This window comes from Diospyros lotus, chromosome 8 (assembly GCF_014633365.1).
Source record: "Diospyros lotus cultivar Yz01 chromosome 8, ASM1463336v1, whole genome shotgun sequence".
Classification (NCBI taxonomy): domain Eukaryota; kingdom Viridiplantae; phylum Streptophyta; class Magnoliopsida; order Ericales; family Ebenaceae; genus Diospyros; species Diospyros lotus.
In genome coordinates, this window is record NC_068345.1 from 10,358,234 (window position 1) to 10,430,322 (window position 72,089).

Consider the following 72,089-nt stretch of genomic DNA (forward strand, 5'->3'; position numbering starts at 1 on the left):
GTGGATCTATCTCGGGCATGTCAGCGGGCAAGCGAAAAGATCAGTGTTCTGTCAGAGCAGGCTGATGAGTCTTTCTTTCAGGTTGCTTGGTAACATAAAGCCAATGCATATGACTTGTTCGGGGCGAAGGCCCAAGCTTACAGGGTAGAGCTCATCTGTGGGTTGGGGGCGCCTGTCCAAGAGTTCGCTTCGTGGATCTAGCTCGACCATATGTACATGGTGCTGCGGGCCCTTATTATCGACGCTCGTTGCTTGGTTGCCATTAGAGGCTTCACTTATCTTCTGGCCCTTGCTAGGCTTGGGGCTCCGGGTTTAGAGGCTATCGCGGTAACACCGCCGGACCCCCTTTTGGTCGGCGTGGACGACCCCTGGCTGCATTCTCACCTTATAATTAAAACACAACAAAATTTATATTAGATTTTCTTTTTTTCTTTTATTTTAGTTAAAGGTTTATACTCACCAGTGTACGAGTGTAGTTGTAATCCAAATTTAAATTTATATTTTCTAGATGAGTACAGGTTGTTCTCTGAGAGATTTATTTATGGAAAAAAAAAATAATGTCACACACAAACACATGCATCTGGATGAATTGGCAACACAACCTTTTTTTTTGTGTGGATTTTTAGATAACGGATGATATAAAATAAAACAATGCAAAAATTAAAATAAACACTGAATTTGAGAGTATAGAATTGGATAAGACTTGAGTTAAGACAAATTGAACACCAATATGCTGATCCCCAATTTTTAGTAGAAAAGATTAGCAACATAAATTTAATTTCAGATATGAGGGTTTATTATTAAATGCAATTAGAGATAATGATAGTTCTAGTTTAAGCAATCCATATACATGATATGCGAGATTGTAGTTTAAGCAACTACTATAAATCCGATTGCAATTAATACACAAAATAACTAAATTAATCATCTGGGTTTGGGTATGATAGCATTTTCAGTTCTAGTAACTCTCATACGTGACATGAAAGCTCTAAATTAGGCTTATGATTCAATCCAAACCTAGTGATTTCTCAATAATTAATACACACTCATACTGAAAATTTAATTAATATCACTCATTTAAAGCACAGCTTTCTTTGGGAATCATTGGCGTTGGACACTGTCCTTGCCTTAACCTAAGATTGGATTTAACTACTCATCTTCATTTGAAAGTTAATTGACAATAATTTAAATAGCGTAATTTAAATGACAGAAATGAAAACAACAGAAATTAACTGGCCATTTAGGAGGTAGATAATAAAAAGACGTGAATTAAAATTACAGAAATTAAAACAACAAAAATTAACTGACCATTTAGGTAGTGGATAATAAAGTAACAATAAATGACATGAGAATTCAAGAGAAAAAAGAAAAGAAAGAAAAATCATAAGAGAAGACAAGAGAGAAAAGAAGAGAGAACAAGAGCAATTCTCAAAGAGAAAATCTAAGAAAAACAACTAAGTTTTGATTCAAAAATAATAATCCCCCATACAAGTGCAACCAAGTGAGCTATTTATAACCCTCAAGATGCAATACAAATTACACAATTTCAATTATACAACTAGACATAATTATATTTAATGGGCACTCACACACCTAAAGTTAAATGGATTTTAGCTAAAAGACAGACCTAAAGAAGCACTCATAAAATGAATATTTAAAAATAAAAATAAAAAAATAGATTTTTACAAGTTGGGTTTTGGGTCTTCTTTATATTGGATTTGGGCCTTCCTTGGAATTAAAATGCCTGGGTCTTCTTTAGAATTAAAATGTTTGGGCCTTCTTTGGTTAGACTCCATTTAATAGTTGACCTAATTTCACTAGATTTTGAGTAGTAATGTTGGCCATACAATTGACTCTTTAACATCTTCAATTACTCGGCAAATGTCAATTTCTTCATATCATCCTAACAATAGTACATAATATGCATAATTATTCAAATTAAACATTAATATAAGATAAAAAATATGGATATAATTCATTAAGATTTAGAAAAATTAACTCCTCATCATACCCCTCAATTTAAACATTACTAGTCCCTTAGCAATCAGACTATACACCTGCCAAGATTTATTCGCAATAACTGTATGAATGTAAAAATTTCAAATTCGAAACCGAAATGCATAAAATTGAATAAGTAATTTAACATTCTAAATCAGATTTTTAGTTAAAGATCATACAATCTTAGGAATGGCAATTAGGATAACCAACACAGACTTACTGCCTCAAAGTTTTGACTTTAAACCTTACTATGGATTTTCCCTCCAATAAAAAGGATTCCTCAGGTGTACACACAATTATAAGAGTAAATGCAGAACAAGTTCAAAACTCAGTGTCATCCCAATTACAAGTAATGTATTTTTAGGAAAGAATAAGGAAAATGACATAACTTCATGACTGGAATAATGTCCTAAATGAATAGCTTTTGAATTTAAACATGATTCCCTACTCCAAACTCGAATTCTGAGATCACATGATTTATAGCATCAAGAGGGACCAGACTGGGTTGTAATGGGGTTATGAGGTTAATACGGGTTGTCAAAGAAAATGTAGAGTGTGCAAATAGTGTGTCAGGAATTTTTTTTTCTTCAGCATTTATTTTGAAACAATTGTGCTGAATAGCTAAGAGAATTTTCCTTTTTTTTTTTCACTTTTTTTTTCTCTTTTTTTTTTTTTTTTAAATATGAAAATCGCTAGATAGACTAATTCCTAAAAACACACCAGGTTGGACAAAATTCATATGGTTATGGGTTAAACGAAGATAACGAAAGAAATTGTACTACAAATGGCTCAAATGGGCTAGCAAGTGAGGTTAATGTAAAGAAATTAAGAAAAAGGTTAATAGGCCTAAAATGAAAGAAATTGATCCCCTTATCATGCTTCTACAAAACGATATTACCCAGTCATCTAATTCGAAGTTTGAAAGCAGTCAAATTCATCTACTATCATAATAGACATTCAAAGGGAATTGATGTTTTGAAGCTAATGAAAAGATGAGATAAACAATAAAGCATATTTAGAGTAAGTGTTATTTCACTTAGAATTAACAATTATTAGGCTCAAATACACATTTGGGTAATAGTCTCTACTTTTGTTGAGGGATCATGTAGTGTACTAATTAGCTAATTACCGTTAACTTTGACTTTATGACCGATAACCAATTTCTAATTTTTGTTTAGTACCTGATGAATGCATATTACCTGTTCTAATGCATATACGTTTTCAAGAAAGAGAAATTAATGCATTCATTTTTCGTATTACAAACTTAACTGGCTATTAGTGTATAACTCCAAAGCTTTAGGGATAGCATTATTTAAAACACACAATTTTTTTTTTTAATAAGAACAGATAAAGATAACCAATTCACACAAAACTACAAGCAAGCAATAGCAAATTCACAGTTAAACATGAATCAGATAATTCATAACTAGACCTTACACTCCCAACTTGAATTGCACTAATAAAATAGGGTTTTTAGGAATACCTGTAACTCCACAAGTCCATAGATTTACTGTGAATTGCTAAAACTCAAACAAACAAATGAGCATACCATATATATATATATTTATATTTTCATACCAAAATAAAAATTTCATGCAAGTCATAAGATAAACAAAATGTGTATCAAGAGTACAAAAAGTACTCCTTACTCAGCCATCTTATCATAGACTTGCCTAACAACATTCCATAGTTTTTATTTTAATTAATTTTTTTTTAGAAACATAACCTAGAAAAATCCTGTAAGTTGTAAAATAAATAGATGCGTCTCAAGAGTATAAAAAGTACTCCTTACTTAGCCATCCTAACAAAGAGCACTCCTTACAGTGATAAATCTAAATTAATCGGACCCCTTTGGCGCTTGTTACTGATTGCCTCAGACCAGTTTATTTGAGGCTCATGAGGATCGTGCCGTGGAACATAAGCATGTAATTTCTCTAACAGCTCCTCAATGGTGGATGCGAAAATGAGAATCTTTCTTACTGAAAGAGAAATGAACTTTTGGTCTATAGCCTGATCAAGAAAATAGAGAACCCATCACAAAAATGGTTAACATTTAAAAGTCCAATGGGTTCGGTATGGAGATTTATCTTGGCTCAGGAGATTATAAAAAAGATTTCTTCAAGTGTACCAAAACCTGCTGGTAAAACAATGAAGGCGTCTGACTGGTAAATCTTACAAGCCATGCGCTTAGACATAGAAGTTGTTTCTATAAGTTGACCGCGTGTAATCCCAAAAATATGTGGTTCAGCCAAAGGGATTGGCATTACACCTACCACATATGATTTTCCAAGATGTGCAACTTGTAAAACGCAACCATTCAATCCATGACTTCTCCCTCCATATACCAAATTAATTTTCTCTTTCCCAATTTTAGGCCAAGTTCGCTTGTTGCAAGTGTGTAGCAAATATCGCTCCCAAGTTGAGAGCCACAAAATACACATATGGTATTGATTTGATGAACTAACTGGCATTCCATTTACGTTTGTTCTTTATGTATGGCTTGAAAAGAAGTTTGGCGATCAAAAGTCGCTATAAAAAAATTCAACAAGAAATAAATACAAACAAAAATCATGCATATGTACATGTAGTTGTGATTGTGGCTCACATCTTCCTCTGGTTTTACGTCCAGAAACGGCTTAAAGACTTTCTATGAAGTGGGGATAGGCTTCCCATCAAATTTTCTTATAATTTGGCAAATAGGGTCATTTTCTTATGGATTGATGTGGGTATGGGTGTGGGTAGTTAGGTGGTGGCGGGCGTCACTCGATCCTTGGGTATAGGCGTTTTCGAGCCCCACAGTGGGTGCCAGATGTTCTTTCCTGACCAAAAAAAGACGATCAGATGTAGGATCGCAACGGCAGGGCGTGGGCTTCGGCAATGGGTTCGTCCGAGGGGCGGCCAACACCTCCAAGCACTTCGACACTCAAGTGAGTAGGAGAATAAAGAGATGGTAGTGTATCAGAAGGTTAGAGGTCAGAACATACCTTAACTCTGAGAAGAACTGACTGATATAGGAGGATGAGACGTCCTCCTGCATGCATGCGTCGTGCATTTGTAAGTGATGAGACTGACTATCCTGCACCAGTGGAGGTTCTCAAGTGGTAGCATGGTGGTAACGGGACCCTCATTAATGTGGATGAGATCCGCTATTAATGAGGATGGGATCTGAGGCGGCCACGCGGATACCCAGCGGGGGTTGTTGTAATACCTAAGAATTTTCAAAGGGCTCAAGAGTAATTTATCTTAGGGCAAAAATGCAGTTTTCATGTAAGTTAAGGTTATAAGGTAATTTTGGTACAGTTATGAGCAGCCGAATCAATTGCAGGGAGTATCTTGGAGCTGAGATATCTAAGAAAAATAATATTATAATGATGAGCGTATCAAGGCATGATTTATGGTATTGAAAGAAATCGGATTAGAGACAATTTTTGGTACAACTATGATTTAGGCTAAAAAATCGAATTATTGTAGGAGACTTCTGAAAAATCAACGGAACGCCAAGGAGGTTCATATTTAGTATATAGAACAACCCTTAAGTGGTTTCGGGTTGAAAGAAAAAGGTTTACGGTTAAAACGTAGATTCGGGCCTAGTTGTAATTTTTTAATTTTGCCCGAGAGAAGTCGAAAAGACGTTATTCCCGAATCTTCCGGGATGAAATGAAAGGTATAGAGCTTAAGGGTCGTAGTGGAACTATTGGGAAGCTCAGGGGCTTCAAGGAAATGACCAAAGTGAAAATGAAAATTTATATAGGGGTTGAAGTGCAATTTTTGCAACTTGAACAGGTGACTGCCATGGCCCACCATCCACCTTGCTGGTCGCCGACACCTGCTTTTGGCCACGAGAGGCTCGAGGAAGGTGATAAGAGATGCTTAGGGTCGGGCCTAGGCCGACATTAGCCACAAACGTGGTAGATTTTTTCATGTTTTTCAACAGTTTTTGGCCGATTTTGGTGAATAATTTGAGGGTTGAATGATGATATTTTGGCTTGATCTGGGGAAGGTAGAAGCCTTAAAGGCGTTGGGTTGAGTAGCCATGAGTATTTTAGAGCTCGGGATTGCCTATAAATAGAAGTTATGGGATGACCGAAATTCTTTAAAAATTAATCTCTCAAATTCGAGAGTTTTAGAAAAAATTGAGGGAAGTGAATAAGGGGCTTTTCTTTCTCATATATTTAGGATCATCTTTCGAAATTTTGGTGTGATTTTGTGTTCATTTGAGTGGGTATTAAGAGTTCGCTAAAAAATTAGGCTAGTCTTGAATCCGCATGTTTGAGGAAAAATTGAGGGAGAAGGATAAGGGGCTTTTGTTCCTCATATTTTTAGGATCATTTCTAGAAAGTTTGCCGAGATTTCGTATTCATTTGAAAATTAGGAGAAAATTCAAAAAATTCTCAAAAAATTCCAAAAAACGCAGAAAACTATTTTGAGTATTATTGTGGAGGAAAGTTTGAGAAATGATGTGATAAATATTTATTTTTGCAATTTTGGAGAAATGGTGGATTATGGAAATTAGAGAAAAATTGGAAAAATTCTAGGAAAATTTCCAGATTATCTGGAATAGTATTTTATGAATTTTGGTGTGAAAATATTTGGAGAAGTATTTGAGTAGGTATTTATTATAGATTTTCAAAGAGAAAAATAGAAAGAAAATAAAGAGAAATGCAAATAAATTATTGAAAAATGGGCCTTGATGTTCATTTAAATAAATATGATGAATAGGGTACTTTGAGACTTGAGGTGAGTGATTTGTGCAAAAATCAAGATTGTGCACGATAATCGAGGTCGGGCATGCAAATCGAGATGATGCACGTTTTTCGAGGTGTTATGAATTTGGTACAAAAAGGTAAGTGGTTCAATCCAAAACCAATTTTACGTAAATGATTCTATCATATTGACATGCTATGTTATGATATGCTTCATGTAGATTGCATTTACATGTATTGATGATGAGTTATGCATATGTTCACGATGATATTATTGATTATGGAATGCATAAAGGTTTGGGATTAGGGACTGGCGCTATTACTCTACCAAGGGTGCACCCATACACCTTGGCCTAGTAAGGAGGTTGTTAAAATGGAGAATAATAGTTGGGTGCGATCGACTCAAACTATAGGAATGATGTTATGTTGCATTTTGTATTCATGCATGAAATATGTTCATTATTCTCTTTCTTAGATAATTCATCGTCTAACTTGGATTTTGCCCCTATAATATTCAAACGTTCTAAATGGAGATTGTAGCAGAAACGAGGATGAATGAGACATGATATGACACTTAGCAAAGTGTAAGATGTAATGATTGAATGTTATGTAGCCTATGTGTTTAAGTTCTGTTACATCGAATTCTGAACATTTTGAGAAATGATGATGTATAACCTTATTTATGGTTAATGGTAAAGTTAGGGTTCGAGGCACGTGATTATGTGGCTGATGGATTCTATGTGTAGATTCGATGTTCTTCTTATTCATGAAGATTTGGTTATGCTATGTTATGTTTCAAGTCATGTTGAAAAACTTATGTTTTGTTGATGAATAGTCTTTGATTATGGGATATGTCTGAAGCATTCATGTATTATTAATATCGTTCGATGTATGCTTAAGTTCGATTCATGCTTCCGTTATTGGTGAATACCTAGTCTAGCATTTATGATTATGATAGTTCTCATGCTAGGTAGGTAAATGAGAAATTTTGCGAATTAATATGATATTGAGATTATTTTTAAGAAAAAAAAAATCCCAAATTTCTTGAGTTATAACATACTTGAGAAAGTGGGGTATTACAGTTGTAATGATGCCATGACAGGCTGGCATTAGGCCAAGATTGGGCCCAAGGAGAAGGTTAAGATTGGGCCTAAGGAGTCCAATACTCGATTACAATTGACATTATACTTGATTAAAAAGATGAATTTATAAATTCAATAGCCTAGATCGATATTTTACTCGAGTAATTGAGATTTTGTATTCAATTAATATTTTGATATACTCAATTTGATTTTACGCCTTAGTCAATTATACTAATCCATCAACATCATCTCTTATATACTATTTTGTACACTACAAAAATAATGGCTTTTAGCGGCGATTTTTTTTGTATTTAGTGGCAATTTTGAAAACCGCCGCTAAACTAGCTGTCGCGGAGCATTTAGCGGTGATTTTCAGTAACCGCTAGAATAACAGCCGCTAAGTAACATTTGTTATGGCGGTTTAAGAACCGTCGCAAAATATGTGATTTAATGGCGATTCTTAAAATATTTAGCGGCGGTTTCAAAATCATCGCAAAAAAAAAAATAAATATTTTTTAATTTTAGTGGGGGTTTCAAAACCATCGCAAAAATTAAAAAAATTAATTTTTGAAGTTTCAAAACCCTCGCAAAATTAAAAAATTAATTTTTTAATTTTAGCGAGCTTGCCCACGTGCCTGGCCGCTCGAAGGCCCTAGCCCTCCCCTTGTGCGCGCGAGCGACTTAACTCTTGCCCGCCAGGTGGTCGCATGTCCGCGTGCCACGTGGCGTTGCTGGAAATTAATTCCAGCCCTTCCCCTCTCCAAGTTTCGATCCCCAGACCTCTTCTATGCGCGTGCGTGCGCGAATCGCCTGATCTGCGAAGCCCTCTTGTTTTATATGCGCGCATATAATTTATATACTAATACAATCATTATTTTATAGAAATAGATTTTTTATATTTTAATATAAATTAAAAAACATTAATTAATTGATTATTTTTTAAAATAATAAAGGAATAAATTAAAAATAAATTAATTGAGTTAGATTAAACAAATTAATTCATTAAAAAATAAAAGAAGATTTTACATATTTTTTAAAAATTATTAAAATTTTGTTAAATTTCTTTTTATTTTTTAAATTGAATTTTTTAATGAATTTTGTGATTAATTTAAATTAAATTTTAAATTTATTTTTAAGATTTTATATTTTTTATTAATTTAATTTTTAATTATTTTCTTAAGGAATTTTTAATTTTTTAATGAATTTTACGACAAATGTTAATTTAATTTTAATATTAAATTATTTAATTATTCTTTGAATTTAGTGACAATTTTTCAAAATCGTCGTAAATATTAATTTAATTTTAATTATTTTATTATTTAATTATTTTTTAATTGAACGGTAGTTTCTCAAAAATCGTCGTTAAATTCAAAGAATAATTAAATAATTTAAAATTAAAATTAAATCAATATTCGTGACGATTTTCAAAAACCGTCACTACTGCAAAATTTTATTTAATTTTTTAATTATTTTTCTTAATTTAGCTGTAAAATGTAAAAAAAATCGTCGCAAAATACCGTATTTTGCGCGATTTTCTAAGCCGCCGCAAAAAATCAATTTTTTTGTAGTGGTACATCATCATCAAAGCCATCTTCTCATTTTCTCATCACATGAAAACCTAACATATGACTTAACATTCTCCCTACCCAACACAGAAAACACAAATTACAGTTATATTTTTCGTCATCAACCAACAATCTCCTTTACGAGCTTAACTTCTAATGGATCAAGGTATGCTTTTATTTTACAACATTACGTGAATTACATCAAGTTTCTATGATTTATGGGCATAGCGATTTATTGTTTGGAATAATTCCTACAAGCAATATTATAGCTAACAACCTTTACTCTCTGAAGCACGAAAACGGCTCTGAGACGCCGTTTCAGCATTTTTGAACAATTTCTCGTTTTGGAAATAAAGAAAATGACCCAAAATATTTTTTTTTCTCCTTTTATTTTGCTTTGTTTCCAAATCCCAAGTCCCCTATCTCAGTAGAGCGTTTGCTCCTCTGGCCTCCGAGTGCTTCCTCGTCGTCGTTCCCTCATTTCCAGTTCCGATCGTCTAAGTAACCCCCCTCCCCCCCTCTCTCTCTCTGTTCATTTGTTCCAACTCGAGTTTGTAGTTTTGCCTAATTTTTAGTTAGAAGATGAAAGTAGGAAAAGTTATGATTTCTTTAATTTATAATTAATAGCTCAACGACCATCTTTGGGTATATACAATTGCAATAGTTTACAAATTACACACATAAGATTAGCTTAATTAGAAAATTTTGTATTAGCTCCCTTAATTAAGAGATTAATTTGTTGAATCCTAATAACAGCGAGAGCAATTGGTGGTAATTGTTTACTTGTGTAGATTTGGGGGCTAGAAAGTTAGGATTTGTTCATAATTTGAAGTATCTTATGAGAGAGAGAGAGAGAGAGAGAGTGAAGGGCTCTGTTCCAACCGCCGCCGGGGGGGGGGGGGGCGGGGGGGGGGGGGGGGGGAGATTGCTTTCCAAGGCAGGAAATACGGAAGAGATCTGATGAAGTGGATGGGTGTGTTGTGTGTGATAATATATAATTTTTATATTAAAAATTATATTTATAAAAAAATTCTTATATTTTTTAAATCTTCTATTTTTTTTTTGAAAAATAATTTATTTTCCTATTTTCATTTCGTATCGAAAATATTTCTTATTTTTGTTTTCGTTTAGTTTACTAGACGATGTTCTTCTGAATTAAAATTATTTTATTTCTTTTTCATTACATCAACTGGTGTTAAATTTAGAGTGGATATTCTTGTCTTGTAGCACCATGTTGTTGTGGGACTAGTAGTTGGTGAGTATTAATTGCCCTGTGCTTGATATCGTTAGACAACTCGATACACCCCCCAAGGACTAATAGAGCTAGAACTGAAAGTTGTTAGACTTTTTGGCTGCTAAAGGAATTGGGTATATGATTTATAGACTTGCAATCTCACCAATTCCTCATTCTTTCCCATTCACGAGGTTGAGGTTTCTATAGAAATCATGGAGAAAACTAGTTTGTGCATTGCAGCTATGGTGTTGTTGTTGGTGAATCATTCATTGTTTCGTTGCTTGGCTAGGACTAACTTAACCACAGATCAGTCTGCTCTTCTTGCCTTCAAAACCCAAATCATCAGTTCTTATCCCTACAATCTTTTGGCAGATAATTGGACCAGTTCTAGCTCGGTTTGCGACTGGTTTGGAGTCTCTTGTGGGATAGGCATAGGCCAACAGAAGAGGGTCGCAGCCTTGAATCTATCGGATATGGGTCTCACAGGCACCCTTTCTCCACAACTGGGTAATCTTTCATTCCTTGCCTTGCTTGACATTAGTTTCAACAGTTTTCATGGACCTATACCGGAGGAGTTGGGTCATCTGCATGGACTAAAAGATATTAATTTCGGGTACAACAACTTTAGCGGCGGTTTACCATCTTGGTTTGGTGCCTTACCACAACTACAGAACTTACTTCTCTACGAGAACAATTTCACAGGAAACCTCCCAGCATCACTGTGAAACATTTCAAAGTTGGAGACATTGAATATTGGGTACAATCGTCTACAAGGAAAAATTCCACAAGAGATTGGTAATCTTTCCTATTTGAAATCATTGGATTTGAAATATAATGAGCTTACTGGTTTCATACCGGCTGCCATCTTCAGCATGTCATCTTTACAAGAGATTGACCTCACATCTAACAGCTTGGATGGTAGTCTACCAGCAAATATGTGTGATCATCTTCCCCAGCTCCGAGGTCTTCATCTTTCCTTGAATCGCTTTGATGGACAGATTCCATCCGTTTTATATCATTGCAGGGATCTTCGGTATTTATCTTTGTCATCTAATGAATTCAATGGCAGCATACCTCGCGAAATTGGCAACGTGACCATGCTCAAGGAATTGTACATTGGATATAACAACTTAGAAGGTATGGTTGTGCTAGTATGGGACAAGATTGCTCTCTCTCTCTCTCTCTCTCTCTCTCTCTCGCTCGCTCGCTCGCTCTCTATGCCTTCTTGTTAGGATATTGGCCAAAATTTGAATAGTCCAGATGAGGTGTTCCTGAACTGACAAACATGAAACTTGTTCACTTTTTATTTTTATCTATACATACTTTTTTCCTTGTATCAAGGAACCCCTACTGGTGCTCAGATCCTTCTTCTTTTGTGTTTCTCCTAAAAGCATGGTGGTGTTCTTATAAATGCTTTAATATTGGAAGTTTCAATCTCAATTACCTTAAGAGTGTCTTTTAGTAGAGAAAACAGCAAGATAAACACAAAAGATTAATTTTGATGATTTAATAAGCAATGATTAATTTTGAAACCTTGAAGGTTAAGTTACTCGTGCCATACCCATATTTGGTGTGAAAGAAACTGGAGATCATTAGAAAATAGTCATATAGATAACGCAATATGGTTTCGGATAATTTAGAAGTTTTGACAGACTGCCTTTTCTGGTGTTGAAGATGGGAAGGATTCATCCCTAGTAGGAGTCACAGTTCAAGCATTAAAGCAGCCTCCTTGCTTCCAGAAGTAAGGCTGAATAAACTTGATCTTCCCATACCTCGTAATGATGGAAACTTGCGTTATGGTTGTCCATTTTATTGGTAGTAGTCTCAGATTTATTGAGCTTGTTACTGGTTAATTCTATAAAGTCGTTGCCCATGGTTTGTTTGTTTATATTCTTGAGAACTTTGTTCATATTAGAATAAAGTGTAAATCATATATGGTACACAATCTGTTGTTTAATGACAGCTTCCACAATTTTCATTTCTATTTCCTCCATCTTTTCTTTGTAAAGTTCTACTTTACTTATTGGATATAGTGAAGTAGAGAAATGATTTGCATATCTCTTCAGCATGTTTCCTTTCAGGCTCTACATGTAATTGCATACATACAAATTGCTTTAAAGACTCTCTTCTATGTTTCTTTTGGCGAACTTTGCAGGTGAAATTCCCTTGGAGATGGGTCAGCTTGTCAATTTGGAGGTACTGAGTGTAGCCAATGGATCTCTTACAGGGCATATACCATCCGTTATCTTCAACATCTCTTCTTTGAGGAAAGTTGATCTCTCAAACAACAGCTTGTCTGGAAATCTGCCCCTAGGCATTCATTGTGATCTCCCTTTTCTTGAAGCGCTATATCTTTCACGGAATCAGATTTCTGGTCAATTTCCGCCTGCCTTGTGGGAGTGCAGACAACTTCGAGTGTTGTTCCTGTCTGTCAATAATTTCACAGGCACCATATCTAAGAGAGTTGGGAACCTTACATTTCTAAAAGAGTTATATCTTGGAGGTAACAAGTTGACAGGTACTTCTGAACCTTTAGCTTTTATAAATGTTAACCTAATCAACCTTATACCAGAGCCTTCTTGGAGATAAGACGAGTTGGAGCAGGATATAGAGTGTCCTCAGATAATGCTGGCTAGCATAGGAAGGGTAACAAACCTTGCCTCTTCCCTATGCTAAATTGTCATACAAAATGAATATACATGCATACACGGACACACTGGTATTAGGTTGATCCGCAAAATGAATAGAATTCTTCATTGCTCATGAAAGAAACTTTCTGTTATTTGTGAGTTCAAATTGAATAGGCTAACATAGGAGTGGACACTGTTGAATAATGACTTATGAAGTTGCTGACATAGTCAAATAAGTTAGGATTTAATGTTGACATGGAATTGAAGTTGTCAAAGTTGTGTTAAGCTTGATCTAGTCTTCAGCTATTTTTTAGGAATTTTTCTGTTATGTAACGTGTAGCAAATTTGACTGCCTTTTTTTTATGTTTTTTCTGTTTAAATAAGTGATTGAATACTCAATAAAAATTAGCTTCATCCATTTTCTTCTTTCTCCATAAAGAATACCAACAAAGTGGTATCAGAGCCTATATATCTTGAGAGATCTGTGAGGAACCCAAACAAAAAAAAAAAAAGAAAAAAAAAAAGAAAAGCACGTTCACAAACACTCATTTAAGCCAACAATCTGCAAAAATGGAAGCAAAATCAAGTCATGGAATGCTGGCAACACCAATATTTGGTGGCGACAACTACCAGGTATGGGCTATCAAAATGGAAATCCATCTCAAGGCATAAGATCTTTAGGTAGCAACTGAGCAAGACTTCGAAGTCGCTGATTTGCCGACCAATCCAACCGTGAACCAAATAAAGATTCACAAAGAGAGGAAGACAAGGAAGGCTAAAGCCATGGCTTACTTGTATGTTACAGTTTCTCCCAATATTTTCACAAAAATCATGAACCTGTCTTCAGCAAAAGCCATTTGGGATCATCTCAAAGAAAAATACCAAGGTAATGAATGAGTGAAGAATATGCAAGTGTTAAACTTGATCAAAGAGTTTGAAATGCAAAGAATGAAGGAGTCAGAAACTGTGAAGGAGTACATTGACATGTTGCTTAGTTTTGCTAACAAAGTGAGGTTGTTAGGCAAGGATTTTTCTGATTAAAGAATCATTGAAAAAATACTTGTTACACTTCCAAAGAGATATGAAGTCATCATCTCTTCTCTAGAAAATGCAAAAGATCTATCAAGCATTTCCTTAGCAAAGTTACTTAATGCTTTACAGGCTCAAGAACAAAGATGGCTTGTGAGGATAGGAAGAGCCGTCGAAGGAACTTTGCAGGCACAAACAAGCGGTGAAAAAAAGGTTTGGAATCACAACAAGAAGCTTGCAAATATTGGAAACAACAATTGTGGAAATTATCCACCTTGCCCATACTGCAAAAAAACCAATTATCCACAACACAAGTGTTGGTGGAGGTTGGTGGAGGCCCGATGTAAAGTGCAACAAATGTGGTCAATTAGGTCACATCACAATTGTGTGTAGATCACAACAACAAGAAGGAGAAGCTAGAGCTGCTGCTGACCAACATGAGGAGGAGTTATTTTAACTCTACTCAAAAAACCATATCCATGCCTATGCCCCCAAAAAATGCCTATACCCCAAAACCCATAACGATACCTATGCCTCATAACTATAAACCATAAAATGCCCATATGCTATATCCAAGACATGCCAAAATTAAAATGTTTTGCATTTGCACCCTCAAAGTCAAGGAGGAGTGTTGAATAATGACTTGTGATGCTGCTGAAATAGTTAAATAAGTTAGGATTTAATACTGACATGGAATTGAAGTTGTCAAAGTTGTGTTAAGCTTGATCTAGTCTCTAGCTATTTTTTAGGAATTTTTCTATTATGTAACGTGCAGCAGATTTGGCTGTCTTTTTTTTATATATTTTTTTTATTTAAATGAGTTGTATAAATAAATGATTGAATACTCAATAAAAATTAGTTTCATCCGTTTTCTTCTTTCTCCATAAAGAATACCAACAGACACACACACAGATGCCAGTTTACGTTTATTTGCAGACTGGGTAGAAATCTTTGTTGCTTGTCAAAACAATTCTCTGTTTCTGAGAGCTCCTTTAAATAAAATTGTGATTTGTGGAATACCCAGGGAGATAGAGATACAGCAGAAAATAACTTACGCATTGAACATTCAAACATGCAGAAGGGAAGTTAAATATCATTAGCAACACATGATTCTCACTAATTCGTCAGATAGTGGTTATTTTGCAATTTGCAGATATGAAGGTAGTGCTATTTTTTTCATCACCGCTATCTTTCATCCATCTGTTCCACTAGAAACTGGTTTATCCATAAGACTTTCAACTCCTCTCTTCTCTTTTATTAGAGTTAGACTGATCAAGCAAGCTAATAATATTCTTGGCAGGTGCATTACCAGACGAAATTGGAAATATTAATCTTGATATATTAAGTATTCAAAAGGCAAGCTTAACTGGCTCAATTCCTTCCCAAATCTTCAATGCGTCAGCAACAAAAATCATTGACCTGTATGACAATCAGCTCTCAGGTTACCTTCCATCTAGCCTTGGCCTCTGGCTTCCCAATCTTGAAAAGCTTTATCTACGGCAAAATAGGCTCAGTGGGATTATCCCAAGCTCTATCGGCAATGCCTCCAAGCTTACCATCCTAGACTTGACTACGAACTCATTCACAGGCTCTATACCCAATACAGTTGGTAATCTAAGACTTCTGCAGCGGCTCTTTGTTTCTGAAAATAATCTGACAAGAGAATCTTCTACTCTGGAATTAAGGTTTTTTACTTGTTTAGAAAATTGTAGAAACTTGGAACTGCTGGCAATATCACTAAATCAATTCAATGGCATCCTCCCTGCTTCATTTGGCAATCTCTCTAGGTCATTGCGCTTGCTACAGGCTTTTGGTTGCAAAATTAAGGGGAACATTCCCAGTGGCATTGGTAACTTGAGCAGCTTGGAGGGCATATTCTTAGATAACAATGAGTTGACAGGCCTTATCCCAAGAACAATTGGAAGGTTGCAACACCTTGATCGCTTGTATCTTGAACACAATAAGCTGGAAGGATTCATACCCAATGATCTTTGTTTGTTGAATAATTTGGGAGACTTGTATCTAAGCGGTAATAACCTCTATGGACAGATACCCTCATGCTTGGGTGAACTAAACTCCCTGAGATCGCTTTATTTAGATTCGAACAATCTGACTTCTGCAATGCCTTCAACCTTGTGGAGCCTGAAAGATCTTGTCGGTTTGAATCTGTCCACAAATTCTCTTAGTGGATATATATCAGCTGATGTTGAACATATGAAGGTAATGACACAATTAGACTTGTCTTGGAATCAGTTATCAGGCTACATTCCATATACCATTGGGGGAGCCCAGACATTACAAATTCTCTCCTTGGCGCACAATAACCTACAAGGACCTATTCCTGAATCACTGGGTAGATTAATCAACTTGGAATTTTTGGATCTCTCCAGCAACAATCTATCTGGAAGCATTCCTACCTCATTGGAGGCACTTAGGTATCTCCAGCATTTAAACGTGTCCTTCAATAGATTGCAAGGAAATATTCCTACTGGAGGACTTTTTGCAAACTTCACAGCTAAATCGTATATGAACAACTATGGACTATGCGGTGCACCTAGATTGCAAGTCCCACCATGCAAAACTAGAAGCCTTCAGCAACCAACAGTTGTGAAAGTACTGAAATATGTTTTACCTGTAGTTGCGTCTTTAGTACTTGTGGTTATGGTGCTCATACTTGTTTCACTAAGAAAACGCAAGGTCAAAACACAATCACGAACTAGAGAAGATTCATGCCGTGCTGGATGGCGAGCGGTCTCATATTTAGAACTCTTCCAGGCAACAAATGGATTCAGTGAAAGCAACCTGCTTGGCATGGGAGGTTTTGGCCGTGTATATAAAGGAACACTATCAGATGGGATGAATGTTGCAATCAAGGTTTTCAATCTGCAGATAGAAGGAGCATTTAAGAGTTTCGATGCTGAATGTGAAGTAATGTGCAACATCCGCCATAGAAATCTCCTCAAGATCATTACCAGCTGCAGTAATGTGGATTTCAAAGCCTTGGTCTTGGAGTACATGCCCAATGGGAGTCTTGAAAAGTGGCTGTATTCTGACACTTGTTTTTTGGATCTCCAGCAGAGATTAAACATAGTGATAGATGTTGCATCAGCACTCGAATATCTTCATCATGGCTATTCAACGCATATTATTCATTGTGATTTGAAGCCGAGCAACATCCTGGTAGAAGAAGATATGGTTGCACATGTGGGTGACTTTGGTACAGGCAAACTTCTGGGCAAAGGAGAATACATGGCACAAACCAAGACCTTGGCCACCGTTGGATACATGGCACCAGGTAATATGCTTCCCGATATTTTGTGTTTTCTTGCCTTGTTTGTTGTTAATTTTTCTGTTTCCATTTCCATCCTTGCCTGGTTTCGACGAATGGGTGCTACAAGGACAAGGTTGCATTTTTATGTGTGTAGAGTATGGAACGGAAGGAGTAGTATCCACAAGCGGTGATGTCTACAGCTATGGAGTATTATTGATGGAAGTATTCACAAGGAAGAAGCCCACAGATGAAATGTTTGCTGGAGAAATGAGATTCAAGTGTTGGGTGAATCAGTCACTGAATGGGGGCTCAGTGCTTGAAGCCATGGATTTCAGTTTGATTGAACAAGAAGATCCACATTTGTCTGCAAAGGAGCATTGTGTGTCATCTGTCTTGCAATTGGCCATGGATTGTGTGAAGGATCTGCCCAAGGAGAGAATCAACATGATGGATGCTGCGACTACACTACAAAAAATCAGAATTGCCTTTCTGTCAAATGTTGGAGAGGGTGGCACTTCTCCTAAGGAGTGGGACTGGCCTGAGACTTCAGGCATTTGGCCTAAGGAACATATGTAATTTAACCTTATAAGAGACACTTATGTAACATAGGAACTTTTCATAAATAAGGCTTTTCATAACATTATTTTTTTCGAAGGAAATACCTTGTCGGAGTGTTTCTTTTCAGTAGACATACAAAAAGGTTGATATTTAAACATTAAAAATAGAATGGTTTGATTTTCGAAAGAAAGCTCAATATGGCATCACTGGCACGATATTTCCTTACTAACAACTGTGTTGTTTTCACCAACTGCATGTTTATCTTGTTCTTTTCATGGTTTTGGTTATATTACCATGATTCATTGATTCTTTCTGCATACAGAAAATGCTAAGAAAAAGTAAGATGTTCTAGGGACTTGGACGTGTCCTTACCAACATCCATCATCTTTAATTTTGTGGGATTGATTTGTTTCATTTTCTCCTTTTCATTTCCTTATGTATATCTCTTACTTGAAAAACAAAATCCATCATAATATGATAAAACGTAGGTTAAATACAATAATATTGTTGGAGCAAATAAGCTCTATCGAAATATAAAATATATAGAGAAAAGATAGAATAAAAGTTTTCCCTGCCCTTTTATTCATATTTCTAGCTTTATATACAGATAAAAAGTAAGAAACATACTTACATGATTTTAGGAATGTCATACCTACAACAATCATCTTTTCAAAAACATAATCTTTGAAATAAGGATGACGATTCCATTTACAAACCAACCTTCCTAACTTTGTTCTTTAATACAAAAAAAAAAAATGTCAAGACCAGTGGTGGAGCTAGAAATTTTAGGCAGGGTGGGCAAAAATTAAATCCTAAATTCTAAATTATGTCTAAAATTAAATAATATAAAAAAATTAAAAATAATATAATATTAAAATATATATATTAATAAATTATACAATCGACGTGTTTTTATATTTTAATAATGTTGCATAATAATATTATTATCAATTTTATTAAACATCTATTTTTTAATTTATACAATTAAGTTGTCGTTTAATCATTAATTTCAATTTGATTGCGCAACTGAGTCTTGATAAACTTCATGACAGACTGTCATTTAATCATTGATCTCCAATTCAATTACGTAGTCGAATCTTAACAAACTTCATGATACACTACAAAAAAATTGGTATTTAGCGGCGATTAGCAAAAATTAAAAAGAAAATTAAAATTTTTAATTTTAGGGGTAGTTTCTGAAACCGCCGCTAAAATTAAAAAAAAAAAAAAAAATTAGCGACGGTTTCTAAAACCGCAACTAAAATTAAAACAAAATTAAACATTTTAATTTCTCTCACCCGCTTGTGCCCGCCCAGCCACGTGGCCGCATGTCCGCGCGCCACGTGGCGAGGCTGGAAATTAACCTTTCTCCAATTTCGAACTCGCGACCTTTCCCTGTGCACGTGCATGCGCATAACCATCTGATCTGTCAAATTCCCTTGTTATATAATCGCATATATAAATTATATACCAAAACAACCACTACTTTTCAAAATTATATTTTATATTTTTTAATATAAATTATGTAGTATCCCAAAATTCTGAAAATAATAATAATAATAATAATGATAACAATAATATCAATAAAAGATTAAATTAAATTAAATTAATTAAATCAATTAATTTGATTAAACGTGTGTGCTGTGCTTGTGTGCGTGGAAGCTGTGGAATGGCCAGTGGCCATATTTTTCAAAGTGAGCAGATGAGAGACAGGGGGAGGGGCAGAGAGTGAGCAGAGAGTGAGATAGAGATCGGGCGAGGGAGATGAAGAGAATGAGATCGGGTGAGAGAGAGAGCTCGCGAGAGATTGTGAGAGGGAGAGAAATCGAGATTGAGAGAGGGAGCGGCGGCCATGGGAGCTGGCCGAGAGCTCAGCCATGGCAGCCGAGCAGGGCAGCAGCGGCACACGGCCATGGGAGGCGGAGCTGGAGGCGGCGCGGGCTAGAGGCAGGCACGGCGACAGCGGAGGGCTGGATGGCGAAGGCCGGCCGCGGCCATGCGCTGTTGCAGGCTGCCTGGGTGCGTGGGGAAGACGATGAACAGGAGTGGCCGCTGGGAGAAGAACAGAGGAGAGGAAGAAAGGAAGAAGAAGAAGAAGAAGAAAGGAAGAAGAGGAAAATGAAGAAGAAAAGAAGAAGAATGAAAGGAAAGGAGAAGAAGAAATGGAGTTGCAGGCACGGGTGAAGCAGGGAAGAAGAAGAAGAAGAAGAAGAAGAAGAAGAAGAGGAGGAGGAGGAAGAAAATAAAGAAAAAAAAAATAAAGGAATTTTGGGATTTTTCGACAAGGGAAGTGATCAGGTACGTGGGTAAAAATTTGTAGAAGCATGTTACGTTTAAATTATAAATTTTACGCGATTAAAATTAATTAATTTGAGTCCCGATTGTGTTATTTGCTAGGAAATGATTTAATTCACCTCGGGAGCTTGAGAGAGGTCGGAATCAGCTGATTTCAGGCAAGTTCCTAATCCTTTCCTCATATTCTTTAATTCCCGGGAGAAACCCTGTGATTTCTCATATTTTATACCCTCCCTTCGTCTGTTTCGACTCGTTTATTAATTATGGAATTTGGAGTCGTTTGATTTAAATTTAATTTATTAAGCTGGCTTCGAGGATTTTATTAACATGATTTAATTGTGGTGCGCTTACGAGGGATTTTAGACGGTTAAATTATTTATATTACACGGTAGATTTATTTAATTAAGCTGCGATTTTATTTATTGCCAGCGAACGTTTTACTTCGCAGCGGGTGCGTAAGAAAAGCAAGAAACGGCCGTGTAAAGGCAAGCTCTTAACCCTCTCTTCCTGATCTTTAATTCCCGTGGAAGACCCCGTGATTTCCTGTATTTTATCACTTCCCTTACTTTAATTCGGCACATTGCCTTATTGGTTGAACTATTATTCATTTGTTTTAATTTAAATTAAATCTGAGGTTTCTATAATTTTATTCGTTGTGAGCCTAAGGGGGTTTGTACCGCCCCCATTCCTTTCGGAATGATGCTGAACCCAGTTGGGACTAGGTTCCTAGACGGGCGGGTTTATTTATGATTTTATTGGGTTTATTTACAGTTTTTCTTAGATTTATTTATGGTTCGGTTAGAGCTATCGAGCAGTAGGGCAAGGGTCGGTTGTTGGTGACGCTGGGGTAGACTATTGTACGGCCTTGATGTGGACCGTCGGGTGGACACCCCTAGTCACTGGCCGTTGACCGGTGCCGGGCACTGTTGACTAGCTCTACCGGTATGTGATTTACTGCATGATTAGATTTCTTGTATTACTGTTCATGATTTGATATGCACATGGGTGCGGGATGCATGTTGGGATATTCATTTATTGAGTATGCTTGGACACGGACATTCTAGTTTGGTTAGGTTGCATCCACCGCGAGCATATGCATGGCGTGTGGTTTACTATGTGGGCGGAGCATGGCCTGATGCCTGGATGTATGGGCGCCTTGTATCACGTTGATGCTCATTACGCCATTGCATTTCTATGTGCATTGCATGGATACTAGTAGTATTTAGTTCTCGGACGGGAGTACCGTTCCGAGGGAGCCTATGGCTCGGTTGTCGGGAGTACCGACGGATACAGGTGACGGGAGTACCGGCCTGGGATAGCGCGCGCAGGTTTGTTGCAGATATTTGTTGCCTTTCAGGGCAGCGGCAGGTTGGTATGGGACTTGGGTGCCATGTGTCTTGTGTGGGCCCCAAGGACCGGTATGTGCTTTTATTATGCCCTACTATTGTATTGTAGCGTCTCATGACTTGTGTGTACCTGGGGATTTATTCTGGGGTGAGACTTCTGGTTTTGTGTAGCCTTCAGCCTTTTCTTCTTTATGCTTGCTGAGTCTCTCGACTCACTTTGCTTTCCATCATTCCAGGTAGTGCCAGCGTAGGTCCGAGCAAGGGAGTCAGCTTTTGCTGCAGAGTCGATGTGGTGTACAGGCAGTCTCGTCAATCCCTATCCACTCTGATGTCTAAGTAGAATTTACTCTATTATTTCGTACTGTGCCAGGTGTTTTCTCGAGTCTTGTGTATTTCGGCACAGGAGTTTGTGTTTGTTTATTTATCTTGTGACCGTTGTGTTAGCGGGATACCCGTAGTGCATGCATGTGTTTTTCTTCGCTTCCGTTGCTCTCATCTTTGAGTATGCATGCCGGGGTGGTTTTTGTCTGGTATTTCATTATTTTTCTCCTCCCGTAGGCGTTCCCGTTCGGGTAGTCCGGGTGGTTGGGGATATCCGGACGGGGGTGCTTACAAATTAAAAATATTAATTAATTTTTTTAAAAGAGTAAAGGAATAAATTAAAAAAATTAATTGAATTAAATTAACAAAATTAATTGATTAAAAATAAAAAAAATTATATATTTTTTAAAATTTTGTTAAATTTATTTTTATTTTTTAAATTAAATTTTTAATTAACTAGTGGTGAACCGTGTGATATATGGGAGAGTTTAATTTAAAAATAAAAAATAAATTTATTATTTTATAAAATTTTAACAAAATTGATAATTATAATTTTTTTAATTTTTAATTATGTTAAAAAAATTTAAGTTTACTTAATTATTCACTATTCAATATGTTAATGGAGAACACTTTTAATTTAATATACTGTCATTCAATGTATTAAAGAATAATTAACATATTAAATAGGTTACTTGACAAAATACTTATAAATTTTTTTATTATATTATATTTATTTATAAATAAATATTATAAAATCTATAATATTTCCACTTAAGCACGTTCGTTATTTTCTATTTATTATATTATAATTATAAATATAAATTAAAACTCTTAAATATTAGTAAGAATAAGTTTTTTCAATAATAACAAAATTTAAAAAAAATGAATTTTGATTTCTTCCATAGTTTTAAAAATGTGATACCTTAATTATTAATTAGCATTGAAAAACCCTAGCATTTGACAACCTTAAATAATTTTTTATGAATTTGTTAAGACATCACATTTTTAAGACTATAATATAATTATTAAAGTAATTAATCACTACATTTGATTTAATGCAAATTTTTGAGGAAAAAAATTCACCGTTGATTGATACTTGGCAAAATACTTTATTTGACTATCATATTTTAATATTATATAAATATACATAGAATAAAGATATAAAAATAATATTTTAAATAAATTGATAATTTTCTATCACTTAATTAATAGTTTAAGTTGTCTATTAATATTTCTCATAAAACTCATGCAAATTTAATACAAAACAATTAGCGTTGAAAAACTCATATATTTAAAATTTATTATTAATTTTACAATAATTAGTACATATTATTTCAAAACAATTGAAAGATTTAAATTATTAATGCAAATTAAAAAATATAAATTATTCATGCAAATTAAAAAATATAAATTATTAATGCAATAAATATTAAATGCAAATTATTAATTAATGCAAGTTTTGGGGGAAAATTTTATTACTACTTATTATTTCAAAGCAATTGAAAGATTTAAATTATTAATGCAAATTACAAAATACAAATTATTAATGCAATAAGTATTAATTGTAAATCATTAATGCAAGTTTTGGAGGGAAATTTCTTTTTTTAAGACTATCCTACTTTTATATATATAAAGATGTAAATTACAAAATATAAATTATTAATGCAATAAGTACTAAACGCAAATTATTAATGCAAGTTTTGGGGGAAATTTTATTACTACTTATTATTTCAAAGCAATTGAAAATTTTAAATTATTAATGCAAATTATAAAATGTAAATTATTAATATAATAAGTATTAATTACAAATCATTAATGCAAGTTTTGGGGGGAAATTTCTTTTTTCAAGACTATCATACTTTTATATATATAAAGATGCAAATTACAAAATGTAAATTATTAATGCAATAAGTACTAAATGCAAATCATTAATGCAAGTTTTGGGAAAAAAATTTATTACTACTTATTATTTCAAAACAATTGAAAATTTTAAATTATTAATACAAATTACAAAATGTAAATTATTAATACAATAAGTATTAATTGCAAATCATTAATGCAAATTTTGGGGAGAAATTTTTTTTTGCAAGACTATCCTACTTTTCTATATATAAAGATAAAGATTTTGTAATTAATTTAAATTAAATTTTAAATTTCTTTTTAAGATTTTATATTTCTTTTTATTAATTTAATTCAATTTAATTTTAATTTTGAATTATTTAATTATTTTTGAATTTAGTGGCGGTTTTTCAAAAACCGCCACTAAATTAAATTTTTTAATGAATTTTGCGACGATTTTGAAAAACCACCGCAAATGTTAATTTAATTATAATTATAAATTATTTAATTATTTTTTTAATTTAGCGGCGGTTTTGAAAAACCACCGCTAAATTAAATTTTTTGATGAATTTTGCGACGGTTTTGAAAACTGCCGCAAATGTTAATTTAATTTTAATTTTAAATTATTTAATTATTTTTTAATTTAGCGACGGTTTCTCAAAAACTACTGCTAAATTTAATTTAATTTTTTAATTATTTTTTAAATTTAGCGACGGTTTTTTGAAAACCGACGCAAAATTGAATGTTTTAATAAATTTTACGACGATTTTTCAAAATCGCTGCAAAATGTTAAAAAAAACCGCCGCTAAAATAGTATTTTGCGGCGATTTTAGAAACCGCCGCTAAAAATCAATTTTTTTCGTAGTGATAGCCATAGTTTCAAATATGTAATTGGCAAATTTGTAATAAAAAATAAAAAATAATAATCCCTTTAATTAAAATATAGTTAAAAAAATGGTCAAGGGAGGTTAATATACACAAAAGAAAAATGGGTCAAATTTTCATATATCTTATTTTTAATTTTCAGCCAATACTGAACAAGCACTAGCAGTCGCCATTAGCCACCATGATTGATCGTTTTTTACGATTAAAGGCAATCACTCGACACCCTTATTTCTATCGACCAACACACACAAAAAATCAATAAAATCTAACGGCCAAATTTCATAAATCTAAACTTAAACTTTTAGTCAAACTCAATGCGCATAAATGCCCTGGGAATTGCCATCAGCCATCATGGCAAGTGGTTTTTGGCAATAAGAGCCAATCACCAGACACCCTTATCTTCACTAATTAATATATTCAAAATTTAGAATTTTTTAAAAATTCAGGGTAAATATTTAGAAAAAAAAATAAAAAAATACTAAATTATTATATATAATAATTTTTTTTAAAAATCCAGGGTGGGCAACTGCCCACCCTTGGCTGCATGTGGCTCCGCCACTGGTCACGACCCCGAATTCAAGAGGCCATAACTAAAATTTAAATAAAAATACCTTCCGTTTTCCTTACTCTTCTTTTGCATAGCATAAATGCAATGGTTACAACATGATCACTCTCATATATAAATCAATCAGAACACTAGTGAGGATTACAACATTAGATCCCTTGGCCTAGCACACCCCCAGAATTTTCACGGTCGAGATAACCCTGTATGCAACACCTATACATCGACCTCCTTAGGCCTTTGGGCTTCTCTTATCGAGCCACACAAGTCCTTGAAATGATGCAACAACAAGGGTGAATCACAAAAATCAGCAACTATAAGAAGAAAGGCATTAAACCTAACTAGAACTTTCTTTACCTCCATGCATTATCATGCCAATGCAGTAACATAACATGCCATGTACCATACGTGCTTCTATCCTGAATCCATAACATACAGTAACTTCCACATAAACGGTCCTTGGGGCCCACATAAGATACACACATTGGCGCCCAAGTTCCACATACAAACTTTCTAGTAGCCTAATATAGGCTACCACATCATTATTCCCGATCTGCTTTTCATCACATCATTTGGTTTTTTCTATCATCAATATCATACATCATCGTAACATTTAGTTGCCGTGGGTCTCATCCCCACGATCTTACACACCGTTGTGGGCCTTGCCCACCTCTCATGTCCACTCATATACTAACCATGCAATGCAACACATAAGAAATGCAATGGCTTGTGCAGCATAAATGTGTGTCACAAGAATCAGCAACTATAAGAAGAAAGGCATTAAACCTAACTAGAACTTTTCTTACCCCCATGCATTATCAAACCAATGCAGTAACATAACATGCCATGTACCATACGTGCTTCTACCCTGAATCCATAACATACAGTAACTTCCACATAAATGGTCCTTGGGGCCCACATAAGATACACACATTGGCGCCCAAGTTCCACATACAAACTTTCTAGTAGCCTAATATAGGCTACCACATCATTATTCCTGATCTGCTTTTCATCACATCATTTGGTTTTTTCTATCACAATATCATACATCATCGTAACATTTAGTTGCCGTGGGTCTCATCCCCACGGTCTTACACACCATTGTGGGCCTTGCCCACCTCTCATGTCCACTCATACTAACCATGCAATGCAACACATAAGAAATGCAATGGCTTGTGCAACATAAATGTGATGTCAAGGCCCTCATAATCCAAACATCAGGCCATGCTACGTCCACATAAGAACACACACATGTGAAATGCTCTAAATGCATATGCTCACCTAGTATACCCAAGTTGGCACTTAAGCCAACTGGGTCATGCCAATGCACACACATCCCCATACACAAAGCATGTCCCCTTAATGAATATAACCCAATCCCCATGCATCACACAAACGCAACATCTTGATATGCACAAATCAAGGTGGGTGACCAGCAATACCAGCTTTCCTAGTCCATCTATAGCTAATCGTAATAGCTAATGACTAGCGCCCATACATCCAACCATCAGCATCGGCTGCCACAATCTACAATGGACAGTTAGTAGCTTTGCATCTCACACCCTTAACCACATACAACTATCATTAACTTAAACACTTTAACTTAATGCCCCATAACTTTCCCATAACTCTTCTTTCGCTTTTCCCGTTAGCACTCTTACATGACTCCATAAACTCATCTCATACATTCAATAGACTCTTTTTTTGCTTTAACCCTTTTTACATCAACATGCACACTTTATAACTCAGTAAACTAAATAAACCAGATCAAACCCATACATCATTTTCTTGCAAGACGATGCAATATCTTGTGTACGCCTAAACCTAGCCAAGAAACATCATTCCCAAAGATTAATAGAGTGAAACAAACCCTATTTTCATGCTAAAGAGAGAGGTTGCAACGAAATCAAAGAAACAGAAGATAACTCATGGATCTTGCAGTGCTTTAGCATAAAGGAGATGGGAGGGAGCTTGCCTTAATTAAACTTCTCTTGCACTATTTTCTTCAACCTTTTTCCCTGCTTCTTGTTGTTAGCTACATCTTCTTCTTCCCCAGATCTCCTCTAAACTTTTTCTTCTAGCTCCAGCCACCGTTGAGCTTCTTCTTCTGATCTCTTCCTCTAGCCGAGCCTCCCTCCTCTTATTTATAGCCTTCTCACAACTACATCCTCACCATACCCTTAATTAATTTATGTCATCATTAGTTTTATTAACTCACTTTTTTCCATTCCTAACACCTCGCCTCATTACTCCTCATCATACCCTTAATTAATTCATGCCATCATTAGTTTTACTAACTCATTTTTCCCCATTCCTCACACCTTACCTCGTTACTCCTCACCATAATCTTAATTAATTTATGCCATCATTAGTTTTACTAACTCACTTTTCCCCATTCCTAACACCTCACCTCATTGCTCCTCACCATACCCTTAATTAATTTATGCCATCATTAGTCGTACTAACTCACTTTTCCCCATTCCTAACACCTCACCTCATTACTCCTCACCATACCCTTAATTAATGTATGCCATCATTAATTTTACTAACTCACTTTTCCCCATATCTGCATACGGCTCCTCCTTCTTTATCTCACATATCCGAATACTTGCTCCCATATCCGGATACGCATCTTGGCATATCTGGATGCCCCTCAAGCTATCTGAACAAGCCATCATCATCTTCTCTCACATATCTGAATGCATAACCTCTCATATTCAAATACTCCTCACACCATCCGAATACACTTTTCTTTTCCTTCGACATATCTGAATACTCATCCACATATCTGAATGCCTCCTTGCTATCTGAATAAGCCTTCATCTTTCCTTTTTCACATATCCTAATAAGCTTCTTATATTCGAATATATAGCTCCACGTATCTGGGTGAGGCTTTATGCTATCTGAATGGGACCTCCACATATATGAATGGGGCTTAACATATCCGAATAAGGTTTCCCCTTATTCAAATATCCCACCTTCCTTATTTGCCACACATCCAAATATATAACTTGTTACATCCCAATACACCCTAACATGTCTGAATACATCCTAACCAAGAACAGAATCTCCTATCTCGAACCTTTTTTGGTCTCCAAGCCTCCTCGGATTAACTTCTTCGCTTAAAGTTCCTTCAAAACACACATTGTTCTTCTATTTTCCCCAGGAACAACCATTGAAACCACCCTACTCTTTATCAAAAAACTTTGGGTCGTTACAAAAAAAACTTAAATCGAAGAATATATAGAAAAATCTTAAAACATCAACACTCCTCCCTAAGATTTTTCTTTGCGAATCCCAGTTTCTACCTTAGAAATTCAAATCTACCTTCCCTAAAGCCTCAGTCATTATGTCAACTACTTGCTCATCAGAACTATAATGCACCAATTGCTCTTCTCCTTCTTTTTCAGCCTACCTTACAACATGAAATTTGATATTTATGTGCTTAGTCCATCGATGATACACAGAGTTTTTTGCCATCGCAATAGCATATTGATTATTAACCATATTGTTCCTTCCAAACCAAAAGGGAGGCGGTCAGACGTGAGCTCGCAACAAAAGGGAATGGTGTATGGTATCAGAGCCTAACTCCTTGTTTCAAGGTCTAACAACCTAAGGAGAGATCTATGGCTCTTAAGGAAGGTTATCCTATTAATGTGGCACCTTATTTTGATGGCTTTTATTATGATTTTTGGAGGAAAATAATTTGTATTTTCATGACATCCATCAACTGTTATTTGTGGTATATTGTGGAAAAGGGTTTTGTTTTAAAACCAAAGATGGAATGGGATGATCGTGATAAAATGAATTTTTCTTTAAATATTAGAGCTATGCATATTTTACAGCATGCCCTAAGTGATGATATTTATGTTAAAGTTTCTAAATGCTCCAATGCTAAAGATCTTCTAAACACTCTTGATTCATTATATCTTTCTAACAAATGTTGTGAGCAAGTTGATGAAAATTCACAAGTTGAAAATTCATTGAATTATCAACAAATAGAGGAGAAAGGAAGTTCCCGTGCCTTTAGTGAAGAAAGCTCAAACATGTGTTTCATGGTAAATGAAGAAGAGGAGGTAACCTCTACTTCTACTCTTGTTATTGATATTGATCATGAGTCTAGTTCTTCGTATGCTTATAATGATGACAGTGAGAATGATTTTTCAAATGAAGAGTTATTGAATGCTTTGAATGATTTATATGAAAATTTTGAAAAGCTATGTTTGAAAAATAAATCTGTTCAAAAGAAATTAAATCTACTGTCAAATGAATTGGAAGTATTGAGATCAAATAATGAATATTTTCTTGCTTCCAATAAAGAATTTTCAAAGGAAAATGCTTTGGAAGATTTTGAATTGAAATCCTCAAATAGTGCATTAAATGAGAAATCCAGTTTAAAGAGGAGATTTCAAACTCTTATGATCATGAAACAGGTGTTGAAATTTTTTATAGTCCAAGAGCAAAAGTCAAAAGCTCATATTTACACACCTATCATGAAATTAAATGTTTTTACTGTTGTAAATTAGGTCACATTGCATACAATTTCCCTTTAAAAAGAAAATCATATTATGGACCTAAAATGAAATGGATTCCTAAGAAAACTATGCATTATAGTTTTAATCCTCGTTCTAATCCTCAAGAATCCAAGCAAGTTTTGATACCAAAAAACTCTCATGTTAATTGGAATGTGGATAAGGATAAAAAGAAAACTTTTTCATAAAGAGGAAACAAAAGTCTTTTGCTTCACATCCTAGCTATTGGTATCATTTTAGAAACAAAGGCTTTGAAAGAAAGAATCCACATAGGTTGAAACAAATTTGGGTTCCTAAGGAGGAGCTTTATGCTAACAATGGTGATCCCAAGGTGGTTTGGGCACCAAAGGCTTGTGGATAGTTACTTTTGCAGGTTGCTTGTCATCCAAATATATCACAAAGAAAAATCTTTATGGATGAATCAAGCATGAAGGAAAAAGGAAGTGAACAAGAAGATCACTCCTTATTTTACCAACCAGGTGTAAGAAAGATTTTATTAATTAAAATCTTGGTGGTACATTTCTATCCCTAAATTCTCTATGTTTAATAATTTTGATGATTTTGAATTATAAGTTTTCCATTATGATTTTGTTGAAAATTTCTATTCATAATGTCAAATATATTGGTTTCTCAAAATTAAGGGATATTTATAGTGTTTTGATATAGGCAGTGACTGAGGGGGGAGAATAAAAATTTGTTTCCCTAAATTTTGTGCTAGAAAATATTGTCTTGATAAATGGTCTTAAGCACAACCTAATTAGCATATGTTAATCATGTGACAAAAGATATTAAATATGCTTTAATGCTAATTCATGTGAAGTATCTTGTCACAAAGAAAATGAAATGAAGATCATAGAAAACAGGATAGAAATTGTACATAAACTTATTCTCATCTAGTATAAGAGAAATGCCTAGTATCATTCATCTCCCATCTATTTATCTATGGGATAATGAACTAAGTCATGCAAATATGAATATGCTTCTATAATCTATCCAAACACGATCTTGTTGAAAGATTGCCTAAAGCTTAAATATGGAAAAGACCACAGTTGTGGTGCATGAATGAAAGGCAAATAAAAAGATATATTATTTAAGCCTAAAAATTAAATAACAACCCCTAGGTCTCTAACTTCCCTTTATTTAGATATTTTTGGTCCTATGAGAAGACGAAACTTAGGTGAAAAATAATATGTGCAAGTTATTATGAATGATTACTCTAGGTTCACTTGATAATATTTCTTGCATCTAAGAGTGAAAACATTTAGCCCATTTGAAATTATTTCAAAAGATAAAAGTATGTGTATTTCAAAAATTAGAAAGTGAATATGGGGAGATTTTGAAATGAACAATTAAGCACTATTGTGAAGAAAAATGATATTGATCATAATTTTTTTTGTGCTAGAATAAAATGAGGTAGTTGAAAAGAAAAATAGATCTTTACAAGAAATTGCTAGAATTGTGCTATGTGACAAAATTACTTTTTAGTCCAAGCCATTAACACCTCATGCTATATGTTGAATGGGATTTCTATAAAGCCTATTTTAAAGAAAACCCCTATGAGTTCTAAACCAAATATTCCATATTTTCATGTTTTTGGTAGTACATGCTTTATCCTTAACAGTGGTAAAAAAAAAAAAAAAAAACTCTTTAAGAAAAATTTGATACTAAGAGTTAGGAAAGATTTTTCTCAGAATATTCTACTTAAAGTAAAGCATATAGGGTATATATCAAAAGAACTCTTGTAGTAGAAGAATTTTTTTTCTAGTTATAGTTAATAATGTGAGAGTTGAAATTCTAAAACCTAAGGAAGATTCTGATAATGAATTAGATCTCAAGGAAATCAATCCATCATTAAAATGACAATATGCTTAAATGCTTAATGAAGAAAATGTAGCTCATGAAAAGAGAAAATCATCATTTTCAAGAGAGAAAATATGTAGCTTATCCTTTCTCAAATAGAACCCAAAAATATTAAGGAAGCTCTAATGGATGAAAATTGGTTTATGGCTATGCAAAAAGGGATAAATAAATTTGAAAGAAGTAGTGTATGCGATTGGTTCCAAGACCTAAAGATCACCCAACCATATGAACCAAATGATTGTTTAGAATCAAAATGGATAAAAGAGGAATAAAGCTAGATTAGTAGCTTAAGGGAATGGTCAAGAAAAAGGAAAAGATCGTGATGAAACCTAGGCTCCCGTAGCAAGTCTAGAAACCATAAGAATGTTGTTGGCATTAGCATGCCACAAATCCTTTACGCTCATCAAGAGAATGTCAAGAGTGTCTTTAAGTGGTTATAAATGAGGAAGTGTGCGGAACAAACTCCCAATCTTAAGAATCCTCAATATGAGAATCATGTGCTCAAACTCTCCAAGGCACTATATTGTTGAAAACAAGCCCCTAAATCATGACATGAAAGTCCTAGCAAGTTTATTCTAGAGGAAGAATCTAAAAGAGGTCAAATAGATATAACATTACTCTAAGCCTCATAGCAAGGACATTTTATGAATCTACAAATAATCTATGTAGATAACATTTTATTCAAATCGTCAAATAAATCCCTACGGAATCAAAGTGTCAATATAATGCCAAGGGAAATTTGAAATAAGCATAATGGGAAAGTTAACAACTCTTCTAAAGATTGCAATCTAGGCAAGAAGATAAAAGAATTTATATATCTCTTCAAAAATACATCTTCTTAAGAAATCTAATTTTCTTCAAAAGCAAATTAGTAGCCACTCAAAAGAATAGTACATCAATCCTAGACAATTATGAGAAATGCCAAATGGTGGAAAATGAGCTATATAGACATATGATTGGACCATTGCTATATTTGATAGCTAGCAGGATGAGCATCATGTTTAGTATTTGCCTATATGCTAAATTTTAATCCAATCCTAAGAAATCCTATCTTGAAGGCAAATTAGCTAAAAAGAACACTAGTGATCCATGACAAGTTATAAGAAATTTCCTAGTGTCTTTGTTTAGAAGGAAGTGAATTTCCATTCCATTCTCTTTCACTAAAAGTGATTATATAGTTGCTTGAATCCTATGGATGGAACAAAAAGACTATGGCATAAATCCTCACAATATTCCAAATCAAATGTGCTAATACAAATGCTATAGCCCTAGCAAAAATTCAAGGAATCTTGCTTAAAAAGAAAATATCAATTGCTATCATGTCCAAATCTATTGGAAATCAAACTCTAGATAAATCCCTATCAATCCTTGAGTTCAAGAGATTTTATCTGAAGAAGTTTCGATCCTTCATGTCTTTCAAATCTATCATTGGTTAAATCAAAGAGATTTGCTATCAATCTCTTAGATCTCAAAAATTGATAAATGATATATTCTTGATGGCATATAGTATTCATGTCTTGAATCATTTATAATGCTATTTTTTCTTGTATGAAATAGCTTGATTATCTTTGTGTGACAAATGAATACTTGAGTATGAAATCATGCTTTATTTACTAAATGATCATCTTGCTTCTTGAAGTTATCTATATGTAATGATCCTATGTGATTACAAGTATGGCTAAGATTATCAAAAGACAAATGTATGTTCTTAAAGCCTATCCTTAATATGTCTTGCATTAAATCTGCCATAACTTGTTTAGATTTATGTTTTTGGATGATCACTTATTCTTTGAATATATATATATATATATATACACATTTGTGGTTCATTCCTCAAATTTATGATCATTGTCATATTTTACTCTTACGAAAATCATTTGAATTGAGACAAATTGCTATTCTATTTTTTATATGAAAAATATCTCTATATCTTAAAACCTCCCGTATAAGTTTAAGGGGGAGTCTTTTTCAAAGAGAGTCTTTCTTTTTGCTTGAAATGATTTATTTCACTCCTATATTGATCATTTAATGTATATGCCTCTTATATGATGAATGGCTATGCATTTGATCTAGTGCTTTGATTGTTTAAATATGAGTGATTACTTTGAAAGATATAGATTGGCTCTGATATGATCATGAGTTTGCATTATGGTATGAAATTTTTTTTTGGGCATCTCATGAAAAAGGTTTTTTTTTATATATATATATGGCATGTGCTCAAAAATTATGTTTGATATTAATAATGTCATCTTAAGGGGGAGCTATCTCTAGTTCTTAAATCTATCTTTACTTGGTTATGTTTATCTCCAATTCATTTCTATTGAAAAGATTTTGGTTTAAGGGGGAGATTATTTATTTTAAAGATTTGTGAAATCGTTTGAAATGTTTTTATTTAAAAATGAAGTTTTTCAATCTATCATTGGGGGAGAGTTAAAAAGGGGGGAGAGAGATTATCTTTTGGTTTAAGGAGGAGTCTATTTTTTTAAACGCCTTACCTTTTTGATTTATGACAAAAAGGGGGAGAGATTTATTGAAATTGATTTTGAGTTTTTTCATCCTCAAAAAGGGGGAGATTGATGTTCTACCCTTGTGTTTAGTTTTGATGATGAAAAACAATACCTTGTTTTATCCCTAAGTCATGAGTCAAGTTTATGGTTTTCAACAAAAATCAATTTCAAGTGCTTTGTTAAAATGAAAACCAAAAAGATTTATGATTTTCTATATTAGTTGGAGATTTGCAAAGTCAAGTATTTAATCTTAAAAGAATCTCCTAAAATGATTTTCAAATTAGCTTTGAAGTCGTTGGTCAACATAGAGCTAAAATTGTTCTAAGGCAAAAGACCAACTTGAACATAAATGTGTTTGATGAAAATCCAATCTTAAGTATGAAAAATCATTTATGTTAATCTCATACTTCAAAATAGGCTTTCATATTTTGAAACGTACATGAAAGGTTTTGGTTTGAAACTTAATCGTATGGAAAATCCTTTAGTTCATGCATCATGTCTTGAAACTCGTTTTGATAACATTTCAATATTTTTTCTAAGTCTGGAAGACTAACACCTTATAAGGAGACATATATGAAAATGTTTCCTTTTTAGAAAACTAACTCCCGGTAATTCAATAGCTAACATTCATTAGTGATAAAATGATTTTTAACGAATTTTTCAAGAAATAGAAAGTGTATATCTTAGAGGTGGTAAAATCGCAAAATCCTAAGTTCCTACTAAAACCCAAATTCTACTTTTTTATTCTTATGGATTTTGATTTTTTAGATATTTTTATTGAATCCAAATAGGGGGTACTTTCTTATTTACATTTATGTATTAAAGTAAATGGAAGGTAAAATATAAATTAAACAAAATGAGGACATTTACTTTAACTAAAGAAATGTAAATATGTTGTAATGTTTTCAAACTTCATTCTGTTGAAAATCTTCCTCATCTGTCGACTGTGTGCTTCAATCTGTCGACTATACATAAGGATAGTCGACTATGCTTGTTCAGTTTGTCGACTATTTTTTGATCTGTTGACTATCATGTAAGGATAGTCGACTATGGCTTTTCATCTGTCGACTATTTTTGTTCATGAATTTCAAAATTTTCCTTGTATTTTTGATCTGTCGACTATGTAAAAGGATCTGTCGACTATGAGAAGTTTTGATTGAGAAATAGTCGACTATGCTTTCTTATCTGTCGACTATGCCTAGTTTTATTTGAAGAAATAGTCAACTAACCCATTTGATCTGTCGACTATGTGTTTCACAGAAACTTACAACGGCTAGTTTTTCAATCTCCAACGGCTAGTTTCTCATTCTCCAACGGTCACAAACGGCTTCATTTCTCTTCAATCTTGTGGGAAGCTTATAAATACAAATCATGGATGATCAATAGAAGGCTAATGGACGAGAATGAAATTATTTGAGCTTACTATTATTCTCATTTGTATTTAAAATCGTTTGTGCCTTAATTTTCTCTCTTCAAGGCTTTGATTTTAACTTGTATTAATTCATTCAAGCCTTGTTTTCATTGTGAGAGAACTTGTAACTAAGAGTGTCAACTCTTAGCATCTCATTTACGTTTATATCACTTTTATTTTCCTAGCTTATTATGCTAGAGGACTTGCTGCTTGAAGTAAGGGGTTGAATTTCCTAGCTTGTGTAGCTAAAGGGCCCATTTGATTGGGAGGTTTGAAATTCCTAGTCTTGAACTAGAGGACCTACTTGGTTTAAGTAGGGGGTTTTAGTGGATAGTTTGAAAAATCCTTAGTGAGGAGCTAATGTAGTGGATTAGGCTTGGGTTAAGCCAAACCACTATAAATCCTTGTGTTTTCTTATGCTTGTATTCTTTGATATATTTATCTTTCCAAGCATTTCATTATTCCTCACTTGGTTATCATATTTATATTTGTTCATTTGTCATTTTTATGCTTTACGCTTTAAAACTCTAAACCTCAATCTCTATCAAAAAGTTTTTCAAGTTCTATCAATGAAGTTTTTAAAATAACCAATTCACCCCCTCTTGGTGTGTGCCATAGCACCTCCCGTTCTAACAGTGTAACACCCGAGAATTTCATAAGGTTTTAAGTATAATTTTATTTGGGGTGTATGTGGAATTTTCCAAAAGTTTTGGGGCTATAGTATAATTTTTACAGTTTTGAGTAACCGAATCAACTGTAGGGAGTGCCTCAAAAATTACATGTCACAGAAAAATGATATAGTATTAATGAGTATCTCAAGATGTGATTTATGACATCGAAAGATATTGGATTAGAAACAGTTTTCAGTACAGTTGTGATTTAGGCTGAAAAATCGAATCATCGTAGGAGACTTCTAAAAAGTCAACAAAAAGTTGATGAGACTTTGATTTTGAAATTAGAACAACACTTAAGTAGTTCTGGGGTGAAACAAAAGGACGTTATTCATGAATTTTGCTCGAGGGAGGTCAAAAAGAGACTTCTGAAAACACACATTTGGGTCTAAATATAATTTCTTAATTTTGCCCGAGGAAGGTCGAAAGGACGTTATTCATGAATTTTTGGGGTAGAAATGAAGATTTTAGAACTTGAGGGTCTCAATGGAATTTTTAGAAAGCCCAACCGTTAATTGAAAATGGCTAAAATGAAATTTCAAAAGTTGAGGGGGCAAAAATGTAGTTTTGGAAAGACTGGATGTGTGAACACTGCCAGCCGTCGACCACTTCTCCCATCGCCAATTACGACCGATGAGGGCTTCAAGGGATGGCTCTGAAGGTGTAGGGCTAGGCATAGACTCTCCAGGGTTCGCCCAAGGCCAAGGATCGACCACGTTGACGGCGGATTGGATGAAAATTTTGGCAGTGTGTCTTGGCCAAAAAATTAAGGACCTATAATCAGATTTTGGGGATGAATGATGAGGTTATGGGTTAATCTAGGGCAGGTAGAGGCATTAAAGACCAACGATTTGATATGATTGGATGTTTCAAAGATTGGAATTGGCTATAAATAGAGGTCGAAGAGCCCCGAGGGTTTCATAAGTTTCAAACTCAAATTGCTCTCATTTGGGGATGAATCGAGGGAGAAGGATAACGGGATTTTGTTCCTTGTGAATTGTAGAGTGTTTCTGAAAAGTTTAGTCAGCAATAGTGTAGGTTTAAGTGGGTTTTTGAAAGGTCACCTGAAAATGAGACGGCAACTTTGGTCGAGTGTTTAAACTGCCGGTTGGGCCACATTCGATGTTTGTTTCAAGACAAAATGGGTACTATCATGATTGACTCATGGCATAGAGCAAAATAGAAGCAAAATCTAGAATCGCCGATGTACCGAAGCTGGAGAAAACGATCGACACGTGAGCTGTGTGCGACAATAATCCACTTGCAGTACACAAGCCAGCACGTAAGGGTGCTTGAGACTAGGGGTAAGTTGAAAATTTTGAGTAAATGCTTGAGGAGACATTTATTTTGAAATTTTCAAGAGAAAAATAGGAAGAAAATAGGTGAAAATTATGGAAAATTTAGGAAAATTTGATGTTTATGTTTCTTTGAATAAATATGATGTCTAGGGTGCTTTGAGGCTCGAGGTTGAGTGATTGTGCGATTTTTTAGGCTTGGCACAAAAATTGAGGTTGTGCACACTTTTCTAGGTATACTAAGTTTTTGTTCGAGGTGAGTGGTTCTACCCTAAATACTTGGTTTTGATTCTACCTAAACTTGATTTGATTTCATGCAAAAGGGTTATATTGCATGTGAATGGTTTTAACCTATGATGATTGGTTTTATGTGGAAGGTTCGTCCCAAAATGTTTATTGCATGTGCATCGAATTTTGTGTATTAAATTATGTACATGGAAATGGTGTTTTATATGATGCATCAAATCATGGCATAAGCCATTGGCATGTTTTTGTGTTGTCTATGTGGGATGTCAACCTGGGATGTTGCTCGGATAGTGTAGCCGTAATTCCCCAAGGGTGTTTGCTAGAATAATGTGCAAGGGTATCCCATGTCGGTTGTGTTTTCCAGGATGACTACCTGGGGTTCTGTGACGAGAAGGTTTGCCAAGGAAGTTACACTAGAGTGACTGATTGTACATATGGGATTGGGATGTCAACTTATGACATGGCACTTAAGTGATAACATTAGGGAAATGAGTCAAGGGAAAATACCCACTTATGATGAAGGCTGAGAGTGGACACCACCTTGGTGGTTGATAAGTGGTGAGGCTAAAAGTGGACACCACCCCAAATAGGCTTGAGTGGCAGGGCTGTGAGTGGACACCACCCCAGGTTCCTTTGAGTGGTAGCATTGTTTTCTGAGGTATACGTGGATTCCTAGGGATAATGTTGATCATCTTGTGGCCAGGGTTTGTGTTAACGTGATTCGATATGCTTTTGAGTGAAAACGTAATCCCTAACACAATTATAGGGTGATTCCCTGGGTTCCTGAATTGATGTTGACCATTTCGTGTCGGAAGTGGTGACGATGCTTTTTTGTTATGTCAGGGAGAGGTGTTGATGTTGCTTTCTTAAGCTAGGATTGAGTTATGCTAATATGTCAATATGGTTATGTTTCCTTTAGAAAGATTGCATTTTTCCCTATTAGGGTTAAGTGCTGTGTGAGATTCTCTTGGGCTGGGGCATATCAGGGATATGTCAGTTTTGTTTCATGTTTTGCATACATTCATGATAATATTTTGAACTCTCACTTACATGATTCAACATTTTATTTGGACTTTGTCATTGGAATATTCAAACGTTTCAGGTGAAAGCAGTAGTGCCAAAGGGAAATGAATTGTCAAGGAGTGACGGCAATTTGTAGGCGGTTTGTAGCATGACTTTTGATTATGATGTATTCTATTTAGTTGATGTCATGTTAAACGATGGTACGATTTTTATGTTATGAATAAAGTGGCTTCAGTTATGTATTGTTTGAGGTTTTGATCTAGCTTTCGTATTTATGATGATGATACCTGTCTTTGCTTACCGATTTTAAGTTTGATATGCTGAGAAGGTAAAATGGAATTGTCGGGAATGACTTATGTTATGTGTTTCTGGAAAAAAAATATATCCCCAAAATTCCCTAAGTGATAACATGCCCGGGAAAAGTTGAGGTGTTACAAATGGATTCTGAGGGGTGGCTTGTACCTGCAAGCACTCTGACACTCAAGTAAGTAAGAGAATAAAATGGCAAAGTATTAGTAGGCTAAAGAAGAACATACATTGGCTTTGAAGAGAACTGGTTTATATAGAAGGAGGAGAGGTCATCTTGCATGTATGCATCGTGTGTTTGCAAAGTGATGGGACTGGATATCTGGCACCGACAGGCCTTCCTAATGGTGGCCGATAAGACCCTCATTAATGTGGATGGGATACGCCATTAATGAGGATAGGATCTACCATTAATGAGGATGGGATCTTGAGCCGGTGCGGGAATACCCATCATGCGGCTGCAATGATGCTGTTGCAGGCTAGGATTGGGCCGCGGGCCTAGGGTTGAGATCGGACCAGGGATGATGTAACACCCCACTCTTCCCAAGCGTGCGTTAACCCAGGATATCGAGGATATATATATTTTTTTCCACATACACTTAACATAATCCTTCCCCAACAATCCCGTTCTACCTTCTTAGCATATCAAACTTTAAATTAATAAGCCAAGACAAGTAATCATCACATATGCAGAAGCAAGATCGAAACCTCAAATAATCGTAAATTCCTCATTTATAACCAAGTAACATATCGATGTTCAACATGACATCATCAAAATAATACATAACATCTGAATATCACAAAAAATTCTCAAAGACTTACTAAACTTCTAAAATATAAATGATGGCTATATCTCGATGACCTCTTTTCCCTTGGCGCCGCTATTTTCAATTGAAACGTTTGAATATTTCAGGGACAATCCAAATTAGATGTTGAATCATCTAAGTGAATTCAAAAATATTTTCATGAATATATGTAAGACCATGAATACAATTGACATATCCTGACATGCTTCAGCCCAAGAGAATCTCATATAGCACTTAACCCATATCACGGGAGAAGAGCAATCTCTCTAAAGGCAACATAATCACACTGACACATTGGCATAACACAATCTTGCTTAAGAATGGAAACAACCACACATGAACCTGGGTATTACCCTACTATCATGCCAGGCTTTACGTTCCTACTCATAAGCATTACGGATCTCAACACAACACAACCTTAGCCACAAGAGGATCACATTGGCATTATCCTTGGAATCAACGTCCACCTCAGCAATAATGTTATCGCTCAAAGGAACCTCGGGTGGTATCCACTCTCAACCCTGCCACTGGAGCCAATCTGGGGTGGTGTCCACTCTTAGCCCTGTCACTTGTGGACCTACCTGGGTGGTGTCCACTTTAAGCCCCCGCCATAAGTGGGCATTACTCCTTGGCACACATCCCTAGTGCTATCACTCAAGGGCTACATCACAATTGACATCCCACATCCCACATAGACAACACGTAAACATGCCAATGCCACAACACATAACATGCATCATATAAAATCAACATTTTAGTACACGCATCTTAACGCACGAAATTCAATGTCCATGAAACATTTTTAGGATGAACCTCCCACATAAAACCAACCTATAGCAGGTCAAACTGTTTATATAAAAAAAATCAAGTATAGGGCCAAACCACCCAAATAAATCAAGTTTCAAATAGAACTACTCACAATAAATCGAGTTATAAGGCAAACACTCACCTTAATGGTAATTCAAAATACCTCGATTTTCGTGTCAACCTCAATTTTTATACTATTACTCAACCTCGAGTCTCAATGATCCCTAGACATCATATTTATTCAAAAGAATATCAACATCTACTTCTTTCAATAATTTTCTTATAATTTCTCCTTATTTTCTTCCTATTTTTTCCTAAAAAATTCCAAGATAAATATCTCCTTAAGTATTTTTCCAAATTTTTCTCCACTATAATTCATTAAATATTTTTATAAAAATATTAAAAAAATTGAAAATTACCCAGACTTCACCCGCTAGTGCGTGTGCTGCGTCGTGGGTTCCACGCATGTGATGCACGTGTGTCTTTTTCTCAGGCGAGCCTCCTCGCCGTCAACGACTGCAACGACCTCCAATGGTCAATTTTTCCCTCCGACCTTAGCCTACTCTTTGTTTTGATCACGAATACACCATTGGATCCTCAAAACAGTGGCAGGAGATGCCTTGATCGAGCGTTTAAAGATCCAGCTCCGGCGACTTTCTTGTTTTCCAGCGAAGCTTAATACTTACTTGATTCACTTCCAAAACCTCTAGAGAAAAAATCCTCTATCAAATCTCTCAAAAACACACCAAAACTTGAGCAATATGATGTGTCATAATCGGCTGAAACCCTTGCTTATTTATAGGCAAAATCCGACCATTTCTCAGTTAATCACTGGTCATTGCGTAGCCCACAAGCTTCCTAGGACGATGGAGGCCATACCCTGACGAGATATTGTTGTCCCATTACAGGATTCTAGGATTCATGTGTGGTGGTCAGATCAGCCTTGTTGTTTCTAGAAGTTTCAAAAATTACATTTTTGCCCCCTTATAAATTTCTTTTGCATTTAGGCCTTTTTCTTAACGCCCCTAAGTTTTCCAACTATTCTATTAAGCCCTATAAGTTCCAATCTCTTCATTTTATCCCCAAAGATTTAGGAAAATCATCTTTTCGACCTTCCTCGGGCAAGATTAAGAAATTACACTTAGGCCCGAATCTAAGTAAGATCATGTTTCGACCATAAATCCTTTTGTTTCTTCCCAAAACTACTTAAGGGTTGTTCCTTATGTAAGATATGAACCTTATTAGGGTTTCGTTGACTTCTCAGAAGTCCCTTACGATCATTCAGCTTCTCAGCCTGAATCCTGGCTTTACCGACAACTATCTTTGATCCGATTTCTTTTGGTGTTATAAATCTTGTCTCGAGATGCTCGTCATTGACATACCCTTTTCTTTAGACATCTAAGTTCCGAGGTGCTCCTTGTCATTGATTCGGTGACTTATTTTACTATTAAACTCATTTTTTGGTATTTCAAACTCATTTAAATTACGTAGCAAAATCATGCCAGCATAGGGTATTACATTTTCCCTCCCCCCTTAAAGAAATTTCATCCTCAAAATTTGCACTATGACTAATCAAATAACTAAGGCAATACTCATCCTAGGACCCCACTTCAAATGATTATACTCAAACCTAAGTTTAGCTATTGAGTTTTTCCTCAAGTCAATAGATATTACGCTCACTTGTCGATAATATCATTACCTGAATACCTCAACCACATATCAATTATCCTAATTTACATTTATCACATGCCCGACACTTACCAAGTACGACATTTTTTCACAAAATTTCCCATTATAGCTCCTTACCAGTGGTCACCTATATCCTAAAAAATGATCAATGTCATTTTCAACCCATGCTTGGTCCTAACTCCAAATTTTTCATCTCCTTAACACGATCCAAACATTCTTACGTTATGACTTCTAGTGTTCTAAACCTTAAACCTTATCCTTGACCCTAATCCCCATTTCCAAGTTTACTCCTAAGCTAATGCATATGCCAAGATCATGAATGCATCAAAATCTATTGTATAAAATCAGTGTACCTTTTGTCATTGTCGGGTAGATCTCTTCATCCTCTCTTGTCAAGAAGTAAACTCATTTGGTGCGAGGTCCTTGTGCTTCATACACCTTCCCAGGTTGCTCTATCTTTTGTCTTTTCGAGCATTCGCTCGCAAAATGACCAGGTTGATTGCACAAGAAACATGTATTCCCCATTCAATTCTCGGTTGAAGATGCCTCTTTAGTCTTGGGGCAGTCCTTCTTTTTGTGTCCGTCTTTACCACATGCATAACACGTGATATTTCCTTGAAAACAATTTCTTCCTGGGTGCACTTTATTGCATTGAGGACATGACTTGACATCTTTGAAATTCTTCCCCCTAACTTATGCTCCATGCTTTTCATATTTTTTTTTTCTTTTCATCTGATCTTATCAATCTTACACAGTAGGTTTGTCTCAGTGGTTAGAGCCTTATCCAACGTTTTGTTATAAGTGTCAACAGCACATAAGTTAAGAGCTTTCTGCATATCCACTTTTCGTCCACCCATAATTTTTTGTGCTTTCTGCCACTCGTTGGCTTTATACATAGGCACGTGCCTAATCAGTTGGCTAAACTTGACATCGTACTGAGACATATACATTTCTTTCGTCTGCCTCAATTTCATAAACTCCCAAGTCTTCTCTTCCCTCCAACTTCGAGGAAAGTACTTAGCATTAAAAGCTTCCTTAAATGCTTCCCAAGTTACCAGCTGAGCTTGTCTCAACCTTGGATCATATTCTGCTTGCCTAAGCGTCCTTTGTAAGGCCCTCTGAGTTGATTGCCACCATCTCCCAGCCTATTACTCTAGCAAGAATATGGCACAATTGACCTTCTCCTCATCCCTGTATTGCAGATGTTGGAGTAGCTTCTCGATTTGCTCTATCCAATACTTAGCCATACTAGGGTTATCTCCCGCCCTTCCTCTAAATACCAGAGGTCTTTGCTGGCGATACTGATCTAGCACATGGGGGTGTGCCTCGGTGGCTCGTTTCTTGCTATACAGGTTAGCATGTTCTCTAGAATTCTTTCCATTCGATCAAGTCTATTCTCACCAGGACCTGATCCTTCTTCTTGTCTTCCATCACTCATGGCGTGATTCGTAGGGCGACTACGATGACTACTACTACTGTCTTCCTCATCTTTTCTGTTGAGATCCATGATTCTCTGAGTTTTCACCATCTGAAAAAGATTGCTATAAAAATCTTTTCATTAGTCAATCACCATATCCCTATCATCAAAATCAATTTTTCAGAATCCTTGAAAAACACTTATCGAACCATCCCAAGTTTCTTATTTTGGACCATTCCCTATGATCCTCGATCTATACCAAAACACTCGAACCTCGATAATTCCTATTATCATCCATAAACCGAACTCGATAGCTCGGTTATGTTTCAGTAGACTAACCACTCATGACTCAAACCTCGAGATCCTCGAATTACACGCTTCATAATCATGGCGACCAAGTCAACCTCACATTCGATCCATATCAGTGGATCCTAATTTCAATAGCTAAGTTATTCTGACCAATTGTTGTCACTTAACAAGGTTTGTATCCATAACCTCTAAGACTTCTGTCGAGAATCCCCAAATCTCTAAGTAGGGATTTCGTTCTACAAATCATCAATTTTTCCCCCTAAATCTCCACTTGGGGTTTCTATTTAGTTTTCTCTAATACCAACAGTAACACCCCGCTTTTCCCAAGCATGAGTTAACCTGGGATATTAGGGATATTTATGTATATTTTTTTCCACATACACTTAACATAATCCGTCCCCAACAATCTCGATCTACCTTCTTAGCATATCAAACTTAAAATGAATAAGCGAAGACATGTAATCATCACATATGCGGAAGCAAGATCGAAACCTCAAATAATCATAAATTCCTCATTTATAACCAAGTAACGTATCGATGTTCAACATGACATCATCAAAATAATATATAACTTCTGAATATCACAAAACATGGTCAAATGAAAGTTACATCTCGATGACCTTTTTTCCCTTAGAGCGGCTAAGTTCACCTGGAACGTTTGAATATTTTAGGGACATAGTTCAAATTAGACGCTGAATCATCTAAGTAAGAGTTTAAAAATATTTTCATGAATATATGCAAGACCATGAATACAATTGACATATCTCGACGTGCCCCAGCCCAAGAGAATCCCATATGGCGCTTAACCGTTACCACGGGAGAAGAGCAATCTCTCTAAAGGCAACATAACCACACTAACACATTGGTATAACGCTATTTTGCTTAAGAGGGGCAACAACCACGCATGAACCCGAGTATCACCCCATTATTATGCCAGGCTTTATGTTCCTACTCACAAGCATTATGGATCTCAACACAACATAACCTTGGCCACAAGAGGATCACATCGGCACTATTCTTGAAATCAACGTAATGCTATCGCTCAAAGGAACCTGTGGTGGTGTCCACTCTTAGCCCTACCACTTGAGCCGATCTGGGGTGGTGTTTACTCTCAACCCCCGCCACAAGTGGGAATTACTCCTTGGCACACTTCCCTAGTGCTATCATTTAAGGGCTACATCCCAGGTTGACATCCCACATCCCACATAGACAACACGTAAACATGCCAATGCCACAACACATAACATGCATCATATAAAATCAACATTTTAGTGCACACATCTTAATGCATGAAATTCAATGCCTATGTATTAAACATTTTTGGGATGAACCTCCCACATAAAACCAACCTATCGCAGGTCAAACCGTTTATGTAAAACAAATTAAGTATAAGGTCGAACGACGCAAATAAATCAAGTTTCAAATAGAACTACTAACAAAAAATTGAGCTATAGGGCAAACACTCACCATAACAGTAACTTAGAATACCTCGATTCTTGTGCCAACCTCAATTTTTGTACTATTACCCAACCTTGAGTCTCAACGATCCCTAGACATCATATTCATTCAAAAGAATATCAACATCTATTTTTTCAACAATTTTCTCATAATTTCTTCCTATTTTCTCCTAAAAAATTCCAAGATAACTATCTCCTCAAGTATTTTATCAAATTTTTCTTCACCATAATTCATAAAATATTTTTATAAAAATATTTAAAAAAATTGAAAATTACCCGGACTTCAGCATGTGGGTTGTGTGTGTGATGCACGCGTGTCTTCTTCTCAAGTGACTCTCATTGCCGCTAATGACTGCAACGATCTCCATGGTCTATATTTCCCTCCAACCTTGGCTTACTCTTTGTTTCGATCATGAATACACCCTTGGATGCTCAAAATAGTGGTCGGAGATGCCTCGATCGGGCATTTAAAGATCCAGCTCCGACGACTTTTGCATTTTCTGTAATACCCCATAAGGATGCCACGTAATTTTAATAAGTTTAGAATACCGAAAAATTGGTTTTATAGCAATCTTAGGTACCGAATCAACTGTAGGGAATGCCTTGGAGTGAAATTGTCTAAGGAAAATGATATGGTCTCGATATAAGTTCCGAGTTAGGATTTGTGGAATAAAAAAAAATCGAATCGGGAACAGTTTTTGGTACAGCTAAAATACAGCTGCCATTTAGGCTGTAAAACTGAATCGTGGTAGGAGACTCCCGAAAAATCAACGGAACCCTAGGGGGGCTCCAGTTTTTTCGTAATGAACAACCCTTCAGTGGTTTTAGGATGAAATGATAGCCTGATGAGGACACTGAGACAAAATCGTTTAAATCGAGTAACTTTAAAACTATTAATTTTGCATTTTCGGTATTATAATGCAATTTAATTCAATATTTGAGGGCATATTTGCAATTAGGGTATTTTATAAGTGAAATAGGGACAAATTTCTAGATTAAAATATGTAATTTTTCTATTATTATAGTTTAATATATAGTTATATATATAATTATATATATATGCGTGTAGTAGCATGCAAGGGCCATGCCCTCTGCAAATCCATCCCATGCCCTGCAAGCCATGATTAACGGGAGATTTTGTACGCTAAGGGAGTCTTTCAGGCCAAGGGGTATGGGCAAGGCGGTGAGAAGTGGGGCAGGATGCCTATAAATAGAGGGGGAAGAATGAGAGTGAAGGGGGCAGAGGACTCGGGCTTGGCCGAGAGAGAGAAGGAGAAGGACGGAGATCGAGAGGGACCTAGGAGCTCGCAACGGTGGCCGGAGGCAGCTGCAAGGGAAGCCGCAATGGAGCAGCTACAGCGAAGGTGGTCGGCACAGCCATGGGCTGGCGTGCGCAAGCTGCTGTGCGCGGCCATAGCCGACGCACAGCAAGCAACAACAGCATCAAGGAGGCATCGCGAGCTGCTGGTGGCGATCGAGGGTGGCTGGTGAGGCCGATGGCGACACACGGAGGCCTGAGAAGCAGTCGGAAGCAGCAATCGCGGCCATGGCAGCCATGGCTGCGAGCCCCAACTGCAGCAAGGCCGCCCCAGCCGCAACCAACAGCGGCCGCGAGCAGCTCCAGCGGCGGCGTGAGGGTCGAGGAAGGCCGACGGGAGCCGGCCAGGGCGGCGGCAGGCCGGCAGCAAGACGGTGCGACGGCTGGGCGAAGCTGGCCGTGCGCCCATGGCGGAAGGAGAAGAAGCGGGAGGAGGAAGAAGAACAGAGGGAGAAGAAAGAAAAAGAAAAAGAAAAAAAGAAAAAGAAAAGAAAAGAAGGAAAATAGGGAAAAAATATCAAAAAAATGTCAAAAATAGGAAATAGTGGTTTATTAAAATTTTGGAGCTTTTGGCGAGAAAAGCGGCCCGGGAACGAGTTTCGAGGATGTGGCACGCAAATCGATGAAGCCAAAGATGCTAAGTCAAGGTAAGCAAAATTCTCTAGAAAATTTCAGAAATTCAAGAATATTATTTTATGAATTTTCGTAGCGAAATAATTGAGAAAATATTTTAGAAATATTTAATTTGGAATTATTGAGGAAAAAATAGGAAGAAATGGAGAGAAAATTATAGAAAATGCCAAAAATTATGGAAAATAGGTTTTAATGTTTATTTAAATAATTATGGTGATTAGGATACTTTGAGGCTAAAGTTGAAAATAATTATGGTGATTAGGATGTTTTGAGGAATAAGTTGAAGTGACTTGTCAAATTTTGAGGTTGGCACGCAAATCGAGGCGATGTACGAGGCAAGACACGGATATCGAGGTAGCCCGATAAGCTTGAGAAGGTAAGTGGTACTCCCCAATTAAAGTTAGTTTTGTGAAAAATGGTTGTAAGTGATTTATGTTCCTCGAAAATGTTTTCATCATATTGGCATGCCCTGATATGTATCCATCACGTAGACTGCATACATGACATGACTATGAAATGCATAAATACACGTTGATATCATTGATCACTCGCATTTGAGGCCGTATGGAGTACGAACTGGCATCGCTACTTTACCAAGGGTGCACCCATACACCTCGGCTTCGAAAGAAGGGGGCTGCAAAAATGGTAGGTAGCATGAGGGGTGCAGTTGACACCTACGAGGTAAGACATTGCATACACACATGATATAGCATTATGTACCCTTACTTAGATGATTCATCATCTAACTTGGGTTTTGCCCCTAGAATATTCAAACGTTCCAGGTGGAGATTGTAGTAGATTCAAGGATAAATGAGGCATGAAATGGCACTTAGCAGAGAGAGTGTATGAAGAGTGAAATGTATGTTGTGCAGCCCATGTGTTTAAGTTTTGCTACTTTAGATTCTGATTGTTTTGAGAAATGTTGAAGATGTAAGAATTTATTTATGATTAATGTTAAGATATCAGGTTTCGATTTTTGCTTCCGCATTTGATGTGTATAGTGATTCTCTTTTGAGATTAATGTATGGGAATTCTAGGACCGATTCGATGAATGATGTGGTGTAGCATTAATGTTTGAAAGAAAAAAATTTATTGTCCCAGAATTGTCCCAATTTATAACGTGCCCGAAAAAGCGAGGCGTTACAGTTGGTATCAGAGCTTAAGATTATTGGAAGCCCTAAGTGACTCTGATGTAGTTGATATCAGAGTTAAATCCTATTTGAAGATTAGGGAATAACAATTTGGAGACCTAAGGGTATCCGGTATTAATGGAACCAGTTAGTAGGAACCCCAAGTGGAGGCTTAAGGAAAAGAGACAAGGGTTCGTAAGACGAAATCCCTATTTAGAAGATTCAGGGATTGTCGGTTGAAGGCTTAGAGGTTACTGGATTTCAGTGTTGAGTAGTGGAAGTGCATGTCTAGCCAAGTTCTGGCTAAGGAAAGACTTGGTATTTAAGTGTGTCCATTTGTGACCCACCTCTCTTTCCTGGGAATTTACCTGGTGTACTATTTACGTACAGACACTATTCCAGTATATGATTACTATTCTCGATGAATAGTAAAAGCCTGATGGGAGCTAGTACAAGTAGAATGATCTAGCTATTAAAGTTTGATTCGGGTGTAAGGTTGACTTGGTGATCGTGATTCAGAGACTGCTAATTTGAGATAAGGCAAACGTGGTTATCGAGGATGATTGAATCATAGATGATTAGTCTAATGTGACATGGCCTAGTTAAAGAGTTAGGATCAAATGATAAGTATTTTCGAGGATCATTTAGTGTCTCGGTAATGAGATATAAAGATCAGGGATCCAACGGATTGGGTCAAGCAAGAGGCCGAGGATGGCCAAATGATGGCATAAGAATTGCGCCAATTGATGAGGTGACAATCGTTGGGACTCACAGAGACGGGACAAGGAACCATAAGAGGGTGTAAGGTCCAAGTTCCAATGGTCTAGGGTGCGAAGTGTGCCACTAGCTGAGGTTTAAAGAGACCTGAAGCCTAGAGAATCAAATAAATGGATTGAATATGGACCGAGTGTCGTATTTAAAGAATTGCATCGGGGTTCGCAGTCATCTTGGGAATGGGTGACATGGCGAACAGTGCGAGACTCGAGGAATAGAATACCTTGGTATCTGGTATGGCAATAGGATCATGAATGGCTGTGTGCTAATAGTCGGCTGGATCTAAGGAGCAAAAAGCAAGAGTCAGTGGATTCTCGATAAAATGAAATTATGGGTAGTAGAGTATGGCCAGTTCAAGGCCTTGACGATAAGTTGTGAGATGGCAATTTCGGTTCAAGGTAGAGATCGGGTACCTAAAAGGCAAGAGTTGCTTGTAGATCGTATTGACCCTAAGGAATAATGATGAGAAACCTAGTCAACAGAGGTTGTGACTACGGTTCAGTATGCCAAGTGGGCTTGAGAATTCGAAAGTCTGTAAGAGAAGACTCGTGAATAAGCTATGCCTTGTGCATCGGTATGGGGACTTGAATCGTTATTTGAGGTTTAAACTATCATTCAATAGAGAGTCCTTGGAAGTTTGAGGTTCGGTTGTTTTTAGGAAATAATTGGAACCAGGTAACGTGACTTGAGATTTTCGAGGAATTTCCCTAAAGATTTGAGTACCATGGGAGACGTAAGTACCTACCCACTCCAGTTAGCGGGATGGTTACGGATTGATGTCTTTGAAAATGTTTGGCGTGTTTGAGAGAGACAGGTAATGACAGATGTGTCAGGATGCTAGTAATAGATCGAAATCTATTGGAGATCTAGAATTTTCAATTTTGGGAGAATGAAACTCCTGTTGGGCTAAACGGTTAGTCTAGATAAGCCTGATGGGCAAATCGGGAGATGTATAGCTAGACAATTACTAAAGTGATGAAAATAAAGAGCCTGTCAATATGTGGTACGGGCACTTGTGGTTAATGAAAAGCCGTGAGAAAGTTGAGGAAATGAGAAATATCATAATGTGCTCTCGGAAGATTTATCGGGATTATTTCTTAAATAATAGCTTGAGGTTATTGGATGCTTAGCTATAAGTAGCTTGATTGAGGACGTAAATTATCAAAGATGTGATAATTAAGAGTAGATATATTTACCTTGAATTTGGTGAATTATAAAACAACTGCAAGAGGCTATGGTATTTTCTATGATTGATGCACAATCGAGGAGTAAAGTAAACCCCTGCAATATTAAGGTTACCTGTGACGCTCTTCATTGTGACGCTTGAGGGTAAATGGTTCCGAGATTTTGATTGGATGATAATGATGTCACAGAATGATAGACAATGGAGTCGATGAGCAAGTCTAGTGATTGCAAGTTGGTAAGTGAACCTGTGCTACGATTGACTAGAAGTCAAAAAAAAAAAAAAATCGATGGTCAAATGCTAGGTGATTTTCGTATTGGCATGAGATGGTATCTTAAGGATCGAGCAGGACTAGAGTTAATTGATATGAGATGTTATTACTCGAGGATTAGTTCAAGCAAATTTGATGATCAAATGATTAATCTGATGATATAAAATGTTATTTGAGGATCACTTTGAAAAGTGCGATGAGTTGTTTAAGTTATGGGTATATGGATGAATGGGTATTAGTTGGCAACTAAGTAACAAATGAGCAAGCAATGCAAGGATATTAATATTGCTAGATTTGGAAGACATTGTTTGATGTCGGTTGATATTAAAAGTTAAGTTACAGAAAAAAAAGTTTTGGAGATAGATAAAATCTATGAATAAAGATTTTTTTTAAGTTATACGACACGATTAAAAGATGATTGTGGTCAATTTTCGGAAACTTGAGATCATATCAGGTCATGAATACCTACGAGAATGAGGAAACAACAGTTATAAGAAACCTCAAATGGGTTAGCTTGAGTAAAAAAAAAAAAAAAAAAACTACGAGAATGAGGAAACAACAGTTATAAGAAACCTCGAATAGGTTATCTTGAGTAAGAAAAAAAAAATCGTTCAAGGACATTTGATAAACGAGATGATATGGTAGGACCATTGACTTGCTGAGGTAGTCTGGAAGCCTATGAAACAACCTCGTGATATGTGATGCTTTGAGGATTCAAAGATACATGAAATAGTTGATGACATAAAAATATTTCCTTGAGGATCAATTTGATAAAAGACAAGATGCATCGAGATCAGGGACTTTTGTGCTAAGGTTGGAGGATTATCGAAGCATAATTGATTAGTACAAGAGAATTGACGTCGTGAAAAATCAATAATAAAGAAGCGACAAGAATAAGGATACCGATTGGATGACTTAGCGAAAAGCAAATTGAAAATTGAGGATATGGATATAAGAGCCGTGGACTCATTATAATGATGTGGGTACCGGCTTGGATGAGGGTTTACGTAAAGACTCATGGCCCAAGGACTGAGTTATGCAATTATGATTTTTGGAAAGTGAAATTCAAAAGGTATGTGTGGTTGCCAAGTGTACTGGTTGATAAGCATGGTCAGTCCAAAGGTTCAGATTTTGATATGTGCATTGGTATTCACGAGGTTCGAGTGGGATCTTCTTTATTTGATCAATCAAGTGTTGATTCCGATGATGAAACTTGGAGGTTTAGAATGTGGCAAATTTCAAGGACGAAATTTTTGTAAGGAGGGGAGAATGTAATACCCCATAAGGATGCCACGTAATTTTAATAAGTTTAGAATACCGAAAAATTGGTTTTATAGCAATTTCAGGTACCAAATCAACTGTAGGGAATGCCTCAGAGTGAAATTGTCTAAGGAAAATGATATGGTCTCGATATGAGTTCCGAGTTAGGATTTGTTGTATCAAAAGAAATCGAATCGGGAACAGTTTTTGGTACAGCTAAAATACAGCTGCCATTTAGGCTGTAAAACCAAATTATGGTAGAAGACTCCCGAAAAATCAACGGAACCCTAGGAGGGATCCTATTTTGCGTAATGAGCAACCCTTTAGTGGTTTTAGGATGAAACGATAGCCTGATGAGGACACTGAGACAAAATCGTTTAAATTGAGTAACTTTAAAGCTATTAATTTTGCATTTTCGGTATTATAATGCAATTTAATTCAGTATTTGAGGGCATATTTGCAATTAGGGTATTTTATAAGTGAAATAAGGATAAATTTCTAGATTAAAATATGTAATTTTCTATTATTATAGTTTAATATATAGTTATATATATAATTATATATATATGCGTGTAGTAGCATGCAAGGGCCAGGCCCTCTGCAAATCCATCCCATGCCCTGCAAGCCATGATTTACGGGAGATTTTGTACGCTAAGGGAGTCTTTCACGCCAAGGGGTATGGGCAAGGCGGTGAGAAGTGGGGCGGGATGCCTATAAATAGAGGGGGAAGAATGAGAGTGAAGGGGGCAGAGGACTCGGGCTTGGCCGAGAGAGAGAAGGAGAAGGACGGAGATCGAGAGGGACCTAGGAGCTCGCAATGGCGGCCGGAGGCAGCTGCAAGGGAAGCCGCAACGGAGCAGCTGCAGCAAAGGTGGTCGGCACAGCCATGGGCTGGCGTGCGCAAGCTGCTGTGCGCGGCCATGGCCGACACACAGCAAGCAGCAATAGCATCAAGGAGGCATCGCGAGCTGCTGGTGGCGACCAAGGGTGGCTGGCGAGGCCGATGGCGGCACGCAGAGGCCTGAGAAGTGGTCGGAAGCAGCAACTGCGGCCATAGCAGCCATGGCCGCGAGCCCCAGTTGCAGTAGGGCCGCCCCAGTCGCAGCTAATAGCGGCCGCGAGCAGCTCCAATGGCGGCGCGACGGTCGGGGAGGCCGATAGGAGCCGGCGAGGGTGGCGGCAGGCCGGCAGCAAGGCAGTGCGGCAGCTGGGCGAAGCTGGCTGTGCGCTCATAGCGGAAGGAGAAGAAGCGGGAGGAGGAAGAAGAAGAGAGGGAGAAGAAAGAATAAGAAAAAAAGAAAAAGAAAAGAAAAGAAGGAAAATAGGGAAAAAAATATCAAAAAAATGTCAAAAATAGGAAATAGTGGTTTATTAAAATTTCAGAGCTTTTGGCGAGAAAAGCGACCCGGGAACGCGTTTCGAGGATATGGCACGCAAACCGATGAAGCCAGAGATGCTAAGTCAAGGTAAGCAAAATTCTCTAGAAAATTTCAGAAATTCAAGAATATTATTTTATGAATTTTCGTAGCGAAATAATTGAGAAAATATTTTAGAAATATTTAATTTGGAATTATTGAGGAAAAAATAGGAAGAAATGGAGAGAAAATTATAGAAAATGCTAGAAATTATGGAAAAATAGGTTTTAATATTTATTTAAATAATTATGGTGATTAGGATACTTTGAGGCTAAAGTTGAAAATAATTATGGTGATTAGGATGCTTTGAGGAATAAGTTGAAGTGACTTGTCAAATTTTGAGGTTGGCACGCAAATTGAGGCGATGTACGAGCAAGACACGGATATCGAGGTAGCCCGATAAGCTTGAGAAGGTAAGTGGTACTCCTCAATTAAAGTTAGTTTTGTGAAAAATGGTTGTAAGTGATTTATGTTGCTCAAAAATGTTTTCATCATATTGACATGCCCTGATATGTATCCATCACGTAAACTGCATACATGACATGACTATGAAATGCATAAATACACGTTGATATCATTGATCACTCGCATTTGAGGCCGTATGGAGTACGAACTGGCACCGCTACTTTACCAAGGGTGCACCCATACACCTCGGCTTCGAAAGAAGGGGGCCGCAAAAATGGTAGGTAGCATAAGGGGTGCAGTTGACACCTACGAGGTAAGACATTGCATACACACATGATATAGCATTGTGTACCCTTACTTAGATGATTCATCATCTAACTTGGTTTTGCCCCTGGAATATTCAAACGTTCCAGATGGAAATTGTAGCAGATTCGAGGATAAATGAGGCATGAAACGGCACTTAGCAGAGATAGTGTATGAAGAGTGAAATGTATGTTGTGCAGCCCATGTGTTTAAGTTTTGCTGCTTTAGATTCTGAACGTTTTGAGAAATGTTGAAGATGTAAGAATTTATTTATGATTAATGTTAAGATATCAGGTTTCGTTCTTTGCTTCCGCATTTGATGTGTATAGTGATTCTCTTTCGAGATTAATGTATGGGAATTCTAGGACCGATTCGAGGAATGATGTGGTGTAGCATTAATGTTTGAAAGAAAAAAATTTATTGTCCCAGAATTGTCCCAATTTATAATGTGCTCGAAAAAGCGGAGCGTTACATTTTCCAGCGAAGCTTAATGCCCACTTGATTCACTTCCAAAAGCTCTCAAACTTACCCGAAATGATCTCAAAAACACACCAAAACTCGAGCCATATGATGTTCCATAATCATTCGTAACCCTTGCCTATTTATAGGCAAAATTTGGCCATTTCTTGGCTAATCACTAGCCATTACAGTAGCCCACAAGCTTCCTAGGAAAATGGATGCCATACCCTGGTGAGATATCTCTGTCCTATCGCCGGATTTTGGGCTTCATGTGCGGTGGTCAAATCGATCTTGTTGTTCCAGAAGTTTTAGAAATTGCATTTTTGCCCCCTTGTAAATTCCTTTTGCATTTAGGCATTTTCCTTGATGCCCCTGAGTTTTCCATTATTTCATTAAGCCCCATAAGTTTCAATCTCTTCATTTTATCTCTGAAGATTCAGGAAAATCATCTTTTCGACCTCCCTCGGGCAAGATTAAGAAAATATAATTAGGCCCGAATCTAAGTAAGATCATGTTTCGATCGCAAATCCTTTTGTTTCTTCTCAAAACAACTTAAGGGATATGAACCTTCTCAGGGTTTCATTGACTTCTCGAAAGTCCCTTACGATCATTCGGCTTCTCAGCCTAAATTCTAGCTGTACCGAAAACTATCTCTTATCTGATTTCTTTTGGCGTCATAAATCTTGTCTCGAGATGCTCGTCATTGACATACCCTTTTGTTTAGACATCTAAGTTTTGAGGCACTCCCTATTGTTGATTCGGTGACTTATTTTACTATTAAGCCCATTTTTCAATATTTCAAACTCATTTAAATTACATGGCAACATCATGCCAACATGGGGTATAATAGCTGAGGGTTGATATTTGGGCCATGGGCCAGGATTGGGCTGTGGGCTAAGGGTCAAGATTGGGTTGGTACGATCCACAGCCCCTAGGTCGGATGCTTGAGAAGTAAGTATTCGAGCTAGAGAAGAGAAAGCTGGGCGAATTTGTTGCTTTAACCAAGTTTGAGAGTTGAGTTGGCGTTAGGACCTGAGAAAGATAGATAGACGAGCCGACGTGCAACTATGCCTGGGCGAACATATGTCTTATGGGTACCTGAAGTTAGCTCGGTTCCTATCATGAGGTGATTCTCTTCATACTCTGATTCATAGAGTGTGCAGTTTTGAGATTAGAGGCGCTACGCTCGAAAGGTGGGACGTTGTAGACGGGTAACCGATAGCCCCTTTTTTGATCTTAAATATCTTACAGATGGTGGCATATATCATAGTGGTGGATTGGTAAGGGATGACTCCTAACCATCGGATGCGCCACTCAGCGGCCATTATAAGGTTCCCCTTTTGCCTAGGGTTTCTGTTCCTTGCTTCTTCCAGTCTTTGAGTTCCTACAATCTCGTGAGCTCTTGATGTTTTCCTTTTGTCTTCAATGCCTGTGGTTGAGATTGTGCTTCCTATTAGCACTCTCCCTCCGCCCACGACTTTGACCAAGTAACTCCTTAATATGGATTCCTTTCATTATCGTGGGTCTGTGCCGGGGCGTCGTGGGGATTTTGCCAAGTGCATGAGCAATTTATCATTTTTCTCATTGTCATGATTATGGATCCCTTTTATAGGCAAAATGGCACCGCAATTTCCCAAGAAAGAGTTGAAGGTACTCCAAAAGGGGAAAAATAAAACTGTGCCAAGCTCTGTGTCAGCTAACAAGGTAGCCCTGCCAAAGTTGGCTCCCTTTGTTGTAAAGCCCCTACCCACGGTTGTTGCTATCAAGGTCTCGATTCCTTGTCCTGAGGAGCCTACCATTTTTGAGGAGTTGGCTCGACACAAGAAGTGGTAGAGGGGCTCCGAGGGGAAGGCCAGACCGTCTGGTGGTTCAGACCTTGTTAGGTTTAAGACTTACTCGGTCTCGTTCCAAGATCCTGGATTTCGAACACCTTTTTATTGATGCTCCTCTACACTCGTTATTGGAGCGGAAAAGGCTATTGGATCTTAGGCAGCCTGCTGCATTCCACCAGGTCGAGCGTGAGGTACTCCAGCTTGCTGTAGATTGTCGATTGCTTAAGGCAAATACCATGAGCCGACTCACCAGGATGAAGTAGGATTACGAAGAGAAACTAGATCAGACCCGAGAATTAGTGAAAATGGAAGTAAGAAAGGCTATGGAGGAGGCCACTACAGAGGCAAATAAGAGGACCAATGAGGCTGAACTTATAGCTGACGTTCTTCAAAGCCAACTTGACACTGCTAATGCGGAGCTAGTAAGGTTAAAGACCGAGGTTGCGGTAACCAAACCCAAGGTGACAGAGAAGGAGATGAAGGAAAAAGAAAATATTGCGATTGCTTGGTCCAAGGTGGCAAGGGCAAAGGCCGATGCAACCAAGATCAAAGAGGAGGGGTACGAAGTGACTTTTTCCCACGTTTGAGCTATTTTCCCTGAGTTGGATCTCTCTACCTTCAGACCTTTCAAAGAATTCAAGGATGACCATCTTGTGGACCCTAGCAAAAGGAAGCCAAACCGAGGGGCTCGACGTTTCTGGGGCAATTGAATCGGATGGGGTCCTTGTCCAACACCTTCATTGAGTTGTGATCTTTTGTTTTTTTCTTTTTCTGTGATAGTCTGTATGATAATGTAGGTCTTCTATTGTTGTAGTGTATAAGTCTTGTAACTTGTAGTCTCAATCTTATAATGGGAAACTTCTTTTTCTCCTATTTGTGATGCTTTACTTATGTTGCCTCTTCCTTTATGTTTGCCTTATTTTGTCTTTGTGACTTTGATGCGTTTTATTGGCCTTTATGGACCTATTGTGCCCGGGGGCCGGGTGTTCGTTAAGTAAGTTGGTGTGGAGCTCAATGCCTTGTCGGGTTATCTAGGCGTGACTCTACTTTTGAATTCGAGGGGTCACTCTAACACCCCTACTTGATTGCGCATATGCTTCGAGAATCGAGGCGCCTGCTTGAGAATGTGAGGCAGTGTTTGTAGGCGTGTAGGCAGCCCATTACCCTAAGTGGGGAATGCTTGTCAGGGCATTAATTGCGAGGTACATGGTAGGATTGCAATTGTTTCTTTGGCCCGCGTTCGTCCATTGGATGTCCAACACGATGACTATAAATATGTGTTTCTTCCGCATATGCGTATCTCTCTCACTTATCTCTAACTGCTTGTTTATCTTGCCACCCCTCATTTACCGATTCTAGAGGTTAGATTTTCTAATCAGTTGGACAGTTCGCCAGTCCGCTTGTTAATGGCCATCTCGACTTCAAACTCCACTCATGTATACGATTAGGTAAGTGAGGAGGTAGCTAAGATTGCATTGAGATATGCTACTAATTCGTCTGTGGAAGCAATGAGGAGGAGGTTCTCCCTCTCCAGGACTGAGGATGGGGAAGAAAGGTTCTTTTGCCGACTATGCGGGAAGGAAGAACGTGTTTATCACTCAATTCTGGACACCAAGTTTGTCTATATGTACGAGACATTTTTCTCGTGACTATGCCTGCGATTGCCCCTGATCGAGTTCCAAGGCTCAATTTTGCAAGCGATGAACATTGCCCCCGACACAACTGCACCTAAATAGTTGGGGCTTCATCTGCAGTTTCGAGGCACTGGTCGAGTTTCTTGGTTGTAAAAGCTAATATGGGGGTCTTCCTCTTCTACTATCATTGGAAGGGGGCCAGCAAGGGCAGTTAGGTCTCCCTAACTGAACGTTCAGGGGAGAAGGTGTTGAAAATCTTTAGCTCTTCCTATAAGCATTTCAAGGACAGTTTCTTCAAGGTGGCTTCAAAAGAGGACAAGCTCAGCTTTTTCTTAGACACACTTGGGAAGGAGAAGTATCCCTATGCTAGCAGCCGAAGCCAAACCCCCTTATGGACATGGAATATGAGGGTTTAGATTTGGAGCGCCAAGCCTTGGCGAATTCGTTTGCGTTCTCTCCCCCACTCGAGTTTGTGAGGCTCGTTGAATTCGGGGTGGATCCTGAAGGCTTATTTGAGTACATGGGTAAGTTGTTGTCATCTCTCTTTATTCGATTTTCGTTGTCCGTGGCTCATATTGGTGTTTATTTTTTTACGGTCGGCCAGCACCCAATTTGATGGCAGAGGAAGTTACAAGGCGTTTGGCAGAGAAAAGCGTTCAACCGCCTTCCGAGGTGGTTGTTGGCAGGAGGAAAGCTATCACTGTGAATTAAAGAGCCTTATCCCTACTCAATCGATTTTTGTGGTTGTTGCTATTGACGTTGTCACTTCTTCTCCATCAGATGAGGTAGTTGAGGTTGAGGAGGCTCCTCTACAACTAAAGAGGAGCTGAGTTGCTAACGAACCAAGGCCTTCGTGGTCGGGTCAAGCTGGGGGTGAGTCAACGCCCTCGAAGTGTCGTCTGAGGTCAAGTTTAAGGGGTTGTGACGATGCTGAGGCCGACCCTAAAGCCTCTAGAGCCATGACTTCCGGCTGGGAAGGTTTACATGAATCACCTTCTTTCAAAGTTAGATCGAGAAAGGCGTGTTGCCCTAGGGTACCTCGAGCTGTTCCGATATATATAGATGCAACTTCTGCACATTGCCGGTGCTACCCAATCGCTGGTGACTGAGGTGAAGCTATGAAAGGATGATGTCGTGGAAGCCAAGAGGAAACTGGGGGCTGTGAGGCAACGTGCTAAGAAACCCTGGGAGACCACGCAGAATCGAGTTGAGGATAGATTATTAGCTGAGACAACAGACTTGCATGCCCGAATTGCAATGGCTGGTGAGGTGGTTGTGTGCCAGGAATCCATACTCTCGAAGGTGTCCGCGAAAAGGGATGCAACCTGGAAGGATAAAGAGTAGTTGAAAGAAAGGGTTAGGACACAGGAGGCCAAACGAGATACTGCCCTTCATGAAGCTACTCGTCTAGAAGCCATGCTAAGGGGCTTGAGGAGAGAGTCCCTTGAGCAGTATCTTAACGATTTTGGCAAAGCTCTGGCACAAGTTCGGTTGCTCTACCTTGGGACTAATTTTTCGAACAAGGCCCCTTCAAGGAATCGTGGATGGCCGACTTGTGAACTCGGCTACAGAAGGCCCGACTGACTAGGGCGAGGCCTTGGAGATGGTGCAAAAGGTGGAAGGTCGGTCGGGGGAGGCTAGAGAGTAGCCTGGTGAAGCCCCGATCATTACCCAATTAGATTAGTCTGTTATCGATCACTGGAGTAGCCTTTCTTTTCCTTTTACCTAGTTTCTTCTTTTATCTTATTTGTGTAAATGGTGTAGGTACTTTGCTTTAGTATTGAATAAAGAAGATATTTTTGGGCATGCTTTAGCTTATGCGCCTTTTCCGCTTCCTCTTGTTTTCTTTGTGGTTGGCTCTTCAAAATTGAGGTAGACCCGAGGTCCACCCGTCAGGGTAAACTCAGGCACCTAGGGCTAGACCGAAGTCGATCGGCTACCAAGTGAGATATGAGGTAGTTGTGTTCTATGCTCGGTCCTTCCTGGAAGTCCGAGGGTGGTCGTTTCAATATTGTGTTTCAAATGCTCGCTTGATGCAAAGCCCAAAGTATGTAGTTATGAAGATGAAGCGGTGTTCTAAAACACAAGGTGTGTCATTTCCCTAGGAGGAGCGTTCATGAAGGTGAGGGGACACTTTCCCACGTGGGGTGCGACGCTATCCTAGGGCACGTCTGTTAAGGTATTAATTGCTCAACTACGTGGTTTTACTGTAATGGCAGCTCTTCACCAGCTAGTTATAGGGCATTAATGCCGAGACACATGGCAGGATCATACATGAAGGTGGATGACGTTCGACCGTTGGATGCTCCCCATAATGCCTATAAAAATGGAGGAATCCCACCTTTGTTCCATGCATCTTGTAGGTGTCTTTGGCTACTTTCTATTTTCTGGGAAGCCTTGTGGTTTAAGGGGTGAGGATTTTAATTCTAGTCGGGGCCCTGCCAGCCAATGGCAATGCCTCTTGCGATGGTGTTGTGGGGTTAGTTGGCACACCTACGGCCAAAGTTAAGCATACTTGGGAGAGGGTGATAGTAGAATGGGTGGTTTTGAGCAAAAGTGATACTAGAATGGGTGGCCTAGGCTCTTTTCTAGTTCACCTCTGTTGCTCCCTCGGCCTCCTGTGGTGATCGACCGCTTCGGGGGAGAGTGACATCAGAGCGTGTGGTTACATTTCTTGGAACACACCATGCCGCTCTTGCTTCAAAATGGGTGACATTGGCTCTACGTGGTTGCTTCAAAATTGAAAGAATTGCAAAATTGAGCATGCATGTGCTGAGTGGTTATAAATTCATCGGGTGAGTGTGTTAATCAAATGGCCAAGAATAACTGAGTGGACAAAGGAACACCACATGTTACCAAAATGGCCACGAGCCCTATGGAAGATTGAGAGGTTCTAATGACCGTAAGCCCTATAGGAGACCAAGAGATGCCAAAATAACTGGTAGGAAGAGAGCTTCAAAGGAAGAACTGGAAGAAAAGTGAACTCCCAAGGCCCCCTAATTATAGTGATCCAAGAGAACTGAAAAGCACGGGAGTTCGTACACAATAACAAAAAATCCAAGAATGCAATATTGACAAAGTCAGAAAAATGGGAAGAATAGTGGAAAATTGAACGAGAGACGCATGCAAGATTTTTAAGGCAATATACTATTCTGCTTGGGTCTTCCGATTAAAAGAGTAGGGAGCAATTGATATGCCCAGCAAATAACAAATAATCCAGACATGGGTCAGACCCAAAAAGCAAATCCAAGTCAAACCCAAGAAGCAAATCTGGGTTAAGTACACCTAAATGGGCCAAAGCAAAACCCAAAAGTAAAGGCAACAAAGACCAACCAAGCGGAAGATAAGGAAATGACCGAGTGGCCACCACTCAGTTATGACTGAGTTGTCACTTGGTCAAGAAGATCATGCAACAAGAGAGGACTCATTAAGTGATGAACAATGATAAAAAAAATGAAATGAATTGAACAAAGAGAAAAGCAAAAATCTAAAGAAAGAAAGAAAAAAAGCAACATTGCTTGGCAAATGACTAAGTGGGCACCACTAGGTTATGATACCCGATCATTTCCATCCTTCATCCCTGGGAGCCTCTCTTGTAACCAACAGATCCTTTTGGGGCGTTTCTCAAACTGAACTTGGGAGCCTCTTTCCAAGACCTTCCCTGGGACCCACAAGAATATTCTAAGATTCCATGAAATATGCCAAGAATATGCTCAAAATATGCCACCTGAATAACTTGGGATTGCTGTCACACGTCCCCTGTTCCCTTCTCTATAAATAAGAGGAGCACCTTCTCTCTCAGGTACTCTCACTCTACCACTCTACCTCTAGTTCTTGCACTTAAGCAACCAAAGACTAACTTAAGTATCAGAGAGTTTGTGCGAGGACATCCACCTGCAACCCTAACAGGTTGTTTGTCTTAACACTAATAGGATTCTCGATCATCAGGAGCCTTTCGTTCATCAAAGGTCTCTCTGTCATCAGGACCTCTAGTTCATCAGAGGTCTCTCATCCATAAGGAGGCTCTCGTTCATCAGAGGTCTCTCATCCATCAAGAGGCTTTCGTTCATCAGAGGTCTCTCATCCATCAACAACCACTTGATCACCAGAGGTCATCCATTCATCAAGTCTCTTGATCATTGCAACAAGACCCCCAAGTCTCCTAATCATCATTGAGCAGGAATATCAAGATCACATTTTTGCACTATAAATTCATTGTTATATTTTAGCAACAATAAGAGGTTTTCAAGAGATTGTACATCATTCTCCTTACTGCTCTGTTGATTTTCAGTGATTTGGGATCTTATGCATGCAATTTGTCTTTTATTGGGGTTTTGATCAATTTCCCATTATTATTGTTACTTGGATACAACAATAGAATTTAGATGTTAAGGAATCATCTTCAAGCTATCAAGGAATTTTAAAAGAGAAGATAATCAGAGGGCACAGGGTATTCCTTGCACAAACCCTTCGATGTTTAAGTCAAACTCGCTGAAAATTAGAAGAACTTATAGAGAGTTTTGTGTGGTATTTTTCACATACCTAAAGCAAAGAAGTTACCTTCTATTTATAAAGGTGGTGTGTGATAGGTGGCAGAGTATCTGGTCATCTCGGGATTAGCTTTTCAAACTTTTAATGTTCGCTTTAGGAATACCACGTGGAAGAAGTATCCTAGGGGATGAATTTTCACATTCCGACCAAAAAGGGTCTCCTAGGAAAGTTTGACTTCTGGACTTCTGCCAAGAGGGTCTCTCAAAGACCTACATGTCTCCTGGGCCCTTTGTGCCTTTCCCTCTTTGTTTTATCCATTGTATTTGGGGTTTTTTTTTTTCTTTCAAAAATGGGCCTTGGTTCAATCATGGGCCTTAACCCATTACACATCAATAGTAATGGCAACAATGGCTCTCTCTTTCTCTATCCCTTATCAAACCCATCTATTACTAGATTATTCCCAACAAAGGCTAGGTCTCATCATAATGATTATTAGGGATGAACCCATCACTAGGTTGTTGGAAGGAACCCAATGATCTAGATTCCTCCCATTAATTATCTTTCTTCAAGTTACTCTATTTGAACTTCCAACTATTCAAAGGACAAAAATCCTTAAAACCACAAAAAGAACTCCAAAGCAAAATCTTTGTTCCTTTTCATGCAAAAATCCACTATTAAAAGTCCACTCTTTTGATTTCACAAACTCCCAATAGAAGACACCAATCAAGTTCTTAAGTAATTTGTTAATCCCAATGTGTTATCTTCCAGCAATTTCAATTATGATATGGATTCCTTCAATAACCTAAATCATCCAATAAATAGCATAACCAAGTTTTGGTTTTCTTCACTGTGCAAGGAACCCAGATGAAATCTCAATTCTCTTCCTTCCTCTCTTGTTTTCTCTCACTCATTCTCTCTCTCTCTCTCTCTCTCTCTCTCTCTCTCTCTCTTCTTTTCTCACTTTCTTTCCTCCTTTCAATTTTCTTATCATTGGGAACCTTAGTGATGGTTGGGGTTTCATTTGTTGAACCCCAACATTGTTGACTGCCACTAGTAATATCATTTTAAATGAGATAGGAAAGAGAAAGAGAGGTGAGATAAGAGAGAAATTTGTGTAGAATGGTCATTTTATCTTGTTTTCTTAATAACAAATGAGGACTTTGTAATTTTTTTAAAAAGAGAGGAGGTTCTATCAATTATAACAAGGAAGGTTTGTGTAACTTACCCAATATAATTTAAACACGTGTAGTGTCTCGCCCCAATTTCGGAGGCTGTGACTGGTACTACCCCCTAAGAAGTCGTAGACTCCAATAGGGAATAACACGTTTTACAATATATCGTTTACCATCTATTATTTTAAACATTCCAAATTACCATAACTTTTATTTCAGAATTTAAGTGCCTATTGGCTCGAAGTCATTATCTGGTTACATTGTTCAAAATTAATTTGAACATAAAAGAAAGGAACATTAATTTTTCCATACACAAGCCCAGTAAAGTATGGTGAACGTGTTATAGCCTGGAGTGTGTATATGCAGTTAGAATCACCTACCACAAATCTGAGAATGTTAAAGGATAAATCTACCACTGACTTAGTAAGGAGTAAAGAGCATTATATTGGGGGAAGGGGGCGCTATAGAATCAATGCATCAAAAATAAATCATTATGCCATGTCATGTCAAGTAGTAATTAAGACAATTTAAAAGATGATGAATAAACACACGCATTTAAGAGGAAACAAGTTAGAACCAAAATTTTCATATTCAATTATCATAAGGGCGGAACGATCTCACTCACAAATTATACTTTGGAATAACCATTCTCGCCTGTGTTTGAGCATGATGGCGAAAGCTCTCACACTAACAAGGGCGAACCAACTCTCACCCTTATGTATACATGGTGCACCATGTATACATGGCATCTTGATACCACCAAGAATAGGAAAAATAAATTCCAAAACATCTAAAAAATTGAAAAATTGGATCTATGTCCAACGGATTACACCCACCAAGAAAAAGTATTTTGTTTTGGTTCGACTGGTAGTCATGTATGAAATAGCAGATGGTATAAATTTAGCAACACTTTTCCCTCCGGATCTACTGCAGGAAAGGGATAATGTGCAACTTCAAGTTGTCAATTATATCCTTTATGGAAACGGCAAATCAATTCGGGGAATTTTTTACACAAGTATTCAATTAGTTCGGATTTGTTTAGTATTGAATTGAGACCAAGACAAAAAAAAGTTCTTCTATTGAAGAGGCCCATGCTTCCTTTGTTGAAATAAGGACAAATAGTTTGATTCGAGATTCCCTAAGAAGAAATGTCAGTGTACTAGCTATTTGTATCAATATGCATAAATCAAGACAACATGGATTATACTTTTCCAATTGCAAATGAAAGGAAATGGAATCAGATATAAGTGTCAACATGCACAAATTAGGTAACATGGATTCTATTTTTCTCAAATGCAATTTAAAGAAATGTCATCAAATTGGGTTTGATTTAGCTACCATATTAAAATAAGAATTGATAGAGGCAGAGGCAGACCTAAGAAGACTTTGAGGGAGACATTAAAGTTTGATATAAAGTGTATGAATCTCAATGAAGATATGACAAAAGATAGAAATACATGAAAGTCTAGAATTCATGTAACCGACCCTATATAGTGGGATAAAGACTGGATATGTTATTGTTGTTGTTGTTTATTAAAATAAGAATTGGGTAACCATTGAATTTGATTAACCAAGGATAATATACATCTATTTAAAAAGTAATTAACCCAAGGATGTGATAAGCTAATCTAAATAAATCAAAAGTTAGAGAAAAAGGAATATCATATGCTAATCTCAATAAAATGTATTAAATTAGAAATTGGATAACGTTGAAATGGACTATCCCAATTATCTTTTATCAATTTGGGCATTAAATAAATCTGGATTGAATGAGATTAGAAATTGAATAACCATTGCTATCCCAATTATCCTTTGTCAATTTGGGATTTCAATAAATTTAGAATAACCTGGAGCACATCAGGTGATTCAAAGCCACGAACCGAAATGGAGCAAAGGTGATTCAAAGCCACGAACCAAGATACCAACAATATTGGCCATGGCGACACCCCATCCCAGAATTAAAAATCGACGGAGATGGCGGCACAAGGCTGTTCTTACCTACGATTCTCGGCCACCCACAGCACCGAAGAAGAAGTCAAGCGAGAGAGAGAGAATTGAAGATCGCAAAAGAGAGAGAGAGAGAGAGAGAGAGGGAAAAGAGAGGGTCGGCTGAAGCCGAAGACGTATAAATCCGCACGGGGGAGTTGTCATCGCTGCCATGGAAGGAAAGGGTGCCTGACTAAAGCAATCTCGGCATGGTGACCGTGAATGGAGGATGAGAAGAAGGAAAGCTTGATCCACGCCTCTAAGGAATGAATCGGCGGTCGTTGCAGAGAAGAGGGAGGGAGCTTGGACCCTTATTGGCTCTCTTTGCCACATGGACTTAGGCTCCCCTTGGGCCTTCTAAAGAATAAGGTCCAGAAGTCGGGCCTACACGTAGGGTTAGATTGGGCAGGGCATGTAAATGTCCTTTAATCAGGGTCAGTTCTATTCCTCGGCATGACTAGTCAAAGGCTGTTAACCTTGTTTTAATAGCAATTAGGAGTTCTAGGAGACAATATCATTATCTTTCTCTCTTTCAAACCTACGAATCTCATAACAGACGACCACATGAGAAAACAAATATCACACTACTCAAATTTGAAACTTCAGTTCTCAATACAAAAGTCATTCCCACAAAACTATCATTTTCTATAGTTATCTTTATTTATTAATATTACGAAATTGAATTAAAAACAAATCAACAATCAAACCAATTAACCATACACAAATATAAAATTTAACGTCAAAAACTCAAATTGAAAAAAATTAAGTATAAAATAAATAAAATATCACTAACCAAATATAGGTAATACAAAAGTAATATTGACACACACACTCTGTGTTTTATTTCATGTGACCTGATCATTTATTTATTGACTTAAAATTATATGTAGATAAATACAAGAAATCATATCCTGATTAAAAGATGATGTATGAGGATATTCCTTCAGATAAAATAAATCTCACATATAATCGAATTTGATAAGATGATAATCGTAGTAAAATTCGAAAATAAATTCACGGTCAAATTAAGAAACTCAATCACAAATAAATAAAGATTTTGACTCATAATTATCAGAGCTAATATATGCATCTAATTATTTTTTTTATCATCATTGTATATAGGATATATATTTACCTAATTATTTGTTATATGTTTAGGTAAATATATATTACCTATTGGTCTATGTCTGTGTGATAGAAGTTGTTTACCCACTATGTATGACTTATTTTATTAAGAAACATTTTTTTTTTTTAAAAAAAAAGATGTCTTTGGCTCCTAAAGCATCAATTCGCTCTATATTAGTTTCCATTCACACACTAAGTACAAGAGGCCAATGAATATTTCACCCAATTCAACTGTTAAAATTTAATCCAAAATTTGACCAAATATTACGGTACATAATTAACCATTTCAAGTCTATATCAACTAAACTATTTTATATATTCATCTGTAGTTTTTATTCATACTGTGGACCTTGCTTTTATTGCAGGGAAAGAAGCAAAGGGTGAAGTGTTAAGGTGCCTCCCTTCCGAATTAAAATTATTTTATTTCTTTTTCATTACACCAATTGGTGTTAAATTTAGACTGGATATTTTTATTAGCCAATCACAAAAAAATAATTATATTGTTATCTAAACAATAATTATATTTATATTATTATATTTATTGGTCAGTAATATAATTATAATACCGGATATAATATTATATTTTAACCAACAATACAGTGATATTAATATAAAATATAATACAGTGTAAAGGAAAATAAATGCACAATAATATATAAGAATAAATTAGATTAGTGCAAGAATGAAAAAATCGAGACATGTGTGATACATAATTATCTTAAAATAAATTCGTCGCATCACTGAAAGTATTAGAGGTTAGTTGGCGTATGTTTTCTAACGTACAACGATTTATAGGATGTGAGGTTAGCACAAATTTTAGAGCCTAACGATGAACTAAAATACTAGTTGAACACTATTAGAATTGAAAAGTATGAGATTTTTTTGAAATTAATTCTATAATTTTGTATTCTCTATTTTTCCAAAGAAGAAAGATGAAGAAGACGGCAAAAGAAAAGGAAAAAAAGAATAAAGAAAAAGAAGAGGGCAGTTGGGGTGCTGGCTGCTTTCCTCTAACTTATATATATATATATATATATATAATATTATATTTATAATATATAATATCTTATAAAATAGTATTGTGCATTATTAATTTCATAATCGTCCATGCTTTTAATTTGTACGCAGTGTGCCTTGCACAATGCCAATCAATTAGTAGCCCACATCGGATAGTACACTCATTGTTTTTTTTTTTTTCTTTCTTTCTTTTACTTTTATAAGAATATAAATTATTTATTATATTACCCATGCTTCTAAAATAATTTTTTAATTAATTTTTCATTCACCCATTTATCAATTTGGACATATAAATATACTAAATTTTCCAACAATCCCCTATATGAATGAAAATTGATAGAGAAAATATTTTTGGATAGGTGATAGTGTTCATCAGTCGAAACCTGCATAAGATAGGTAGGTATTACCCCTTAAACATTTTCTTGTAAAGATATATTTACTTTACTAATCGTCTAGTAGACATGATGTCCTTAAACTGTCTTGTTATTAATATAAATGATAACATATCTCACACAAAAATCTTCCTATCGTTGTTCAATTCTCATGATTATGTTCATTTTGGCCATGAACATCATTCTGGTTCTGTGAGAATTTTTAAAAGATTGAGCCATATACAATTCTCTTTTAAAGCGACTCCACTCAACTCTCTCACATAGGTGATTTCTTAATTCAGAGTAACTTGCTTATTCCACTCAAAATTTTTGAAATTAAGAATCATTAAAGAAAACATCGCTATCCTTTCTCACGCGGGAATCATTGTTTCATTATAGGAATGGACAAAAGGATAAAACCCCCCATAGTGACCTAATAAATGTTTTACAGTTAGGTTATCCCTTTGAACCTAAATCTTGGGATCTCCAGTAAACTATGTTGGATTTTCATTGTAACAACTTATTCTTTCATGGGCTTTAGTCCCATTCCCCTCGACGAATTTTCAACTAATTCTCTATTCAACCCTTTGGTTAATGGATCCGCAATATTATATTTTGACTTCACATAGTCAATAGAAATAATTCCAGTTGAGAGTAGTTGTCTAATGGTATTATGTCTACGACTTATATATCTAAACTTACCATTATACATGTTATTTTGTGCCTTTCCAATTGCAGGTTAACTATCACAATGTATACATATTGGAGGCACATGTTTCTACCACATTGGAATATCCTCTGAAAAATGGCATAGTCATTCTTCCTCTTCACCACATTTGTCCAAAGTAATAAATTTAGATTCCATTGGGGATCTGGTTATAACCGTCTGTTTAGAGGATTTTCATGCCACAACTACACCTACAAGCATTAATACATATCCACTTGTAGACTTTGAGTCTTTTATATCAGATATCCAGTTCGCAGTTCGCATCACTATATCATTCTAAGACAGCTGTGTATTTGGTGTAGTGCAACCCATAGTTACAAGTATACCGTAAGTACCTAAGTATTCTTACTATTGCTTTTCAATAGTCAGCACTAGGATTACTCGTATATCTAGTTAGTCTACTAACTATATAAGCAATATTTGGTCTAGAGCAGCTCATTAAATACATTAGACTTCCAATTACTTGAACGTATTCTACTTGAGAAATACTTTCACATCTATTCTTAGATAGATAAAACTAATGTCTAATGGTGTTCTAGCCACACCAAAATCATTCTTGTTGAATTTCTCCAAAATTTTGTCCATGTAATATGACTAACTTAAGATGAGACCATCTAATACTCTTGTGATTTTGACCCCTAAAATCACATCTGCAAGTCCCATATCCTTCATATCAAACTTTGAATTCAACATATTTTTGGTAGATTTAATCGTCCTGTCATCACTACTAACAATGAGTAAATCATCCACGTAAAAACACAAAATGACAGTCATTTCCTGTGTCTTTAATATAGACACATTTGTCATACTCATTGATCTTAAACCCATTGATTATCATTACATTATCAAATTTTTCATGTCATTGCTTATGCACTTATTTTAAGCCATAAAATGATTTTACCAATTTGCATACTTTCTTTTCTTGTACTGAAACTATAAAACTCTTGGGTTGTTCCATATAAATTTTTTCATCAAAATCTCTATTTAAGAGAGTTGTTTTCACATCCATTTGATGTTATTCTAAATTTAGCAATGTTGCAATTGCAAGTATCATCCAAATGGAATTTATTCTTATTATAAGAGAATACATATCAAAGTAATTTAGGCCTTCTTGTTGCTTGTAACCTTTAACTACAAGTCTAGACTTATACATCGATAGAGCTATCTGCTTTCAATTTCCTTTTAAAGATCGACTTGGACCCTAAAGGTTTATAATTATGAGGTAGATTTGCTAGTTCTCAGGTATGATTCTGTAAAATAGAATCAATTCCAATTTTAATTGCTTCTTTCCACAAAAGTCCATTTGAAAAACTTATAGTTTTTTCATAATTTTGTGATTTTTTTCTAACAAGTTAGAAAATCTGGGCCAAAAGATTGTTCTACTCTTGTTTTTTTGCTTCGTTTAGGTTCATTTTGGAGTTTTTGTTCATGTTCTGAATTATGACTCTCTTCATTCATAGTTTCGTATATTTGTTTAGACAAACTTAAACCCTCAGAGTTATAAGGAAACGCATTTTCAAATAACGATGCATTTCTCGATTCCATTATAATGTTCTTGTGTATATCTGGGTTTTTAGACTCATACACAAGGAATCGTTAAGCCTTACTATTATGTGCATACTCAATAAAGATACAATCCACTGTTTTAGGACCTATTTTCATTTTCTTTGGTGTCAGAACGATAACTTTTGATAAACACCCCCACACTTTTAAGTATTTGTAGGATGGTCTTTCACTTTTCCAAAGTTTATAGGGAGTTTTTCTTCTTTCTTTTGAGATATCTTATTTAAAAGACAATTCTTACGTTCAACAACTCCATTTGATTAAAGTGAATAAGGCATTATAACTTCATGTACAACTCGATTGTTGTGCTCAGAATTCGCCAATTAGTGTTTCACACTTGCCAGCTCGATCACTTCTAAACACTTTAATTTTCTTGTTAAGTTGATTTTCAACTTCATTCTTATAAAGAATAAATTTCTTTAAATCTTCATCCTTGCTTTTAAGCAGATATAGATAACAATATTTAGTGTTATCATCGACAAAAGTAATAAAGTACTTATTGCCAACTCTAGTTTGTACGAATTTTAAATCGCACACATCACTATGAATTAAATCAAGGGGTTCGATATTTCTTTCAATTGTTTGAAAAGATGATCTTGTCAATTTTGCCTATACACAAATTTCACACTTATGTTTTGAATCGATATAGAAAAAGGGTATATGATCAAAGTTAGTTAATCTATGTAATGTATCATAATTAACATGACCTAGTCTAGCATGCCATAAATTGAAAAACTCAAGCAAGTAAACCAATTAAAGGCTTATTTGTTTTATTCATGATGGTCATAACATTAAACTTAAAAAGCCTATCTGATACATAACACTTCCCAACATACATTTCAAATTTTGACAAAATAACCTTATTTGACTCAAATACCATCTATCCATGCTTGTTCAATAGCGACCCAGACACTAGGTTTTTACGAATTTTCGGCACATACAACACTTTGTTTAGAGTCAGTTGTTTTCCAAACGCCATGTTTAACAACACCTTCCTCTATCCATTAATCTCAGAAGAAGTAAAATTACCCATGAAAACCTTCTCTCCATCAAGTGGAGGTGGTGAACAATTCCCTGGTTGAGCATATGTGCCTTATGGCACTAGTGTCAATCCATCATTCACTCGAGTTAGACTCGACCAAATTCTCCTTAGGTGCCATGGCTAATAGGCCTATATTGGACACGTCTTTAATCATGGTATTCATCACACGTTCTCTTCAAAAGTATGTACTTGACTGCACTCCCACCCTGCAATTAAAACACAAAACAAAACACAATAAAAATTTTATATTTTTTCTTTATTTAGGTGAGAGGTTTATACTCGTCAGTGTATGAGTGCAGTTGTAGTCCAAATTTAAATTTATAC

At 36.6% G+C, this 72,089-nt stretch overlaps 1 protein-coding gene across 2 annotated transcripts; it reads left to right on the plus strand.

Moving 5' to 3' along the window:
• The first annotated feature begins 10,705 nt into the window (after positions 1-10,705).
• Positions 10,706-18,162, plus strand: LOC127807201 (receptor kinase-like protein Xa21). Of its 2 annotated transcripts, XM_052344875.1 has the most exons (4): positions 10,706-11,719; positions 12,738-13,100; positions 15,542-17,536; positions 17,667-18,162. In XM_052344875.1, exons 1-4 carry the CDS (start codon positions 11,455-11,457, stop codon positions 18,086-18,088), a joined length of 3,045 nt encoding a protein of 1,014 aa, XP_052200835.1. In that variant the 5' UTR covers positions 10,706-11,454; the 3' UTR covers positions 18,089-18,162. The 2 variants fall into 2 exon arrangements, with proteins under 2 accessions (XP_052200835.1, XP_052200836.1); XM_052344876.1 differs by lacking the exon at positions 10,706-11,719 and having other exon boundaries at positions 12,965-15,402.
• Positions 18,163-72,089: the final 53,927 nt, after the last annotated feature.

Coding starts and splice junctions, on each gene's coding strand:
- LOC127807201 (XM_052344875.1), top strand. CDS start 11,455: ATGTCATCTTTACAAGAGATTGACCTCACATCTAACAGCTTGGATGGT. Junction 11,720..12,737: donor TGGATATAACAACTTAGAAG/GTATGGTTGTGC, acceptor CGAACTTTGCAG/GTGAAATTCCCTTGGAGATG. Junction 17,537..17,666: donor CGTTGGATACATGGCACCAG/GTAATATGCTTC, acceptor TTATGTGTGTAG/AGTATGGAACGGAAGGAGTA.